This window comes from Pteropus medius, unplaced genomic scaffold (assembly GCF_902729225.1).
Source record: "Pteropus medius unplaced genomic scaffold, Ma_sr-lr_union100, whole genome shotgun sequence".
Lineage (NCBI taxonomy): Eukaryota > Metazoa > Chordata > Mammalia > Chiroptera > Pteropodidae > Pteropus > Pteropus medius.
The window spans coordinates 9,499,136-9,571,224 of NW_024351073.1; the positions used below are offsets into that span (position 1 = coordinate 9,499,136).

At 32.0% G+C, this 72,089-nt stretch overlaps 2 pseudogenes; both read left to right on the forward strand.

The window, feature by feature from the left end:
• The first annotated feature begins 26,687 nt into the window (after positions 1-26,687).
• LOC120586107 (T-box transcription factor T-like) lies at positions 26,688-28,900 on the forward strand (annotated as a pseudogene).
• Positions 28,901-29,208: 308 nt separating this feature from the next.
• Positions 29,209-32,762, forward strand: LOC120586108 (casein kinase II subunit beta-like; annotated as a pseudogene).
• The last annotated feature ends 39,327 nt before the right edge of the window (positions 32,763-72,089 follow it).

The following is a 72,089-nucleotide window of genomic DNA, read 5'->3' on the forward strand; positions in this document are numbered from 1 at the left end:
TCTTGTTAATAAACAAAATACAAACACACATGATGCTTTTTATTAAATGAATAGCTGATAGCTCAAAGTGTTTCTAATATTGCAGTCTTGGAAGAAGAATTTTCTTTCATCAGATAAATAATAGTCTTGGTATATTTCTTAAATAATATGATTTTTTCCACATTAGAATTTTAACGTATGAAGTATAGCATATTTTTGAATACTTCTAATAATGATGTACCATGATGTGAGTAATTTAACAGCAAACATTTTAATATAGTAGCCTATTCTACGTTAGTTGTTTTAACCAACGAGAGCCAATTGTCCACAGGAAATCCTTTATTGGGAAGTAAGATATCACCTAGAAATGCATTGACAGAGTTGCAGAATATGTATTGTCTAATAGTCACTGTGTCCACTGTGAGACAGACTTGAGCTAGTAGCAAAACAAAATATTTTATTAATGTTCATTTCCGTATGGGTCATATGTTCAGTCAAAACTCAATATGAATTACCACTCATTCATTCACAAAGATTTATTAAGCACTGATCTGGGAAAACATTTTCCCCCAGACTATGGACATTTTATAACTGTAAAAAAGAGAAAATGATCTTAAATTCATAAGCTCAGTGTCCTATCAGTGTTAACTATTTTAAATGTGTTTTGTAAAGAACTTTGTTTTTGTTGTTTCTAAACAGAATTAAAAATAAAATATATTTTATATAAAATGTCAGGTTAATTTAAACAAAAAAAAGAAAGAAAAAAGAAGGGAGTAGTTTTTAAATCTCAAAACAAGATTATCACTCCTTAAAGCTTTTACCTAAGTAAAATAAAGTTGATTGGGCTTTTTATCGCACTTCTATAGGAAGGATTTTTATTCTTTAGAGAGAGACGTTCCCGGCATTTTTTTTTTTTACTAAAAAGAAACTGTTCTTTTTTTTTTTTTTTTTTTTACTTGATTTTCACAGCACCAGGACATAGAGTAATCAAAGTCATTCACCAGAATGACCATGCACTATAACAAGGCCATCTATAGTGGCAGACTGTCAAAAAATTGAGTCATTTTTTAATGTAGAAAAGCTGGGAAAAAATAAAATGAAATGCCTGCCCTTTCACATTTCAGAACAGGGAAACTGATTCACTCTGCTCCATTCCAGTTAAAAGTAATAGAAGTATTTTTGTATGTGTTCAAGCCAGAGAGCTCTTGATAGACATTCTTTTAAAAAACTTCTATAAATAGAATATTTTCTTTCTCTGCTTATTTTCTTTGGAATGGCAGCTGCCTTAACTTAATGAGAGTGAGACTATTTCTTTGAGGATCAGGTGCTATTTCAGTAAGATTAATAAATAGTATGAAAGCTTAGTTTGCTATTTGGGGGAAAATCATTTATTTATTTATTTATTTGTTTATCTGTATTCATGATGTTCTATTCTCAGACTCAGAATACCTTGTAGACTTTAAATTACAACAGGTAAAATAATATTTCTATTATTTTTCTAGTTTTCTCAATATCCAGCTTTAATAACACTGGGTTTGTTCATCTTAATGGTTAATTCTGAGAAATAAAGGACTATTATTTTTTATTTACTATTAATAGATTCAATATTTGTCCTCTTGCTCTGTTAATTTATTATGATAATTTCATAATAATGATACATTTTGACATTCTCGAATCTATTAGAATCAGTAAATTCTTAGCATCATCTATTATTTATACAGCAATTGATAAAGTTCATCTATTCATAGTATCTATATTCTCACAGTGCATGTGTGACAGTTGATGGTTATATATATATATAGATATATATTAGAAATATTAGAAATATTTTGAAAGTGAATATTAGATATTAACATTATATTACTGTTAACATAAAAGTATTATTTCTCTGTGTATCTATTAATATTGAATTGTGGTAGGCTAAAAATGCCAGCCCGAAAGCTATCTACCTCCCTATCACTGGAACCTGTGAAAGTTATCTTATTTATCCAAAACGAACAAACAAAAACAAGGGTCTTTGTAGATATGAGTAAATTAAATGTCTTGAGGTGGGAGATCACCCTGGATTACCCTGGTACATCTGTAATGCCATCTCATATATGTACTTCTATAAAAAGGACATAGAGGGAGATTTTGCTTACATAGTAGAAAAGGCAATGTGAAGACATAGCAGAGAGACTTAAAAATGCTGGCCTTGCAGATGCCATCATTGTAGAAAGTTTTGTTTTGTTTTGTTTTTTGGTGTGTGTGTGTGTGTGTGTGTGTATTATTGATGATGATATTATTGTACATTGTGTGTTTGCCTTTTTATTTTTTAGTGAAATGTTCTATTTAATCTGAAACTTTTTTCTCTTACTGTATTCTCTATTCTTCTCTAGTGTCTATTTTGTTAAGATTGCATTTATATTTATTTAAATTTCCAAGCTCCCTGAAAACTAAATTTCATATTTTGCAGGAATGGTATCTTCTCAAAGGTTACTAAAGACATTTATTAAGCTAATTGTATTTATTTATGTTTGCATTAATTTTCTTAATGAATAGTTCTTTCATTTGTCCACCTGGTGGTACTTCTGTTTTCCTTCAAATATCTGATGATCATGGATTTTCTGTATAAATTTGTAATAATAATTAACATTGATCAGTATTAATAGTTTAAGTGCCTTCTTTTTAATCCATCAGCACAATATTGAATATGTTTTCTTTTTCAAACAGTTTTAGTTTACATAATTTCCAGCTATGATAGTTATGACTTTAAGTCTGCTCTTGCTTTTCTGTTGAATAAGAAAGAAAAGACATTCTATGCTAATGACCAGAGGCTGTCCTGAGCACCCTTTGGTTTCCATCTCCAGCTGCAGTGCCCTCTATGTACTTACCTTACTTGATCTCTATGGAGAGGTATCCTTCCTAATTTATTCTGTGATGAATAGTCTAGACACAGAAAATGACAAGATGTAACTGGCATAGCATTAATGAATTTCATACTTAACTACGAGACACCTTCTTCTAGTTTCCCAGATCATGTTTCTTTATATGATGCATTTGGGGAGATTTGAAATCTCACTCTTTGAAATTTCTTAATTTTGCTTCTATTGGGTTGTGGAAGTTTCAGATTAGGTTTATCCTCTAAAGGCAATCTGCTCTTGTCGGCTCTATATCCTTTAGAAATACCTCACTAACTTATTCGTAAAAGGAATCCTCTTGGTTTTTCAGGACCTCCAAGTCTTTAATTGGTTTATTTAGTTTATTTTGTGATTATTTTGTAATTTCAATGTGATTTTAGAAGGAAGAACAGGTTAATATATACCCTTACTCAGCCATTTTGAACTCTCAAATCTTATATTCCTCATATATAATACTTTCACAGTGAGGAAACAGAAGAAACAGGTAATAGCAGTCAGGGTTTAATATATGATTACAGTTCTCTGAATTATATTTGGAATTATGTAAATAGCAGTTGAAATTTCATCCCCATTAGGAGGAATTGAACATTTTTAAATGTGATTATTTTAACTTTATTACGATTAATTTTAATAAAATTACATTCCAGTTTTCTGGAATCCAGTTTATCATTAATTAAAATGAAAGGTATGATTAATGCATACACATTAAACATGCTTTTAAAAAATTAAGCAAGAAAAGATACAGTAATAAAGTAAATGTAAATTTTATTAGTAAATAAGGACAGTCAGTTAGTTTTAAATATATTAGAACTAGATATTTCCTAGAGTTTAAATTGAGTGTAGAAGTTCCAATGAAAATGTAACTTTAATTCACAAGCTAACACTGTGAATTTTACAATTTATAACTTAGTGTGAATTTAAAATCACTTGTGTTTCTTTTTAAATTGTGCATTTCAGGTCCCTGTTCCCAGGTATGCTAATATGGTGCATGCACTTGCGTGCGCACACACGCACGCACACACACACACACACACAACTAAATTCCTAACAAGAATCCCTAGGTGATTGTGATGAGAGACACTGTTCAAAGACGGTATGTCCTCATTTTACCACTCAATTTAAAGACTCAATGGAAATAGGTAATCAGATTTGATAATAATGTAATAGCACTAACTTGAACAATAACTGTAATGGCAATAACGATAACAAGAGTAAACACAAACCAATTGTTTTCCAGTTGTCAGGCGGTCTGCTATGAACTTTATATTAATGATTTTTCTTTATCCTTAGAAAAAAATCTTAAGTAGTTTATACTAATGAAATTCATATTTCTGATTCAAGAATTGAGTCTAAGAAAGAGGAAGGTATTTATCTGATATCCTTTAAGTAGCAAATGGCAGTGCTCTTTGCCACCAGAGTCCTCTCTCATAATCCTCCCAGTTAGACAGTTCTATCCAAAATCATAATTAATTTTAATAGTGAAAATTAAAAACATACATATATTTCATATAATTACTCTGTATCATGTTGATATGCCACATAACTAACAGAAAGACACCTTTTATAATATTGATTCTTTCCATGTAAGAACAATGTACTTACTTCCATTTATTTAAGTCTCCTTTTAAGACTCTCATAATGCTTCAGTATTTCATCTATTGAATATTTACATATTTCTTAATGAGTTATGTCTAAATTTTTTTTTGTTTTATTACAACAAAAATTCTTTTTCTTTCATTATGCTTCTTGAAACCTGACTATTAATTTTCATTAGAAAAATATTTTTGGTGTGTAAGCAAATCTCTATACAATTTAACACATTTTTTATTTTTATTTTTGTTGCATTACTAGAGTTTTCCAGATATAGCACCTATAAACTGTGAACATTTTGTACTACTTACCTAATAGCTATGCCTCTCACATAATTATATGTTAATTAACTAAATGCATACTAAGAAGAATTGTGTCAAGCTATATTGAATGCTGGAGTGAAAAAACAAAAACAAAACCTTGCCTCATGAAGCTGACAGTGTAAAGGGAATCTCAGTTGTTTGCCAAATAATTGTACAAAAAATATAACTCCAAACTATGACAGGTTCCATTAAGAAAATACGTAGGAAGTTTTGACAACTTATTGCAAGGGGCATGTGATTAATGGTTTGATTTGAGGGAGGAGCTGCAGTTAACTAGAGGTGTTAGAGAAGAGCATTTTACACAAGGTGCACTATTTGCAAGCTCCAGACATGAGAAAAACACTGCACTTTGGAGAACCTAAGGCCTTGACTGGCACACAGCCCACAAAGGCAGATGAAATAGAAGAGTGTATTATTTATTGCTGTGTAAGAAGTTATCCCCAAAATTAATGGTTTCTAACAATAAATATGTATTTTCTAATAGTTATTGGGAGTCAGGAATCAGAGTTGAGTGCCTCTGTCTCAAGGTGATCCTGATATTGTAGTCAAGCCATTAGCCAGTCCTGGCTATGGATACAGTTAAAAACTAAGAAGAGAGGACATAGATTAACTTAGAAACCCATTCATACGTTTGGCAGGCCTAAGTCCCTTGACACATGAACCTCGTATAGGGTTGCTATGCAACATGACATAACATGGTGAGCAAATCCAAGAGAGTGTGAGTGAGCATCTAAGAAGGAAGCCAGTATTTTTACATCCTAATCTTAGAAACGACAACTTGTTCCTTCCATTATTATATGTTAGAAGGAATTACACAAATCCAGTCTTTCCCCCAGGGTCCTCCCACCCCAACATATTCAGATCCTCTCAATATCTCGTTTTTGTTTCCAGGGTGACCATAAGCTCTCACTGGACAACTGAATCTTCACGGATGCACAACCTGACAGTGCCTTGTAAAACTGCCATGTTAAGCTCCTCCTAACAGAGAAGTCCTCCTTCCTGTCTGAGGACTTCTCTGTTAAAGCTGGTATAAAACCTCATTTAGCATTCACTTGCATAACCTGAAAGTGTATGGGAGTTAATGCCCCATGGGATAAACTTTGAACAACAGAATTCAGTAATTTGAGGGTAAATTCATTATTTTTTCCTTACAATATGAGTATTTAATACTATAAATTACCCTGAAAACACTTTTACCTTTATCCCCGACATTTTAATATGTTGTATTTTTATCTGTATTAAGTACAAACTATTTATAAAGAGATTTTGAGACTTCCTCTTTAGCCTTGGGTTATTTAGAAGTGGGCTGTTTAATTTTCAAATATTTGATGATTTTTCAGATATATTTGCTATTGATTTACAGTTAAATATCATAAGCTATTAGAATATCATTGTTATGATTTCTACTCTTTAATTGGTCTATTTAATGAATATTCAGTATCCTTAGGAAGAATGTATAATCTACTGTTACTGGGTGAATTGCTCTATAAAAGTCAATGAGGACTATTTTGTTGATAGTGCTCAAGTCTTCTATACTATTATTGATTTTCTGTGTACTTGTTCTATCAGTTACTGAAAGAGGATTGTTGAAGTCTCCTATTATAGATTTGCTTACTAACAATATCTATTGTCTCATTTATTTTGATGCTCTGTTATTAGTAACATATACATTTAGAGTCAATATGTCTTCTTGGAGAATTGACACTTAATTATGACATAATTTTCCTATTTTATTCCTGGTAATATCTTTTGTTTAGAAGCTTGCTTTTACTGATATTAATATAGCTATTTCAGCTTTTTTGGGGGGAGTGAGTGTTTGCATGGTATAGTTTTATCTTTTTACTTTTAACCTATCTTATTATATATGAACTGTATTTTTATAGACAATATAGAATTGGATCTTGCTATTTGATCCAATTGATGATTACAATCTTTAGAAGTTACACTTAAGCCATTCATATTTAATGTGACTATGGAGGTAGTCAAATTGCTACCTGTTTTCTACTCATTTTATCTATTCTTTGTATACTCTTGTGCTGCCTTATTTTACACTAAATGACCATTATCTATTATATCATTTTACCTCCTTTATTGACTTATTGTCTCTTCTATTGACATTATTTTTACATCTTTTTATAATTTTTTTAGTAACTTCTTTAGGATTTAAAATATACATCTTTATATCTTTGATTAATCATGTTCTACTGTCAAATGATATTACTGATTCACCTGTCATATAAGGACCTTAAAACTGGCCCTAAAATGCCCTAATGCCCACAGTGTTGCTGTTATTTCAGACTAAGGATCACCTGATGGTGATATCAAGTGTGATCTAGGTAGAGATAGCAGCCTCTCCTACATGGTTATGTTCCTTTCCCTAATCCGTATCGCAGTGGATATTTATGCTCTTTCAGACCTTTGCTCTGAGAAGCCATTGGAGTTCCTGAAGAAAGAACCTTCCAGAGGAGGCAAACCCCCACAATTTCTTCAGTGCTTAGACATTTCACATAATATTGCCAGCCTGCAATCATCCTTCTTCAGTATGTCATCTACTCTAGCTAAACTCTTCTTACCAGAGTCCTGCTGTGTCTGACAATTTTGTTTTGTTTTTGTTGTTTTAAGAATATGTTTTTTATCTGTATATAACAGTACTATTGCATTATTTGGAACATTTGTCTCCTAGCTGTCGCTTTCTAAAAAGGCAACTTCACATACGACTCTGACTAATTTAAATTCCTAAGTGTGTATCAACTGCAAGACTTTTTGTGACAGTAAATGTTACACCGAAAATATTTTATGATGGAAAGTCTTTAGAGTAAAATGCTCTTAGAATACTATAAGCAAATTTGAACATATTAAACAAGGAAGTTTTCAAACAGAAGTACTTAGTAAGTTCCTCACAACTGATATGTCTTTAAATAAGTACTGAAGAGAACAGTCCTATGCTGAGATCTATTCCATTACTGAAATAGCTGAAAATCAATGTTTACTGGGGGATATATAGCCAGTTGTATATTTACATTGTGCAGTATACTCTATAATACATGCTCAAGGACTTTAAATTATTATAGCTAAGTGATTTACTCTTGAAATTCAAGGATTATTGTTATGTATTTCACGCTCATATTTTATATACTAGTAAGTTCATTTGGTTCAGAGTCCTAAATGTTTCCAAATGACTTCCAATGACAAACAGTTGGGAAAATAATAACTTTGAATCTCGCTTTTTTATTACAAGAGAATAGTGAAGTAAAAAAAAAATTGTTGATTTTCTGCTTACATTACAAAGTCTTCCCAATAACATTCATTGATATGAGGTTGCATTTTTTTTTAAGTTCAAGGACTAAGATCATTAAAAATATAAAATATAATGTCTTAATTTTTGTTATTGTCATTAGACAACTTCTACTATAGAATGGCTATTTTTGTATAATAATCACTAACTACCACAAAAGTCAGATACACAAATATTTCTGAATATGTTAACTCAAGTTTAGCTTAATTCTAATTTTAGGAAAGGTACAGAACAGAAAAGAATGTAAAAGAAGTCAAATTTAAAGTTTTTTACAAGATATAATTTTAGATTTAAAAAATCCAGCAAAGGGAAGAGGAAGAGGTACTTAATTCAAGGTAAACCTTTCATTTTTTATCTGCTTGCTTGCTGGGGGAAAATCAGTGAGTTGACTGAGAGCAAGAGTCATGTGATAATATTGTTTAATTATTCTGAAATGGGAAATAAAAGAATATTCAACATGGATACATTAAATTATTTTATGATGAACGAATTAAATGTTTTGCATTGAGGTTTTTTTTTTTTTTAATGACAGTGTATTCATGTTAATTATGAACTGAAACAATATAAGTGGAAAAAGAGGAATCAGTGGCATTTTTTGGTCTTGAGTTGGGGGAAATATGTTTCTGCCAGTGGCAACAGATGCAATGTTCAAGGTTGTGAAAATTCATGGAACCTTTGAACAATGACAAACAGTGCAGTAGAGCTGGAGCTGAGTTTTTGTTGAGAGTAGTGAGAAGAGATGGGTCTGAGAAACAAGCAGGAGTAAAATCACAGAAGGTTTCCAATAAATTACCAAGAAGTATTTTACTTCAAACTAGACTTCGGAAGACCAAGACAGACGTAAACTGCAGAGGCATGACCATATATCATTTCAGAATAATCATGCCGGCTGCATGGAGGGTGGGCACAAGGGAAGTCATAGATAATGAGCACCAATATTAGTCCAGTGACAGTAGAAACTGGGCAGAGGAGAAAGATTTAAGACAAAGTCAACAAGACTTTCTGATCGATTTGAAATGAAGGGGAGGAATTGCCAAAGGACGATTCAAGAATCACCTCAATTTACTGGCTATTGAAATAACTCATCATGCATATTTATGACTATGAATTAAGATGAAAGAAATCTTATTTAATATTCAGATTTTCAGAATTAACCTAAACATTTCCTAATGAAGCTTGCCTATAAATTATGCTTATTTCTATTTTCTTTCCCAGTACTCAAAAGCAGTAAGTTTACTTTTCATGTTATCATAATAAGTATGCTAATAAGTATGTATAAATACCATGAAAATATTAATTGCAGAATATTTCCTTCAAAAATCTTTCATATGTTTGAATGTTCAAAACATGGTTTGTGATATTAAATAGATAAAAATATATAGTTAATTCTAAAAGATACTATGAAATAGAAAAGTGCAATCCATACAATCTAACTAAATTAAGAAAATAAAAAATTAGTGGGATATTTGTCCACATATGTTACCCACTGATTTGCATGAGTACTCATAAGAAATAAAGTGATCTTAGGCGGTGATAAAAAAAAAATACAATTACAAGATAGGAAGTCAAATTCAAAGCACTCTTGTAAGATCAACATATACGATAGTTTAGTATCCTTTTCTCAATATGTTTTAAGTTGAATTTGGTTTAGGACACACCGTATTTTCATGTATATTGCTATTTTTAGAAAATGATGACATATTTCATCATTTTCTCATGAGTGACTAAAATTCAAGGTGAATGTGGGACTAATCCCTCAATTTTATAGTGAGTTCTAATAGAGTTTGTATTTTGATCCCTTATTTTATCTACTTCATTGAACGATTAGCAATATTTTCATTATTTGTGATGCTGGTTTAAGCCTTTGCTGAGGAAGTGCAAATCTGTTATCTTGAGTCACAATTAGAACCAAGTAACTTTGGGAAGAGTAACTTAAAATCCCTGATTAATTGATGACTAGGAAGGGTGGCAGTAAGTATATGGAAAAAAACATAAAACTTCAAGTCACTACTAAAGAAATATACTTTTCCTTTCCCTTTCACTTGCATCTGTTAGGCTCATTTCATGTTAGTGTCCTTTATATTAAAGTGTTTATTTGTCATATAATGGTATTTATTTGTTATTTAGAACTTTTTCATCATCATTCAATTAAATCCAGTAAACATCAATTGAGTTCTTTCTAAGTCATAAGTAACATGCTGGGTTTGGAATACAACAATGATTAAAAAACCTTCTATATCTTCAATAAAATGAGCATTAAGTGATGGATACTTACACATAAACAAATGGTTCTGTGTAAGGAAAGATAAATGCTAAGATATAAATTTTCACTAAGCTATGCTTTGGGAATTTAAAATGAATGTATTTGTCTCCCCTTTGAGTTTCAAGGACTATAAACATAAACTGTGTAGTGAATGTGAGTAAAAATTAAGATAAATATATAGTTGAAGGTAAAAATATGAAGCATTAGCCCACAGGTATGTAAGCCAATGTGTAAATGGCAATTATTTTATGGAATTGTACTGAGGTGTGAGAAAAAGAATGATCAAATAAGACATGGAGCTGTAGCTGAGGGATAATCTCATCCCTTCCTGAAGTGGAGATATGAGACTGGGTACAGACTCTGGAGTTAACCTGCCTTTTCTGAAACTTGATTTCACTAAAGTAGCTGGCTGCCCTTGGCCAAATTGCTTACTTCTCTCTACCTAAGTTTCTTAATTTGTAAAATGTGCTTGACATGTTATCCAGGCTCAGATGAGATGAGATATGCAAGCACTGGTCCTCTCTGGACCAAAAAATATAATCTGCTATTATTTCATTAAATCAATTATTCGTAGATACTTTATTATTCAACAGATGTTGACTTGTTCATGCTGTGCTTCAATTAATATTTCAAACAAGTGCCCTTTGGCTGGAACTCAAGTGACCATTTTTGCCTCTTGTTATTATCAATGTTTACCTTTCTTTATCATAATAAATTAAACACTCTCTTAAGAGTTTTCAATTCTAAAGTTCATTTGCGTCTAATGAACTGTTTCAACACTTATAGACCTGCTACAGTGTATATTTCTAATGAACTTCATTTCAACACTTATACACGTGCTACATTATATATTTCTAATTTATAAATTTTTTAGTCACTTGAAATTCAGTGTTACTCAACTATTCCAAGGTAAAACTCTATAAGAAGCTAGGTTTAACATTTGTTATTTCTCAAGTTTTAGAGTACAGGTAATTAGAGAATCCTAACAAATTTTAGCCTTTAGGATAAAAAAATAAAGTTCCTAAGGTACAGTAGTTTGAGAGGAAAAAATTTCCCCTCTACCTTTCTTGAGTTCTTATGGCTGGACTAATAAGAAAATTTGACACAAACCAGATTCACAGGAGAAAAACAATTTAATATGTGTATGGAGGAGATCGTAAATGATATTTTGAGAAATGATGAACCAGCCAGCTTTTTCATAATTTTAGACAAAGAAACAATATATTTGTGAAGAATTGGCAGGACAAAGACACCTAGATTTGGGTGCTCATTAGTGAGGAATCTAAACAAAATTTGGGTTTGAGTAGTAAATTAGTAAAGGAATAACAGCATTTGTTTATGTAAGCTTTTTGGCCCTGGATTTCTTAACTCTAGTGATAAGGATGTCTCTTTCTTAGCCCCCCTGGAGCAAGAAGGGCACCTTTCACAGTAGAGATTTATTTTTTGCATTCAGGGAGACAAGGGAGGGTCAACATGCCCTTCTTACACCAGCTGCTTGTCAAATAATGTTATTCGAAGTAATCAGTATGCTGTTATGGAATATTTGGGGTAGCCAGCCCTGGACCCTGACAGTATTGTGATTTTTCTTGGCTGGGAATAAATGAGGGAGGAAGGCAGGCCGTTTCTAATCTAAATAACTCCTCACAGCAGAAAGATAATGCATGGGGATAGAGGCTTGGATGAGAGTACTGAAATCTCCCTTTCCCCTGTGGTTGATTAACAGAGTTTGCCATTATCCATGGTTATCATTACCATTCTGTCATGGGGGTGGGGAGAGTACATATGGAAGTGGCTGCAGTGAACAGAGAGGAGAGTCTACTGGAAGGTACTCTGTGGCAGCGGCATGAGCCTTGAGGCGGGAACTGCATGCGTCCACAATACAGGAGATTTAACAAAACACGAAATGGATTCACTTGCAATGCTAGAATAATTAACAATGTCACAAAATATAAAATGCCTAGCTTCAACTGAGCCTCAGAATGAATCAGGAACAGAACAAATGAAAGGTCTCAACTAAGATGGAAAGGGAGATCAAAGAAAATTGATGGCAGTATGATAACAAATGGGACATGCATACAGAGCTCTCCACAAGCATAGTCAAAGGGAAAATAAATTATAACTATAGAAAAATACTTATTTAAGTTTTTCTTTTGAGAAAACTAGCAAAAAAAAAAACACAGAAAAGAACCAAATTCAAGGTTTAGAAGAAATTTTCCCATTGAGATTTAATGATAAAATGAATTCAATAAACAGGAACTCAGAATTCAAAAAGAAAATTGCAGAAACACATGGAGAATAAAGCAAATCTCACACAGAACTAAGAAATGATTAGACATGGCAAGGAAGATAATAGATGTAGCTGAAAATGGAATTACTGACTAAAAGAAAGTAAAAACTTAGAAAGTGGTATAGTTTGAAGAAATTAGGAAGAAAGTAACAGATAATGAGGACGGTAAAAAACATCATCCAATTTAAATATAATTGGTATTTCTATATACTTTAACAATGAAAAGAAAAATATTTTAAAATAGTGTATTTTTCTGAAAAGAAATTTATAAAGGTAATAACTGAATTTGGAGTCCACAAGAGCACTTTGGAAAATGATACAGATAGTTGACACTGAGACATATACATTTTAAGTTTCAGAACTTCGAGAATAAAAAAAAAAAATAAGCAACCAGGCAGAAAGAAGCAATTCACTTTCATGGGATGAAATGCAAGCTGGGCCCAGATCTCCTGTGAGTGCCAATCAGTGCCAGAAGGTAAAAGAGCCATCGTCACATTTCTCAGTTAAATAAAATGAGTCTCTAATTAAGGTGTTCAGCTATAAAAACAGGACTTAGCATTGTAAAACCTGAAAAGTTAAAAAAAAAAAAAAGCTAACACCTATTTGTCTTTCTTGAAGACAAAATTCAGCCAAACTAAGGACTCAGAGAAGCAAACAGAAGACTACTGTAATATTTCTGTTACTACTGTAACAGAAAACAGAGGAGTCATGTCTGAAAACTTTTTGTGAAATTGTAATATTAAGTTTGTACACAGCCTCTTTTTTTTTAACTGAACACAGGTAATGCTCAAGCATTCACAAACATGCAGAAACTCAGACACCTATAAACTGCTTTCACAAATATTAAAAACAAAGCAAAACAACAAACAAACTATACAGTTAATTCAATGAACTAAAAGATGAATGGAACAAAGTAGCTCATGCCTAGAGAAGCTTTAGCAAAGTGATTGGTGGCCATGCTGAATACTATAAGGACTCAAACATGTGCAGCACGAAGGAGAACTAAGAAATGTGAAGACTTTGATATATTTGAATTGCTATTGATGTAGTAATGGAAAATATTAGAAAAATTCTTTAAACCAGGAATGGATGAAATACTAATATAGATCCTGAGGCAATCTCAATCTGGCCTTATATGGTGAAAGGACTTTAATCTATTTTAAAATATAATTTATATTAAACAACCATAGAATTTAAGGCTATAGCAGAAAAATTTAAGTAACAAAAATGATGAAAATTGAGAGATAATAGATGGTGATGTGGGAGGAAATTTAAATGAACTAATTTCCTGATCTTTCAAAAAAGGATTTAATCCCAATTCAAATTACGAAAAAAAGATAATGCTCTAAATGCTTTAATTTTTTCATAATATACTTTTTTTAACTTTAGAGGAATGTTTAAGAAGAATCTTGTATATGAATAATATAAATTTGTATCTGAAATTCACCATATCTTTCAGTATGATTTTCTTTCTTTGAGTACTTCGAATCCAAGTAAAAGTGTATTTTATTAATATATCATGCATATATTAACTTAAATAAAGGTATATGTAAATATATTATTGGGGGGCGATCTCAGAGAACAATGGTGAAGAATAATGGGAGAGAAACAGAACTAGAGGGAGGGCCAAAACAGAGAGATGTGATTAATATTTCCATCACTCTTGTCTATTGGTTGCATGATTACAAAGGACTATCTGAGAAGTATTGTGAAGTGTATCTCAGGACCAGGGAACTAAAGAAGAATGCATTGATCCATCAGCTCTCATTCTATATTTTTCAAAGATTTACTCCATAATACACTAATTCCCCTTCACTTGGGGTCACATATGTGAGGAAGCCAGGTTGTATTTACAGTGATTAACTGTCCTGATTTTTCTAGGACTGAGGGAGTTCCTGAGAGACTTTTGGTCCTAAAAACAGGAAAGGCCTGGGAATCCTGGAATGAGTTGATCTGGTCACCTTTATTCTAGCTCATGCCTTAGTTCAAGGAAAAAAAGACATGGTGGAGGCAAGAGGCATTGATATGGACTTGAGGTGAGAGCCTTTACACTGAATAACCAGTTACTTCAGTAGTGGTGGAATAAGAGAGTAAAACAGAGAACATCTGAAGTGATGTATAGAAACAGTGGTGTATAGTAACAACTAAGATGTTGTACTTCTCCAATAGTTAGCTCTCATGTAAAAAAATGGGTCTGAACTAAGGGGAGCTGTCTTGTAGGACTGAACTTTTAACCTCTGGAATCTGATACTATCTCCAGGTGCATAGTGTCAGAATTGAGTTAAATTACAGGACATCTAGCTGGTGTTAGAGAATTGTTTGTGGAATGTATGAGAAACGCCTTCCCTCACATATGTTGAAATTGGGGCTAGAATCCCATATTTTTTTCTTTAAATCAGTATAAGGACATTTCTGATGAAAGTATGGTCAAAGAAAACAAAGGAAAAATGAAGAAAATGGTTCTCCATAGTCTCATAGAATTTATAGATATCATCTTTATAAATAGTAGGTAAAATGAACAATGAGAAACAAAGATTTCAAGAAAACTTTATATGATGCCCAAATAATATGGAAGCGAGTTGGAAAATGTCAGAATGTGACAAAAAATAAAAAGCCAGTGCAGAAAATAAATGCCTATTATAGATAAGAAATGTTACATGTTCATAAGTAGTTATGAGGGTGATTATGAGTGAAAAGAGGAAGAGGGAGATGAAATTATGCATTTATGCATTTTATTCAATACTAGATTCCTATTTTGTCGATTTTAGGTTGTATTTTCCTTCCCTTTTCATGGAATAAAAATATCATTTTTTTCTAAAATAAGCAAAACAATATGTATGATGTATTTTTTTATGGGGGTGGGGGAGGGACATTTTAAAAAGGTGAATCTACTGCCCAGCTTCTAGAACAAAAATAAAATCTTGATGTTTCTCACTAAATAGGTCATACCAGAAATATGTTTTTTTCCTGTGTTTCTAAAAAAGTACTTTTAGATAAAAGCATAAAATTATTTAAAAGAGTAATGCATTAAAAAAATTGGAAATTTTGTGATAGTGATTAGCAGACAAAGAGGAAAAGTGACAGTCTAATCCTCCAGGGTATAGTAAGTGCAAGCCTATCTTCATGTTGTTACCCCAGGGGACTTCGTGCTCAGAATAAGGAGAAGCAGAGGAAAGTGAAGTAGAGATGAAAACAAAATAATTTATTAAAGTTTTTTATGAGACAACTGTACTAGTCATCTGACCAGTTTACTTCCCATCAATATATTGATGCATCAAGACTGGAAGCATCAGGCATTTTTTCCTAAAGCAAAGCATTAAAATGCTTACCCTTAAAATAGCACTGTCAAATAGATATTTTAGAGACAATGTCAATGTTCTGTTATCAGCTCTGTCTAATATGGAAACCACTGTCGCATGCCATTATTTTAATATTGCTAATGTTGCTAATTTGGCTATTTAAGTATTTAATTTTACTTAAATGTGCATTCTAATATCATTTAATTTTAATCAATTTACTTAATTTACTTTTAAAATTTGGGCTTCTAGGAAGATGATGTGAATGTACTTTTCTCTATTTTCCTTACTAAGTACAACTAAAAACTCTGGATATTATATGTAAAATAAAACACACACCCACTCACACACACACGCACACACACGCACACATGCACACACAACTCTGAAAGATGAAGAGAAGCCATATATTAGATAAGGAATTTGGTGCCAAGGAACAACATAGTGGCGAGTTCTGTGGGTTTGATTTTTGCTTAATATGTCTCAGAATTAGATCTGAAGAAACTGGAGACTTGGAAATGCCAACTGGCCCAGACAATAAAATCTCTGCCGAAAGTCTGCTCTCTTAAGCCAACAAACTGAGAAAGAGCAGCCCAGAAAGATTAAAAAAAAAATTGACAATAAATGTTCCACTACAGAAAGCACTATTAAAAAAAATAGTGTCCCTGCTCCTCCCATTGAAGAAGAGTTAAGAAAGGCATGCTGAAAAGGCACTTGAAGAAATAATGGCTGAAGAATACCAACCACATTTGGCAAAAGACATAAACATACAAAATGAAACTGAACAAATTCTAAAAAGGAAAATTTAAAAGAAAATCATATTGAGACACAGCATATTGAAATTTCTAAAACATAAAAATCTTGATAAAAGCAAAAAAAAAGGAAAAAAAGAAAAAGAAAAAAAAAAGACAGCTAACCAAAAAAGAGGGGGGAAACCGATAAGAATGACAGCCAATTTCCCACAAATAATAGCTGAGGCAAGACAAAAATGACATAACAGTTTTTAAAAGCTGAAAGAAAAGAACTGTCAATCCAGAATATTATATCCATTGAAAACATCTTTCATGAATGAAGAGAAAATCTTCTCAGAAGAAAATTAAAAGATTTGTTGCTACCACATAGAAAGGAAATGATAAAAGCAGAAAACTTGGAAATTGGAAGGAAGAAAGAACATAAGAAGCAAAACAAAAAAATTATATATACAACAGACTTTCTTTCTCTTGAATTTCTAAATTATGATTATTGTTTGAAGCAATAATTACATAATTATTTAATATGGTTTTAAATATACATAGAGGAAATATTTAAGATAATTGTATTATAAATTGGGAAATGTAAAGTGACTTAATGGGTAAGATTTCTAAGGTTTATTCAAACTAGTAAAATGATGACATCAGTGCTAAGTTTTGTGTATATAATGTAATACCTAGAACCACTACAAAAGTAAACTGACAGATGAACTCAAAAATATTAGCTAAATCAAAATAGAATTCTAAAAGAAAATATTCAAGTAACCCATAAGATAGCAAACAAAAAACAGAACACACAGAAAAAAAGAAAACTAAATGGGTAGGTTTGAGCCTAATTATATCAAAAATTACTTAAAATGTAAATATATAATACTCCACTTAAGAGAAAGAGATAGAAGATATTAAAAAACATTACCCAATTATATACTATCTATACTAAATACTTCAAATATAAGCATGTTGCAATGAATAAAATGGAAAAACTCACTGTTATGCAAAAAATGCAGGATCATCATATTTATATCATTAAAAAGTAGATTAGAACAAACAAAATTATCAGAGATGGGAAATTTTATTATTATGAATGGACCAATCCACCAATATGACATAACAATCCTAAATGTATATGTAGCGAAGAGCTGCAAAACAGGTAATACAAAAAGACACAACTGACAGGAAATATAAACAGATCCACAGATGGAGCTGGTGACTCCAGCACCCCTCTCTCAATAACTGATAGAATAGCCAAAATATCTTCAAGATTATAGATCTCAAAAACATCAAAAACCAAGAGAATATTGACATTTATAGATCACTCTATCCAACAACAGCAGAATGCATTCTCTTTTTCAAGCACCCATGGAATATATACCAAGATAGAATACATCTTGGGCATAAAACATAGCTCAAAATAATTGAGTTGAAATCATACACAGAAAGTCCTCTAGATGCAAGAAAATAAAACTAGAAATCAATAACAGAAGGACAATAGGAAAATCTTGATGTCTCAAGAAAAAACTTTTAAAATGAATTAAACTGCATAGAAATGCAATACAACATATCAAATCTGTGGAATTCTGTTAAAACAATGCCAAGAGAAAAAATAACATAACAATGGCATATTTTAGAAAAGAAGAAATAAAAGAACAAAGTAAACCTGAAGCAAGCAGAATAAAAGAAATCATAAAGAACAGTAATCAATGAAATTGAAAAATAGGAAATGATTGAGATAATCGATAAAACAAAGAAATGGTTCTTTGAAAAGATTAATAAAATTGACCAACTTCTAACAAGAATGATAAAGTAAAAGGACAATTTATGAATATCAAAGTAAGAAGAGAGGATATAACTATAGAATCTGCAGACCGCGAAAAGATACTAAGTGTATGCTATGAACAACTTTACAAACATAAATATGACATATTAGATGAAATGGACTAATTCCTTAACACACTTGCCACTATGAAATAGATCACTTGCATAGTTCTATAATCAATAAAAGAATTTGCTATTTAAAAAAAAAAAATCCCCAAAACAAGTGTCCAGTTATATTTGGTTTCATTAGAGATAATACCACATATTTAGAGAGTTAAGAGATTTCTTCAAAATTTCTTTTAAAAAACAGACCAGAAAGAAACACTTTACAATATATTTTATGACTATACTATTACAGTTATACCAAAACAACAAAAAGACAATGCACAAAAAGAAAACTATGGACCAATATCCATCATGAAATAAATGCAGAAATCCTTAGCAAAATATTAATAAGTAGACTAGAGGAGAATATAAAAATAATTGTATACCTTTATCAATTAATATTTACTCTTGGAATGCAAGGCTGGTTCAATATTTGGAAAATATCAATGTGATCCATCCAATTAATATCCTAAAAAAGAAAATTTTCATGGTAGTATAATTCAATGCAGTAAAACTTCACAACCCATTCAGAATATATTAAAAAAAAAAAAACCTAGAAAAATGGGAATAAATAAGAACTTTTTCCACTTGATAAAGAGCATCTATGAAAATTAAAAAGGAAAGCAAAAACAAAAATCCCACAGTTGACATTATACTTATTGGTGAAAGATTATATTATTTCCCCCATTAAGATCAGGAATAAGGCAAGGATAGTCATTCTCATTACTCTCATTTAATATAATACGAGAAGTTCCAGCAAGTGCAATTAGGTAAAAAAAAAAAATTTTAAGTTATTAAAAGAAAAATAGATGGGAAAGGAAGAAGTAAATTGTCTTTATTTGCAAATGACAGGATTATATACAAAGAAAGGTCTAATAATTCACATATATATATACACTAAAAAAATACCTTCCTAGGATTAATAAGTTTAGCAAAGTTACAGGTTATAAGCATAAAATATTAATTGTGTTTCTATATTGCAGGAATCAATAAATGGACACTAAAATTAAAAACTGAATGTCATTTATATTACTAAAGAAGTGAAATACAGGTAAAATAACCAAATATTTATAAGACTTGCATTAGAAAACTATGAAATACTGATGGAATAAAAATCTAAATAAATGAAAAGACGTATAGTGTTGTAAGTTGAAAGATTCAGCTTGGTTAGTATTAATTAGTTTGCGACAGCTGTTGTAACAAAGTATCAAAGACTGAGTAGCTTAAATAACAGAAATATGTTTTCTCACAATCCTGGAGGCTAAATCCAAGATCAAGGTATCAGTAAGATTGTATTTTTCCTAAGGCTTCTCTCCTTGGCTCATAAATGGTCATCTTCTCTCTGTGCCTTTGTACGGTCTACCTCTGTTTGTCTGTGTTCTAATTGTCTGTCATATTGGATTAGAGCCTATTCTAATTACTTTATTTAACTTAATTACCTCTTTAAACACTCTTTATCCAAATACAGTCACATTCTCATAATGTTAAGCCTGAGGGTTAAGACTTCAACACATGGATTTTGGAGAGGAACAATTCAGCTCGTAAAAATAAGAATGCTAATTCTGCCAAAATTTATATGTAAGTTTAAAGTAATTTCTATTAAAACATCAGCAAGAATTTTTATATAGAATGATTTTAAACTATATATGGAAACCATCAAAGGAACTAGACAATCTAAGAGTTTTGAAAATAAAGAATACAGTGGAAAGAATCAGTGTACCCAATTTTAAGACTTATTATATTATCTATAGTAATCAAGACTATGTGATATTGGTAGAATAAGCACATGAGTCAATGGAAGAGAATAGAGACTTCAGAAACAAACCTACAAATATGCCCAAGTAATTTTTGAGGATAGTGGAAAAGAGCAATTCAATAAAGGAAAGACAGTCTTTTCAACCAATGGAACTAAAACAATTTGATAGATAAGAAAATTGATCTTTGACCTAAGTCATAAATCTTACACAAAAATTAACTCAAAACAGATTATAGAGGTAAATATAAAATGTAAAATACAAAACTTTTAGCCTCAAACTTCGAAGGTCTTTGAAATCCTGTGTGTTCTTAGACTTTGACACCAAAAGCACAATTCGCAAAAAGAAAAATTGATAAATAGATCTCCATAAGAATTAAAAACCTTTTGCTCTATGAAAGACCAGTTATTAATAGCATAAGACAAACTGCAGAGTGGGAAAAATATTTGTAAACTACATATGTGATGAAGAAGGACAAGAATGTGCAATATATAAAAACTCATAAAACTCCACAATAATAAATAAATAAATAGATAGATAAATAAATGACAAGCAGCACAATTAGAATTACACAAAAGAAACAAAAAAGAAATTTCACCTATGATACAGATGGAAGATAAGCATATGAAAAGATGTACAACATGAGCCATTAGGGAAATGCTAATTACAACTACAATAAGATATGATTATATACATAGAATAATGAGCAAAATAATGCCACTAGAGTGACAACACCAGATGCTGGCAAAGATGTAGAGAAATTGAATCTCTCATATGTTGTTGGTGAGAATTCAAATTGGTACAGCCACTATGGAAATTAGTTTGGCAGTCCCTTAAGAAAGAAACATGCAATTATGATATGATCCAGCAATTCCACTCCTGAGCATTTATCCCAAGGAAATTAAAATATATATTCACAAAAACTTATATCTGCATTATCTCTTGCCACTGCTAGTGAATCTATAATTATCTCAAAATGAACATTTTATTTAAAATTAATTATGTTTAAATCCTAAATAGGAATAGTAGTCTGATTATTGATATAGTATTATAAAGCCTTTATCAATTTGGCATTTGTGTTGTCAAGAGCTAGGTATGCTGCTGTGACTATGTCAAAAGATTATTCTGTGCATCTTCTCATCCTGCAATACTCTACATAAGTACAGACCTAACTACAAGACAGACCTATTTAGAATCAGTTGAAGGAACAGATATTATCTAATATCTATCTATATATCTATATATTATATGTTAGCTGTTAATTTCATAACATAGGAAGACCCTTTACCATGAGCTTAAGTGAAGAAAAAAACTAAATTTGTAAGTTAAGCAAAAGAAAGTTACGAGAGAGAGAGAGAGAGAGAAAGAGAGAGAGAGAGAGAGAGAGAGAGAGAGAGAGAGAGAGAGAGAGAGAGAGAGAGAAAGGAAATCCAGCGGAGCAGATAATGAAATTCTGGTGCAAACTATTTCAGGTATTTTTAAGAAAATAAGGCATTAGAATAGAATGATAAGCATGATTTAAAACAACAACAAAAAAACTGTTGAGGACAAAAGCAGTATGCGAAATTTTAAAAAGTCAATACAGACTTTAAAAATGAAAGAAATAAGATAAAAAATTATTTTCCAAATATGATTTAAAATAATTTTTTACCAATTGAAGAAATCCTTTTAACTTAATAATCTGTCTCAAGTGATATTTGGATTGTGAATTTGTACTCCTAGAGATGGAAAGCTAACTGGTATTTCATTACTTAATATGCTCACAACCATAATAATGCAAATATTGTTTATTGGCCTTTAATTTTGAGAATCAAAATAAAATAATCATCAAATACAGAAATGGAAGAGAGGACTTGAGAAAGTTAAATATTCATATTTGATATTAGGGGAATAATCATTGTTATCTGATATTAATAAATACAGAAAATAACATTATTTTGGAAGGGAAATAACCAAAATATAAACAATTAAAGAAGTCCTCTGCAGAGTAGATTTAGAAGTGAAGAAGTGGTTATGAAACTGTCAATTTTCAATATAAGACATCTTTAATGTTATTTTTTAATGTGCATATATTACTTGACACAAGTAATATATAATGCTATTTACTTATAAGCGATAGTGACTTCTGATATGAGGATGCTTATTTTTGAATTTATACGAAAAATTTTAGAATAGAAACAACTTACCAAATTGGAATATAATGCATATATCCATTTTTTCTAGCATTTTTTTTTTATGTATTCATATCTTATTTTTCCTTGCTTTATATTGCTGAGTTTGAAATTTCACTCACCAGAGGCTTTTTGTTTCATCCTAGCTACTTGGCTAGCAGCTGCTTCTATTTGCAAGCATATATCATGTGAATTACAAGTAAATAAAATAATTTGCCTTCAATTAGACTAAATTTTTACCAAGTGGATTCTTGTGCCCTGATTATGCCTTCATAGTCTAAATAGCCACACTCACAACTCAAATGTGCTTTTAATTTAATTAATTATTCTTTTTAGTAAGGAAACTTTGTTTTATATAAACTATGATGTCATTAAAATAGCTGTGATAACAATGAGAATTGCCTTGTATTAAGAATAACAATTAATAGTAACATTTAAATAGTATTACCATGCAAAGTATAATGTTTATTTCTAATTTTAAAGTTAAAAATCTTAAAATCTTCCTGGCTTTATTTTCAAGAAAAGTCAATATTTAAAAATGGATGCATGTGAGATAAATCATCCAATTATTTTATTTCTATGTTTAAATCTCCTAGTCTTCTGGCAAGTCACTATGGCTTCATTCCCACTAGAGAGTGTCTGGCATCTCCAATCTTATCCCAGAAACCCAAAATTATATTGTCTGAAATAATTATCCAGGCAGGTGTTTTTTATTTTATTCCCATAAGTTTAATATTAATCTATGATGTTACTTATCTTTTCAGCTACACATCATACCACATACCTTACAAATACATTTAATACAGTTTAAAGGATATTTTTCTTCCCTGTTTGACTAGTTTTATACCATTTCTTTCCCCCGATAATGAATATAATTAAAAATAATCATTGACTATTTTGTTTTAATTCAGAAAATCATCAGGAATTATTATTTCCTGATAAGGACACTTTTGTTAAAAACATGATTTTTTAAAAAGGTCAAAATGATCAATGTAATAAACCTTGAAATATTTTATTCTCTGAATTTAGAAATTTAAGCTGTGACAGGATATAACTTTTTTATTTTATAAAATGTATGTAAAAATAATAGCAAGTTTTAAAGTAGTTAACTTTATTATCCCACAGGAACATGAAAATTAAATAATTCAATGAGAAAATATTTCATAATCCAATAGGATAATCAGTTCTATCAATATTCACAAGTCTTACCTATAAATTTATAATGCAAATATATATAATGTTTTTTAATATTTTTCAATTAAAATTAGGAATCAAGAGAACATAATATTTTTGATAATGAAGCATTTTTACCATGTTACTTTTATTCTTCCATTATACTTCTCAAATATAAAAGTTATATTCTATTACCATATTTATGAATTAAAAAATCTTCTTTGCTTAATTTCTCCATTATCAAGAAAATGAAAATTGAGTGATACATTTTCATTTATTTATTAATTTCAAATTTTTATAATTTTAATTTATTTCTCAAATATAAATAATTATAATTATAAATATGTTATAAAATGAGAAAGAGTGAAATTTATATTTTGTGAATTTGTGTTAATGATACTTAATTTTATTTACATTTATTGTCGATTTGAAATAAATACTATCACAAGAGACAAAGGACTTTATGTAATTCTAAAAGTCAATCCATGAGGAAGATGTAATAATCATAAATATATATGCATCCAACAGCAGAACATCTAAATATGTAAAGCAAACATTGACAGAACTGTTGAGAAAATACACCACAATGCAATAATATTAGGCAACTTCAATCTTCCACTTTTAATAACAGAGAAAACATCCAGACAGAAGATTAATAAGAAAATTTTAATGAATAACACTATAGACTAAAGGAACCTAACAGACATAAAAGAACATTCTACCGAACATCAACAGAATATACATTCTTTTAAACTGCTTATGTTTTTCTCCAGGATAGATCACATGGTAGGTTACAAAACAAGTCTTAACAACATTAAGAAGGTTGAAATTATACCAAGTATCTTCTCCTATCACAATGGAACAAAAATATAAATAAATATCGAAGAAAACTAGAAAATTTACAAATTTGTGGAATTAAACTATCTTCAGAGGAACAAAGTTGGAGCTATTGCATTTCCTGATTTCAAAATATAGTTCAAAGTTACAGTAATCACAACACTATGGTACTGGTAAATAGACAGACATATAAACCAATGGAACAGAATAGAGAACCAGAAATAAATTTACGTATATATGATCAACTAATATTTAACCAGGGTGCCAACAATACACAATAGGCAAAGGATAGTCTTTTCAACAAATGGTGTTGGGAAAGCTGGATATCCACAGGCAAAATAATGAAATTTATACCTTACATTACACCATATACAAAAATCAAGTCAAAATGGATTAAAGATAAGACTTGAAACTATAAAACTTCTGGAAGAAAATAAGAGAAAAGCTTTATGATATTGGTCTTGTTGATGATTTTTTAGATACAACATGAAAAGCCCAGGCAATAAAATAAAAAATAAGCAAGTGGGATTACATTTAACCACAAAGTTTCTGCATAGGTAAGGGGACAATCAGTGGAGTGAAAGGCAACCTATAGATTGGTAGAAAATATTTGCAGACCATATATTTGATAAGGGCATCATGTCAAAAATATGTAAGAAACTACTATATTTTATAATAATAAAAGAGCTAATGACCCAATTAAAAAATGGCCTAAGGAGTCGATTAGACATTTTTCCAAAAAATATATACAAAAGACCAACAAGTATATATTTTTTAAAAATGCTCAATGTCACTAATCATCAGGAAAATGCAAATCAAAACCACAGTGAGCTATCACCTCACACCTGTTTGGATGGCTATTATAAAGGGGAAAATAAAGGGCAAGTGCTGCTTGAAATATGTGTCATAGTTTGAAGTCTGTACCATAGGTACTGTGTTAAAACTACTAAATTTAACTATTTTGCTTATATTTACATTCCTCAAAGACTTGAGGAAAAAAGTTGGTGGTAAAAGTTCTGCCTCATTTCAGCAGTAAACTGTACATGCAAAGCCTCTGAAATGCATTGATGTCTCTTGTTAATACATATTTTGTCTATCTATGCTAGGTAGGAGCTACAGATTAATATTTTATTCTCTATTTTTTATTGCATTTAACACAGTACCAGAAGGGACATTACATAACAAACTAATAAGTGAAGTCTTTGTTAGCTATTTGATCAAATGTGTTTCATGAAAACTGCCTAGAAACATCAAAACAATTAGTCAGACCCAAAATTCAATCTGAGCTAGCATTCATATTCAAAGATTTGCATTCAGGTAAGTTCAGAGACTAAATATTATATTTTGATTTGTTTTGAAGTGGCCATCTGCCCATATCAAAAAGCTACTACAGAAGTTTGGCAGGCAGATTAAAGAACTAAAATAACTATTTTATGTAGGTTTGGTTCATAGGCATCCCAATGTTGCTTGGAAAGCACAAAAAGTAATGTTTACGGCCTCTGGTACTTTACCAAGTTGCCACCCAAAAGGGCTATAACTTCTAAATTGTCAAAAATTACAGCTTTCATAAGAACCTTTTAAAGAAACTTTATAAATATGTATCGAACTTTAAATATCAACAGCCAACATGTTTTAAAACAGCATAAAAATCTAATAAAATATTGTGGAAAATTACATGATATAATAATCCTGATTATAATAATCTATAATTTATAACCTGACATATTTAAAATACTCTTTTTGATTAAAAAGGGGCTTCAAAGATATCAATAGTTTCATTTGTACATTAAATATTTGTGTGATTTATGTGATGCTCAGTAGTCTAATTTTTATTTTTTTTAAAGCAACTTAACGCCACCAAGACTTACTTTATTAGAATTGGAAGACATATAAAGAGCTTCCCAGACCATGAAATGCTAAAGGAGTTCATAAACACCAAGCCAGTAGTACAAGAAATGTTGGAGGGACTTCTTAAAGAAGAAGGAGGAGGAGAAGGAGGGGAAAGGGGAGAGAGAAGGAGGAGGGAAAATATGAATAATGAAATGTCAACAACTATATATCTAGCTACAATTACTTTCAATGTAAATGGATTAAGTGCTCTAATCAAAAGATAGGGTGGCTGAATGGATAAGAAAACAAGACCCTTACATATGTTGCCTACAAGACACCCACTTCAGATCGACACTCATAGACGCAAAGTAATGGTATGAAAAAGATATTTCATGAAAATGAAAACAAAGCAATATAAAAAGCTAGGGTAGCGATACTTATATCAGCCAAAATGGACTTTAGAACAAAGGCTATAATGAGATAAAGAAAAAATCAGTAATTCCACTTCTGGGTATTTAACCAAAGAAACCCAAAATACTACTTTGAAGGGACTTGTGAATCCATATGTTCATTGCAGCATTATTTACAATAGCCAAAATATGGAGGCAAACGAGGTATCCATCAATAGAGGAATGTATAAAGAGGTGGTACATATATATAGAATGGAATATTAATCAGCAACAAAAAAAAGAAAGAAATTTTGCCATCTGCAGCAATATAGATGGACCTAGAGGAGCAAGTCAAACAGAGAAAGACAGATGTCATATGATTTCACTTATCTGTGGAATGAAAAACAAAATAAATGAAGAAACAAAACAGAAACTCATAGATAGGGAGAACATTTTGATGGTTGCCAGATGGGAGGGGTTTAGGGGGATGGATGAAACATGAAGGGATCAAGAATTGGTAGTTACAAAATAGTCATGGAGATGTAGAGTATATCATGGGGAATATAGTCAGTTCTATTGTAATAAATATGTATGGTGTCAGATGAGTACTGAATTTATTAGGGTGATCATAAGTTACATAAATGTCTAATCACTGTATTAGAATTAAAGTAAAAAAAAAAATTAAAAAAAGACTTCCTTTAGTCACGCCTTGCTGGAATTTAAGTAGAAAGCCTTTATCTTCATCCCTTCTGCCCCTCCTCCTCCCTTCTAAATTCCTGTTTTCAACTTTCTCTCAAGTCTGTGCCCATGACTACAGGCCTTTGCAGTTGCTCTTCTTGAAAGAGTAGCCATTGAAAGAAGTTAAAGGTGCCTCTCAGGTAGCAAGTTGGGGTTGCGTGAGGAAGAGTGAGCAAGAAGACAAGCTCCCTTGGTATTCAGAACTTGGAGAAGAGCTTGTAGTACACAGTGGACCACCAGTTGAGCTCCAGATGCAGGCCGGCAAGGAGAAAGGCAACCCCAGTATAGGCCTAGAAAAAAGTAGATGTGGCTGCTCTTCTGCGAGCTCATCAACCAGATTATGAACACCAAGAATAGCAGGAGGATGTTTCCAGTGCTGAAGGTGATGCCAAATACATGGACCCCAAAGCCATGTATTCTTTCCACTTGGACTTCGTGGTGCTGGACAACTATCTGTGGAAGTACATGAACAGAGACTGGGTGCCTGGGGGTCATTCTGAGCTACAGATATGTTGTAGCCGCTAGCCCCCGAAAGACACACGGACCACCAGAAATCAGTGAGTTATAGGAAACATGCTCTTTATTCAGCCAGCTGGGTCTGCCAGGGGTACGCAGACCCCAAATTAAGCAGCCCCGAAATGTAGAGGTTCAGGGTTTTTAAGCCCTAAATCCCATTCCTCATTCTGTCTTAAACACAAAGGTCTATTTTTCTCCTATTCACTAACTGTCAACCCACTGGTCAGCTGTGCAAGTGGGGGTACAGAAGCAGAAAGCTTATTGTTAGAATGTTATGTTTCCATGGGTGATAGTCTATGTTCCCATGGGCAATAGCCAAGCAGTAATTTTCCAGCCAGCACAGATGCCCAGCGGTGTCTACATTCACCCTGACACTCTGAACTCAGGGGCCTACTAAATGAATGTTCCTGTATCTTTCGGCAAAGTTAAACTCATCAACAAGCTCAACAGAGAGTGTCAGATCATACTGAGCTTCTTACATAAATTTAAATTTTAAATTCACGTAGTAAGAGTTGAGGGTCTACATGGGATGATTACCAGCCATTGCACATCCAAGACTCAGTGCCTATCTATGATGGCTTATCAGATTGAGGAGACCATAGCTCTTCTAACTAAATACAATCCACTTGCAAAGGCTTGCCTTGATGCAAAGAGAAACAGAGGTCACAAAGATGAGATGGAGGAATCCAGAAACAAGAAGCAATCCGGGTATTTTTAATGAAATGGCTTATTTCTGGAATCAGTACTTTCTGTCCACTGCCAATCCACACCCTTGGTTTGAAGATCCTCTCTCACTTTTCTCCACACATGGCTGTGAAAGATACTCTATCCTGAGGAACCACAGTTCACCCTCTCCTCGCCTCAGCCCATACACTCATTGCAACAATTAACAATATATATATATTTTTTTTACTTCAAGTCTTATTTTTAATAAAACACATTAGTCTGACAGTTCCAGGGTACAAAATGAACCAATATTATACTGATTAATGATAACAGCACACAAATCAAGCCTTCCTGAAAGGAACAGTCTCCTCCTTGATGCCCTCTTTGGTTACACTGCAGTAGGTCCGCGATGTCTCTTGGACATAGAAATGAAGATGTCTTTCACATGCCATATCTGTCCAAGGGCAGTGGGATATGTTTCACATTCTTCTTATTTTGAAAAACAACCTAGTTGGCAAGCAGGGTCTGTAACATGACACTTGCTGAGACTCCAGCCTTGAAGGAGTCTCTCTGGTGGGACCCCTCCGGGTCAAAGCTGTACACGGCTCACTTCCCTTCTTTAGCAAGTCCTTGAATGATGTAAATATTGTATGGAAAGAAGTACTTTGAATAGAGAATCATTCAACGACATTGCAGCAACAGCACACATAGTCATGGCCTTATGATTGAAATGCTTATACATCTTTAGTTTGGCTTCAATAATCTTTGTCAGGATAAGACAGTCTCCATGAAAATTGTTGAATTCAATGGTTGTTTTGGAAAATTAAATACAATAGCAAGTTTTTAAGTTTTCTGCCTAATACTTTCAAATTCCAGTCTTCTGTTAAATGACTATGCACCTAGAAATATTTATTTTGGAAAAAGAATAAGCAAACTCTTTTGCACAGAATGAAAAACTTTAAGTTGGATTACACAAAGGAACACATACTTTTCAAAGGAGAGTGATTTTAAAAGCTTATAAGCTTATAATGACTTAGCAAAGGTTTTCTGAAGATCAAATGCTTCTTAAATGCCCCCTCTTTTAAGTGGTAATTTCTAAATTAATTGGAAGCATGCAAAGTGATTTCAAATAAATGATTTAAAAATCAACTTTAAATTATTTTAACTGGCTCTTTAAGTTTTACATTAATAAATCTCAGTTTATGATATAATTTAAATTTTTCTGATGAATTATGAGATTAAGTTCATCCAAAGAGGAGATAATGCTCTTCTGCACTCATTTGTGGTAACTGGAACAATGACTCTATTAGACTAAAAAAATGATATTTTGACAGTATTAAGATGCAAATGTATGTGAAAGTAACATTTTGCCAAGGAGGAGCAGATGTATTTTTTATACCAGTCCTGATTTAGAGCTTTTCACAGGATATTCCTTTTGTCTGGAAATGACTTTCCCCACATAATTGTCTGACTTACTCCTTCAATTTCATTTCTCATGAAGGCCGTACCTGACCACTCTACTTCAACTGCTCTAATGCACTCTGAAAACACCTTGATTTGTTAGATTTTTTTTCAGAATTTATCAATTTTTAATCTACTGTTATTTACTCATTTATGTTCAGTACTGTTTATTGATTGCCTCCCCATGCCTCAGGCAGAATTTAAGTTCCTCAAGTGCAGGAATATATAATTTTTTGTCTTGTTAAGACAAAAATCTGTACTCCAGGACCTAGAACCATTTTTGGCATATAGTCAGAGCTCAGTACATACATGCTAAACAAAAGAATCAATGTTCTAAGGAAAATTTCAGAGGCTTTTGCCGAATAATCCTATCAAAATATGTAGTGTCTATGAAACAGCAATAACTAATCACATGAAAGGAACAGGCTGAAATGAAAAGGTAATAATAAGAGTAAAAATAGGTTTTAATGAGATTAAAAGAAAACATGTTAAGGAAATAAAAAACACAATCTGAAAATTACAGCCCTAGTAGAGATCATAAGACAAAAGAAATGGCATAATTATAAATATTAAAGCAATAAAACTTTTTTGGTTAAATTCCTGAATCAAAAGATAAAGTCTAAAGTCTCAGGTTAAAAGGCAAAAGATCTACAAATATGGAGACAGTCAAAACCAAATTACTCAAATGTTTGACAAAAAAAAGTTAAGTATAGTTATATATAAGAAAGAATATTTAAAAAAGTGATGAAAAATAAAAGAATGTAAATTGATATTGACAAACATTGCTGTCTAAAATAAGGATATGATTAGCCTAGAACTATTGAATCTCAAAAATGATTATTAAAAGCACAAAGAGAAGTTAAAAAATATATAACAATAGTGGGAAGAAGAAAAAATAAATATAGCAAGAAGGTAATAAAAAAGTTAATAGAGGTAATTGAATTATTAAACTATAGGCTGATCTATGTATCTATGTTATCAAATGATCTACTTTTCTGTCTCTTATTTTTCCAACATACTTTGGGTATTTTAAAGTAAATTATGACACTTTCTGAAAATGCATTAATAATAGAGATTTAGGTCACATTTTCTTGTAAACTTGTAAAACTAGTAATAATAAAATTTGATAAAATAAATAAAAATATTATAAAGTTAAAACATACTTTTCCAAATGTGTAAAGAAGAAAATAAAAGCTGAGCTTTTAGATTTCTTATAAATCTCAAAGACAACTATGTACTTCAAAACTTAAGCATAAGGCCAGTTTAGAGACCTATTTGCATTGTCTACAAAAGCTGAATATACACATTTCCAAAGATCATTAATTCCACTCCTGTGTGTATACCTGAACCCAATAGTAGTGAATCCATAAATTAACTAAAAGGCATACACTAGAATATTCATAACAGCGTTATTTGTAAGCTCAAACTAGGAACTACCCACTTAAATGTCCAGTCACAGGAGAAGACATAAAAAATTGAAGAATATTTACACAATGAGAATCAATTATCACAATATACATAATCCACAATTTCATTAAGTACAAGAAAAAAACAATAGTAATGGTTTTGGAAGCCAAGAGAGTGATTAAGTGGAGTAGTGGTTGGGATGAGAATATTCTAGGTTGATAGCATTCTTCTGTTTTTGATTAGAGTCTAGCTAAACAGATATTCTCTCAACTGAATCCTTTCCATATGGGCACTATCTTCTATCATATTTCATGAAAACTTAAAAGTATATAAAATTAAAAATGTCAATCTCATATATTGCTTTTAAAAATTCATTAAAAATAGGTAGAAAAATTTAATCATTATATCCTTTGCAAAAGAAAATTTAAAAACCTTACTTTCAAAGACTTTTAAGATCACTCAAGAAAACAAAATTGTAGAGACAAAGAAACATCAGGAAATCAGTATGGAAGAATAAATAAATGATCAAAATACATTATTTAAACAGCAGAAAAAATAGTTATTTATAATGGATCTGTGGGCTCCACAGAAATGAATTCTTCTCTTCTCTGAAGTGAAGACTAAATCCAGGGTAAATTCAGTCTCACTGGACTCAATGAGTAGGTCCCTCACTATGGACAAACTCTAGACATGATCTTGGACCTGAAATCTGATGAAGAAGAGCTGGAAGACAACCCCAACCAGAGTGAACCTTTTGATTAGGCACTTGTATGAATGGATCTGGCTTGCTGTATCTCACCCACCGTGGCACTGCCCAGATGTTGGATAAGTACCAGCAGGGAGACTGCAGCTACTGTCCCAATGTTTACTGTGAGTACCAGCCAATGCTTTCCATTGGCCTTTCAGATATCTCAGGTGAGGCCACAATGAAGCTCTACTGCCCAAGTACACGGAGGGATACACATCTAAGTCACTGGGTCACCACCACATGGACAGTGCATACTTGGGCACCGATTTCCCTTACAGGCTCTTTAGAATAAACTCCAAGTACTGGACCAGTTTGTGCCCAGACTCTACAGTTTCGAGATCTACCTGATGGTCTACTAGCTACAGTTCAAAGCCACAAGCAACTCAACTCAACTGTTGGATGATTCCCCACCCCACCTGTCCCTCCGTTCCTTCACTGCAACCCTTTTAGAAACCCTTTATGGTTTTTAGTTTGATTACAGAACTCATCATTGTGGTGGAAATGTAAAATAAAGTAAAAGGGCAAAAAAAGCATTTATTCAAAATTAATGTAACATCTTGTCAGAAAAAAATCAATATTTAAAGGGAGGGGCTTCATGTCACCTGATAGAGAAATTGCAAAGTGATAAGGTATTGTCGACAATTCCATATTCATATATTTAATTATTAAATAAAATCAATTATTTTTATTAAAATACATCAGGAAAATTGATTAATGAATGAATTCGATAATAATGAAGGTTTTTTTTTTTTTTAACCTACAAACTACCATGTTGAGAAGTTACAGAAATCATATGGCTTTAGAGAGGAATTTTCCGTATATTGAAAATCAACTAATTCTGATAGTATTTAAACTGTTCTGGGATGTAGGTTGAAATAAATATTGCAATAAATATTGTCAAGCCAGATTGAATATTATATTTTTAAAAAGCAAATTTCATATCTCACTAGGAAATAGCAATTCAATCTTAAGAAAAAAATTATACTTGATAAAATTTAATTCAATGTTTAATAAAATTCAAAGGAAAGTGTAAATAGCAATGGACATACTTTAAACATATTTTAACCATATATTCCAAAATATTCTGGAAAGTAACAGGTTTAATATTATAAATGTGAAAAGAAGCTAAAATTGGGATATTTGACCTAGCAGCTACTATAATGTACTATAAACCCATATATTTTTGCCTCAAAATAGAATCAAGTTCAAAGATCATGAATAATCTAATTAAGTCAAAGTGTTGGCAAAATTATGAATATCATTGGGGAGAGATTGGATAATACATTGAATTAAGAATTGGCTAATTACGTCAAATTGGGTTGATAAAACAGGACACAGTTGGAAAACCAAAATTCCAATCCTATCTCAGTGGAAACGAGCAAGGTGTCCATTTGGAGAGTGTCCTTAGCCATCAAAATCTAACTAGGTCAATTTAAAGACCAATTAATTAACCCTATCTCTATGGAAGTGACAGCAAATATAGGAACCATAATATCCATTTTCTTCAGAGAATATTAGGAGATGTTTGCTAAACACTGCGTGCTGCTCTAGTTTTTCTCATGTGTTAATTTTTGTTGACTAGGTTTTTCTATATCTTTCTATACTTGAGGTGCTTGGATTGAACCTGTAGATACTATGTTTGAAATCATGATTATTCTAATCAAGGCCAGATCTCAAAACATTTATGTAATTCACAATGGAGCATTTGTAACAAGGTACAAGTATGAAGAATAGCAGTTGATTAAAGTTTAAGGGATAAGTGGGATGACAAAATAATCACACTAAAATTTAAACAAGGCCCTTTCAAACAAGCACATTTGCTGAAAAAGGTTGAGGGAAGGGGAGAGATGAGTAAGAACATAGGAAAATGGATAATCGTCAGCACCAAGTTTAATGTAGTCTTGATTTTAACTGTAATTGAAACACCCAATCATAAATCACAAAAGGTTTTTCAATTTGATACCCTTGGAGGAAAAAAGTGACAAATATGATTTTGAGATTGCAGAGCATTAGTTCAGTCGTTACAGTTTGTTGTAAAGAAATAGAACAAAGTTGAAGAATATTTATGTACCACTTATCTTTATGACACACAAAATAAGCAGCTTTACCATAGTTCATCATTCTAAAATTAAATCCTTTTCATTTATTACTTTAAAAAAAAGAAAAAAAGAAAAAAAGAAAATCTGTGATGATCAAATGATTTACAGTTAGGTCTATGGATGGTTATATTTAATATGGTGTTTATAATAGAAAACTGTTGTTCAAATGAATGTTCCAACACATTGTTCTTTTCATCAGAATTTACAACCCATGTTAGACACAGGAAGTTTAACTTACCAACTTACTCTAATTATTCACACATATATCCCAGTTATCATGTTTTACTGTAAACATATAAATTTATAAGTCATCTTGAATTATGAAAACATTTTAAACTTTCTTGTATCTCGTGAAGGTAAAAAGCTAAAATTACATTTAGAGTAGATTCATTTGAAAACATATTTTTCACCAGATTTTATGTGAAAAAAATATTTATAATCTATGCTTAATAGGATTGTCGAGTCTTATTGTTAAACAACATATGGCTAAAATGGGGAATAATTTATTTCTTAATCAAATGGGCTATGAATCATATTTTCTTGCTTCAAACCCTCATTCTAACACATTCTAGTTCCGTAATTCTGAAGGTACCTATCCTGTAGTATACTCGATTTATTTACTTGTGAAATGGACATACAGCTTTTCCTCATACATTAGTTGCAGAGATAAATAAGTCACGTAGAGCATACTTCTACACATAGAAATAATGATCACTATGTGTTTACTATTAATATTAATTTTAATGTGAGTAAATTTATTTGATTTCTCTCCTGCCAGTTTCTCTACAGACCCCTAGCTTCGGTGATATTATGAGAGCCATTTTCACTATAGATAGGTTCAAACACAGCATATCTCACTCAAATATATCTTTGATCTTATATCTATTTACCATCATCCTCTGATGTGCATGGAATTCTTCAAAGGGAGCCAACCCTCTTTTGCTGCATTTTGTAAACAGACCTTAAACTCAGTACCTGACTGAACAACAAATTTCATCTCTTCAGCATACCATGTTCTTGTCACTCTACTCAGTGTTGCTCAGTGTGTCCTATTTTCTGTGTACTATCAATCAGTTCGTGCTTCACCATTTCTAGAGATATTTATTTCTGAACTTTAGTATTACCAAATCATTTAAAGTTTAGATCGATTATTTTCTTGGTTATTTTATATGTCAGAGGCACTCGTTACCAGTTGAACAGCTCCAGGAACCTAGATTTGTGCTCTCATCAACCCATCCCCACTGAGAAACATATACAGCAGTAGCTTAAATGTCATTCTTCATGAAACCTCAGTTTTCTCAGATGATGCTCCCTACTATTTTTTTAAATCTCCGAGACTGAATATTGGTGTTGAATTCAGTTCTTCTTGTGACTTGTTCAAAGTACATTCATAGAAGGGAACTTAACAAACCTTCAGATTTATAAAATTACCTCAAATGGTAAGATGTTAACTGCCCTGATCTGCAATCCTGGTTCTTTCCTTGGGACCTCAGTCTGGGCAGGAATCTCCTCTTTTTTCCTTGTCAGGAGGTGAAGCCATATCTATGTGCTTGATTTTGTTAAATTTCTCCTCTTAAATTGGCCCATGCTATGTTTGGAAAAGCTGTTTTAATTATTCCACAATTCTGATTTTCAATTTGTGAGCATGTCTGTCTAACTTATTGTGGCAAAAAGTTTTAAGGATGCAGGAATAAATCATCACCTTTCCGGTATCAGAGGAACAAATAGCACCAGCATCCAAAGAGATATTTTTAGTTGATCTATCCAATTTTTCAGAAAAGGTGAAATTAAAATTTGACTACAGATGCACTGTACATATTTATACTGCACTTTGTAAGAAAACAAAAGCAGAAGTAAATAAAAGTAAAACTTTCTTCAGAATTTCACAGTTCAAAAATAGCACTATAAAATATCTTTGTAAAAGAAAGTAATAGATCTGTTGTTGGTTTCAAAACATTTCTAGGAGGGTAAGTGTCTTGAACTGTCACCAAATGTGGCATCCATCTTATCAACAGTCTAGGGAAGACCATTTTCAGAATGTAAAAGTTTAAAACTGAAATTCACTTCTTGGGGTTAGAGCTTTTAATGGACTGACTGTCACTGATAAGGAAGTGATAGAGAGCACAGTGTTTCTGCAATCTCATTAGTTGGATGTATTGTGTGAAGTTGAATTTCCCAATCTCCAGAATACTAACATACCACGAGCTGAAGAGAAAAGAGGAAAGCGATTCAAAGTTCTATATTTAACTTTTATTCTTTTAAATAAAGCATTAAAATAACCGTTTCCATGGCATTGCATTTTCTTTAATTTTTTAGTGGGCAATAAAGATAATCTCATATTATTTTAGTATAATACATCATCCTTCAAAATGAAATCTATTTTGGCTATCTCAAGTGGTCAGAGAGCTTCCCTTAGTTCAAATAAAGTTGGCAACTGCTTTCTTTATTAGAAAGAGACAAGGGAATATATTTAATCACCAGTGTCACAAGGGCACTCTTCACAAGTGTTTGCTTCAAACTTTTAATGCTGTGCAAATGTGACATTTAAGAAATAGTTATTTAGAGGAAACAGAAATAAATGTGATAACTCATTCATAATGTCCATAAAATATGATTTTCTATTGAGCATTTATATTGTTAATGTGTGAAACTAGATCTCAAAATATAGAAACATCTGGATGTGAATGCAAACTATGTCAATCATGTAGAATTGGTTGACAGGTACCCAGATGTTTGGCACAGTATAGCTTAAGTAACAAAATATGTTTCTCCATAAAAATAATGGTTTACTCTTGCTAATGTATTCCTTTCCTTATAATTTAATTGCCAAAATCTATTAATTAAGGCAGTCAAAAATTTTTTCACATCTATACTTTCAACCGAAATGCATTTAGATAGAAATGTATAATTAAAACAAAAACAAAACGATAACAAAAAAACAAAAACAAAAACAAAAAAACTGTTTTAGTCTCAGCTCTGCTGCAGCCCCCCCGACTTTTTTTGGAGGGTAATCGCAAACATACCTTAGATATGTGCAGCATATAGTAATCACCTCCTTTTCTCCAAGAAGGTGATTGCTAAAAATATGTGAAGTTTTGACTGAAAGAAAAATGTCTTGTAATAAAATACCTTTAGCAGTATTACCATGAATACCAGAAAAAATTGAGTGACTTCAAATGACATAATAATAACTAAAATGTATGGAACACTTCTTATTTTTCACTTGTTATGGTGATGGCTTTAAAGATTTCCTTACAAAATTCTCATAACAAGTCTACAAACTAGGTTCCTTAATGACCATGATTTTTCAGATGAGGAACCTGGGATTTAGGGAGTTTAAGTAATACACATCAGGTGAAATAGCTTTAGGAACCGGAACTGGATTCAGAATCTGAGAGTCTGGCTATGGAGCCGATATAATTTAGCCATGATTCCAGCTATGATTTTGAATATATATACACACACACACACACACACACACACACACACACACACACACACACACACACACATAAATTACGAGAATTCCGTTAGATATTTGGAAGAGATGGAAAGAGAACATGCATTTTAGGCATACAGTATATTGAGATCAATTGCCCTTTCAGAAAATATGTGTACTACAGTGACTTTTAGAAATAACCTTTTCAAATTTCTTCCCCCTTTTCAAATAAGAAACAATTATTTGATTATTGGGAAATATATGAACAATCTTATTGATATTAAGTATATGATTAAAGTTTTTTGGTCTTTAACCAACCACTTTTGGCAAGAAATGCTTTCAAGGACTTTGATTAAAATGACTGGAGATGGGGCACGTCCAAAGTCAAGTGATGCTTTTCTTTCTGTTCACTTAATGAGGAGGAGCTTCCCAGCTTATTTTGTTCAGCTCACAAGGACTTTTTTTGTGAACAGCGGCATTCAAAAATTGAGAAAGTTCACTTTAAATATGAATTTCTGTCTTTTCCACCAACATTGGAGCATCTGCCAAGCCTGGTTCCAGTGTGGCAAGCGTCCATGGTTGCTGGGTAGCAGCTGCCACCTCTAGGCAGACTGTGGCACTTCGCATTGTTTCCAAGCTGCAGAGGGTAGAGTGGGGGCTGTTTCACTCATTTACATTTCCAATCTGGCATAAGAAAAGAGTTTGAGTAGTTTGCAATCTTCTCTTTAACACCATTATTTAATACTTTCTTTCCCCTTCCCAGTACTCATTAGGGTCTTGTGAAATGTCCTTAGTCCAAATCAGTGAGTAATTTTTATTTCTAGTAGAAGGGAGGCATTTGATTAATATCCTCTACATGCTTTGAAGTAAATTATCAAAGAATCACTGTTTATTTCTTGAAATGCTCAGATTTGATGCTAGAATAAAGAAAATGGGATTCAACTTTCATTCAGACAATTGCAAAGTATTGGAACTTTTGCTTAAACGAAGACATATCGAAGTTCATTTTATTCTTTCCCTAAAAGATATATATTTAGCATTAATATTATTTATCTCCTGACATATATCAGTAAAAAGTTTTCCCTTAATATGATTTTAAATGTAAATTTCTCATTAAAATACATTTGCACTATAAAAGAAGCTTTCATCCAAGAAGAAAATTTGAAACTATTTTAATATGCTCAAATTTGTGCTTTCAGAAAAACTTCCTGAAATATTGCATTACAACTAATTGCAGTTCTGAAAAGAACCTTGCAAGCTAGCCTTATAATTATATGTGCAGTATCTAAGCTAATTGAGAACAATAAAATAGTATATTTTAATAAATTTATGAAATAATATGTATCGTTTAGAACATCATTTAGATTTTTCAGAAAATAATTAGTATTTTGATTTTTTTACATAGCTACAAAATAAAGGACAAATCTTACTGGCTTTAGAATATTTAATATCTCTGTCTGTCTCTGCTGCTCTCTTTTGCTCTCACAAGTACACAACACACACACACACACACACAAATGGCAATATCTTTTCTTCTTAAAGTGTGAAAGATAATACTAATGATATTTAAGAACATAGAAAAAAGAAAAGTTAATACTGTGACATACTCTTCTAATAATATTCTGTAGTGTACTTGCATATGTTTGCTGATGAAAAATATTTTTAAATGATACACAAGACATGAATTTTCCAAAACCTTTAGGAATGCATGTCCTTTGACTTAACAGTTCACTTTATAGATACTACATTGAAAAATTCTAAAAACAATTCACATCAAATTTATGCATAGAGCTGTTTATCTTGGTTTTAGAAAATGAATACCTGGAAAGAGAATTTCAAAACTAAGAAATAATAAATTTTCTTATATCACAAAGTATTTTTTTCTAATACCAAGAAAATGATGTAAATGTGTAAAAAAAAAATGTGTAAAAAAACAAAAGCCATCAAATATATTCTAATATTAAATGACCAAAGACTGCCAGAAGTTTTCAAAATTCAATTTGTGTGTGTGTGTGTGTGTGTGTGTGTGTGTGTGTGTGTGTATAACTAAATATCTTCTTCCATTCTGGGGCTTGCCTGTTAAATCCTTCAGTAGTATATTTTGAATGATAAACTTTCTTAAATTGAATATAGTCTAAATTACCAATGTTTTTATTTTCACCTTATTACTTAAATTTCTCGTTTAATAAAACATTGCCTAAAATAGAGTCAGAAAATTATTTTCCTGTATTATCTTCAGGAAGCTTCATTATCTACCTTTCACATTTAGATATGCAGTTGCCGTGGAATAGAATTTTGTGTATGATATGAGACTGGAATAGAGTTTTACATTTTTTGTATAGATATGTAATTTGTCCAAGGATATTTATTTTTAAATATCTTTCTTTCCTCTTTGCCTGCCTGCAGTGTTACATTTAAAAATGACTTTATTGATTTTCTCAACAGTGTGTTTTCTTTTCATTAATGTTGGCTCTACTGGTGGTACCTTCCTTTGACTTTGCTGATATTTTCATGACTTTTTTGAGACTAATTATTTGGCTGAAGATTTTTCAGTCTCTTTATATATTTAAGATCTCCATCGTCTTCATGATAATTACAAACTTTCAAACTACAGTAGTCTGCCTATAGCCTCAGATGATACATATATTCCATACCCCAAGTGGATGCCTAAAACCATGAATAGTGCTGAATCCTATATATACATATATATATATACATATATGTGTATGTATATATGTATGTATATATATGTATATAATATATATACATATATATGTATGTATATATATGTATATATAGTTTCTTCCCACATATACCTATGATAAAGTTTAATTTATAAATTTTGCAAGTAAGAGATTAACAACAATAACTAATAATAAAATACAACAATTATAACAATAAACTATAATAAAAGTTAAGTAAAATAAGGAACACAAGCACTGAGGTACCACGATAGTCGATCTGGTCCCTGAGGCAGTGACTACGCTGCTAACGGGCATGTAGTGTATAGGGCATGGAGACACTAGACAAAGGGATGATTCACATCCCCAGGAGAGATGGAGCTGAACTTGTGAGATTTCATGACGGTTTAGAACAGTGGCAATTGAAATTTATAAATTGTTTATTTCTGGAATTTTCCATTTAATATTTTCAGACCCATGGTTGACCACAGGTAACTGAAACTGAAGAAAGTGAAACCTCGGATAAGGGAGGGCTACTGTACTGAAGATGGTGTATTAAGTCCTGAATGATCTTTTTGTATTAATCCCGAATGATAACTTTTTATAAATATTCCTCCTTTGCCAGTTCTCAAGATACTAAGGTTTGCCAGTAAAAGACACTGTTGGGACATTGCTGGAGAAAGGGGCTTGGTTTTCTCCTGCCTCCCCGCTCTCTTTTTTTTCTTGCACCCAAGGTGTTCAGCCTATGATCAGGACACTAAAGCTGGAGTGAGCCTCAGTGTATCCTGAAGGCAGCTTCCTAACTAGTTCTGCGGTACCCCAGTGTAGCAGCATCCCAGTGGGTACCCCAGCTAATTTTCCTGCAAGTCCACCACCCACCCCTTCCACTGCAAATGAAGCTTCCCCTGAGTTTTCTCTACACACAAGGGTCAGTATCCTGCTTGCTAGCATTTTCCTTAGGAATCTCCTTGAACTTGTATACTCTCTAGTGGGAGAGTAGGCTATAGCCACACCCATCCCAGGTAGGTCTGAGCCTCAGCTTGGGCAGTGGGGTAGATAAACTGACGGACGAAGTGGGAGAGGAACTATTGTACTGTATACAAAAGTAGTAGTGGCTATATTTGGTATTACTGCATTCTTCACTCCACTTGCCTGTAACTAGGTATTCGTTCTTTTAATAAATTGCCCCCATTCTAATTACTGCATGGTTTATCTCCTGACTGTACTAGGACAGAAAAGTCAGCATTATTTAGAAAAGAAGACAGATTAAAAGAATCCAACTTACAAAATATAAGGGCAATATTTTGGTCAAATGTGAGACACACTCGAAAATACTGTTCGTAAATAAAACTTCCCTCACTTGAGAAGAAAAAAAAGAGGGAAAACATGTGACTATGGATCAAATGACTAATCTTATGAAGAGGAAAGAAAACAGTTCTCTTACCAAACTTATTTTACAAATCATTGCAACAGTAAGCATAAGGGCAGTTTTGAAAATTGTATCCTGTACTTGATTGTAGATTGTGGGTTGGTCTTACATTTAAAAAAGAAAAAAAAAAAAAAAGAATGCCATAAGAATGGAACTGGCAGAAGCAAAAATCAATCAATATAGGATTAGAATAAAATGATTGAAATGCCAGCTCCAGGTCCAGGCAGGCATCATGGGTCACCACCGTGCTTAATGCTCTGGCAGTAAGCTCCTATGCATTTTCTCGACAACTGACAGCTTCCATGGGCTTCCCTGAACATCCCTCCCCAAGGCCCTAATCAGGCAGAGCCCCACTCCTCTCCATCACCTATCCCTCAGTCTACCAAAGAACCAATCTGCTGTCCGGTATGGATGGAACTGAAATCGCATTGCCACGGGTGATATTTTAATATACGAAGTTATTATTATAATTCGGAAGCCATTTTAAGCAATCTATCAAAACATGGGATTTATAGTTGGTGATGTCTGTGAGTTTATTATGTCTCAAAGGAGTCAAAAAGAAAGAGAGGGGAAATGAGTTCTCAAAAAGCAATTTTACCTGTAGTTAAAATTTTCAAAATTCTCATGTGTTTCCTGAGTAAATAAAATAAACTGAATTTTACTCTTTCACTTGTGAAATCTCTTTCTTAGAATGTTGACATAATGAATGAATTAATTTAATTCATTCTCAAGGCAATTTGAAGGTTTTAATTGTAAATTCCTCAAAGCAGAACTCTAATATATATATATATATATATATATATATAATATATTATATATATAACTCAACATTCTTATTTAATAAAAAAAAAGTATTCATAGAAAATCCTGCTGCTCAAATAGATGACAGTTTTATAAGGCACATTTTTTTTCTTTTTTCTTTTTTTTTTTTTGACAGCCTATTTATCCTATATAAAATTCTTGAAGGAAAGCTTGCAGTAAATGATAGTGTGTTTCACAGGTCATGTAATTTGTAATTTGTCATTCTTCATTTTGTAGGAAATGGTACATGATATCAACAACACATAAGCAATATGTTGATATTTTTGCTGTCTTTCAGTATGAATAGATTTTGCTTTTTAATTTTCATGACAGTTAAGGCAAACTATAAAATGTTCTGGTCAGTTACAGAGTATATAAAAATGTATGCATTTAGCTGGGTATGATGCTATTACTCTGTGATGTCTCTGATGGACCTTTCTTGTTTGGTGAAGGTGTTCTATAAACTTCTAGAAAAAAACTTACTTTTTCACTTATTTATTTATTTAATTATTCACCAACTTTGTTAACATACTTTTATTAAATGTCTAATGAATTCAAGAAAAAATCATTTAGGTAACAAATGATGAAAATTATGTAATAGTTTCTGTTCTTGTGAATCTCATGGAAAAACAAGAGAAACAAACAAGCAACCGTGTATTTTTAAATGTGAGTTTTTGTTTTTTGTGCATAAGTTTGCTGCCCGGATGCCTGCTTGCCAAACACTCTTCTGTTACCATGTATCTGACAGAAGAGAATTCCCATTCTCATTATGTATTTCTCACCTTAATTTATAGAAGTGGAGAGGGTAGCTCTTTCATTGAGGCCTATGGTCAGACGTGTGACTCATGCTTAACCAATAGCACATTTCCATGTGTCCTTTCAAAGTGGGATATTTGGCTGAAGAGTTAGGAAAGTTCGAGGTTTTTTGGGTCATCACAATGGTGGTAGCTGTAATTATCCTGATAGCTCTAGCAACGGTACCTATGATGGTGGCCCTGGCAGAGGTATTGTTGGTGACATCCTGAATAGATTAAAGTTACTATGTGTCTTTATCCATGATCTCTGCTTTCCAGTATCCATTGACATGTTATAGCTTTGTTATAGTTCTAGGATTGCTGTCTCCCTCTGTGAAGCTTCTATTTACTTCAACTTCCAATCTACTCACCCCTCCCAAAACAAAACAAAAATGGAAAAATACAGCTAGGGTCAGAAAAATCAGCTGAAATGACCTTCACAACTTAAAATAAAACTTAATCAATAGCTTATGTCCCAAAAGAGTAAAATTACTCTATGTAGACATAATAGTCCTTATGTGTTTTAATTTCATATTTTCATATTTTCAAGGTTTTTTTTTTTAATTTTATTTATTTTATTTTTTTAAATCTATTTAGCCTTTTTCCTCTCAATCATTAAAATGTAGAAATCCCACAGAACAGAGCTTGGTGAGTAGGAAACATATTGTCAATATGAGTCATTTTATTATGTGTCGGGGTGGAGCATAGAGATTAAGAGCTCAGGTGTATGGACCTATACTGATCTCTTTCATAAACTAGCTCTTCCATTGACATGACTATGTGACCTTGAGAAAGTTACTTAACATTTCTGTGCCTGAGGTTTCTTCTTGCCTGAAATGAGACCAACAATAGTATCATTCAAGACTGAAACTGATAATTCATATAATATTTGTAGCACAGCATTGGCATAGAATAAGCTCTCATTGAATGTTATTATTTCTAGCTTTATTTAATTTTCTGTCCTTTTTCTCAATAAATAATTAAAATTTAATAATTAACATGATACATATTCACTCTTTCACTCTCTCATTAATAATGAAAGAATTTATAGCTTTTCATATTTCCTTTTGAGTAAAGCTTTAAGTATACTTTATATACTTTGTTATATTAGGTTCCATCAGTCCTTAATCTCTAAATAGTCTTCTGTAATTTTGATTTCCTTTTAGGGAAATTAGAGCTACTTAGATGAGTTATATATTAAATTTCCTACTAGTTATTTTGATCTTAAGCTTATTAATTTCTCAGGTTACTGCACTGAGGCTAGAAACTGTGATCTTTTTCTACTTAATAATTGATTAAAGTATATTTATTACTCTGAGGATGTAAATTTTGAATGTTTCCCAGACAACTGAAAACTCTTTACATGTTTGTTTGGTTTAATTTTAAATTTTCACATAAACCTTATAACTCAAACTTGTTAATTATGTTCTTCAAAAATTTCATCAGTTTTGACTTTTCTATGGACTTACCTGATATTTTGAGGGATGAGTTAAAGATATCTACTTACATTGTAAGACCGAATTAATCACGTTCTCATTATTCTAAGTATTTGCTGTTCATACTATTACACACTCTATGTGGATAATGCATTTATCATTATAATATAATCCTCTTTGTACTCAATGTAATTTCCCCTCGAAATTTTCCAATTTAATATTGATATCACTTTTTTTGTTATTGCAGTTATTTATTCATTCGCTTTTATCAAGTCAAGAATGTTCTCTTCACTACTATTCCTGTGAGAATATTTTCAGCAGAGTCAGGCTATATTAGAAAGGAATGAAAACTGATGTCACAGGCTTATTCTGGGTTTCAGAGAACAGTCACATTTTCACTAACTATTCCTGAAATCAATGGTTTATTTAAGCCACATGGCCCGCAGTTATGTTCAGTCAGTCTACTTGAGCCAGACATGACAGTTTTTCACATTGATGTCTTCTACACGTTTGCCGCTGTCTATGGTTGTGTGTGCTCACTAGTGGCTATAGAAATGCGAGGCACAGTGCAAAATGAAAGTGCAGTGCCCCTTGTTTAAACATTCTTCAGAATTTCAAGATGGCAACAACAGAGGGTTAAACCAAGTATCTGGTCTTTCTAAGTCTAGGCTCTGGGGTGGCTGCACTGGGTGCATGCCCATGAAGCTGGCTCTGCTTATACCTTCTGGTTTTCGGAATAATGTTTCCATCTCCTAACTGAGTCACTTCAGGAGGAACGTGGAGAAAAAAACAGAAATTAATTTTTTCCCAATCACTGATTTTCAATTTTAGCATACAATGGAATAAAATCCATGGAGCCAGAGACACAGTTGGAGTACAGCAGTCATAATAAGCCACTGGTGTATCACACACTTTTGATATCATAGTGTACACAAGATTCCTTTTTTGTAACACACCTAATATGGTTAAAGAATTTAACCATATTAACAATTGCAAAATTTTTACGTTTGAGAGTTAAAGAAGATACTGTTTAAAAATGCATAAAATTTGCCTTCCTTTTCTTATCTGTAATATTGTTCTATTTTTACTTTCAATATTATCTTACAACATTTTTTCTTAGTTATATAATTATTGTTTTTTTGAAATTTTAGTAATGTTGTGACATTTCTTAATGTTATTGGTTTGTGTTTTATTCTAAAAACTCTGTTGTATTGATGATGATGATGATGATTGATGACTGAAGAAGTAAATGTACATTATCCATGAATTATTTGTATTAAGATTACACATATGTAAGAATCAAAGGACTCTAAGTCAGTTATAAAGTTCATAAATTAATCATGTTTCCATTTACTCATTCTATTATTTTTGTTGATACGATTTTATTCTAAATAACACATTGATAAATGTGTCTTTTGCAATTTCAAGACTAGAAACAATTTATCGCCACTTCTTCTCAATTTAAGTGTGTTACTTAATTCTAAAATTAAATGCATCATAATTCAAAGTTAATTGCAGAGACTTTTTAAAAATTATTTCAATTTATTCTGCTCTTTGTATTTATAAGCTCTTTAACCTTGCATGTATTCAAGATACCAAAGTAGCCTTGAAAGCTTATTACAAATGATAGCTTTTTTACTTAGATTAATCTGTTACTATGATGCAAAGGGTGTTTTATTAAATATTCATTTTCTTCTATCAGCACCGATATTAGTAATTTAAGTTTGGCCATAGAGTAATCAATTAAAGTAAAGCATGCTGTGTGAACACTCAACCTAACACATTAATTTAATCTATTTTGGCTATTCCTGCTGTCTCACAAATCATTTCTATGGTTACAACACATTTGTCAAAGTTTCTAATAGAAAAACATCCCATGATAGCAAGGCTTCTACCCAATAAATATAAGATTTATGGATAATAAAATTATTTAGATTTAATTTCTGCAAATTAAGTGACATTTTTCTAATATCACAGAACACATACAATAAAATGAGCTAAATACACAAAAGTCTATTTTAAATTATTGCAGAAAAAAATGACTATAGAAGGTTAATCATAGAAGTTGCACAAATGATTATATAAGAAAAGCATAAAATTTAATTAACTCTATAATAAGTCAAGGATAGTGAACAAGCAAGCCACATCTTCGAACTGGCATATAAGTGGGATTGTGTTCAAATATAAAGGGAGGGGGCTGAGTCTTTTTCTATATTCCTAGTAAACATTTGTTAATATTGCAGCAGAATAAAAGAACAAAAATCTTTACAAACAATATTGTCTGAAACCTCAGAAATCACTATTGCAAATCTTTAAAATGATAACACAATGTGGCCTTGGTAAATGTATTTGAGTTGTAAGGAATTTAACTTCATTCTGAAAGAGGTTTGGCTTCAGGGAGATAATCTTCTTTGGAGTATTTTGCCTGACAGGAGTGTCTTTGTGTAGAGGCCTGACCACACCAGATTAGGGAGGGGGCTGACCAGGACAGAAAACCGGACAATGTGATAGAGGGTAGGGCTTTGGGTCACACAGTATCATTTGAAATGGAGGCTGTAATCAAGTATGGGGCAAGTGGAACACTAGTAACAGCTGTATACAGAAAGTAAATAATGAGCTGAGCTGCCTCAGTTGGCAAAACTGAAACCTTAGGATATTGTTGCACGTTGATACCAAGGAAGTGACATCCCCTGACTCCACAGAGAGAAGATGATCAAAGCTCTGCATTTAGTGCTTTTCCAGATTCCATTTTGTGCTTCTTTTCTTGGCTGATTTTAATATGTACTCACTCCCTGTAACAAGTCACAACTAGCCTATAGTGAATTCTTTTGAGTCTTTCTAGCAAGTACCCTGGACTTGCAATGAGTGTCAGAAAGAAGAGTTATCTTGTTTGGTTGAGGACTGTGTTTCCTCTCACTTTGTAGTTCTCCTAAACTCTCACAAAACTACATATTGCATTGGTCAAAAATTTTTAAATGTTCTTTTTCCAAACCTTGACAAATAAAGAAATTTAAGTCATTAATAGAAAATAGTCCGTGAAAATTGGGCAAAGAATTATATATGTAAAAATAAGTGGTATATTAGACAAAAAAAATTATTTCCAGCGATCTTAATCATGCCATCTAAAAACTATTTAATCCTGCAAACCTCTGGAAAACTAGGAGTTTAGGTTTTAAAACTCCTGTTGTCTTATTGGAGATTTTAATGTCTTTGTGTGTGACAATTATAATGTTCTAAACTCTTAGTTCTTGGTTTCCTTTATATCTATTTCATTAAACTTCTGTAAACTTTAGCTGAACTCTCTAAGGCTAACTTGTGAACCTACTCCAGAATTGCTATTAACATATCACTTTAAACTATGGTCACAAGGCTTTCAGTTCCATTATGTTCTCACTAGTTTTTGGACTGGCTAGAACTTGGAGTATCTGAGGAACTTACAGCAAATATTGCTCCCTGCCATAATTACTGTATGAATATGGTGAATAATTAGTTGACCTTTCCATTCGCATTATCAGTCCTCTCTCTCCTTCATCTTTGCCCCAGCATAAGAATCTCTTATAACTGAATGTGTATTTCTAAAAGTCTCCTTGTGCTTTCTTAATATAAACCTATTGTTCTTTAAACTAGAATGCACATTTATTTATGTGCTTTGTTTTGAGTGCTGTACCAGGCACTGTAGACACCGTGGTAAACATGATGGACACAGTCTACCTTCAGTAGAAGTTATTTAAGGGAAAAAATAAGCAAGAAATTACAGAGACTTGTAAGTATGAAGAGTTAAATAGAGAGAAATTATCAAGATGATCCAGCCAAGTTAAGGACAGTGGATAGGTCAGTAATAACTTCCTAGAGAAAGTGCTATCTAAGCAACATTCATTGGCAGCCTGTAAAATCCTGTTGTAAAACACAGTCCCAGTCAATTAGCTAAGCTTTGAGTAACATCTGCCTTTACTCCTATATCTATGGTTTCCTGATTCTATATTTCCATTTTGAGAGGATCTATAGTAGACTATATTCATTTTTAATCCCCATTCACATGCCTAATTATTACAGCATTGTTTCCCCATTTCGATGTATCACTGAAACTATTTTGACAAAGATAATGGTATATTTTCAATTCTCCGACTATATTAGTTCTTGGAAGTATTTTTAGATATAAATTTATTTTTTCAGATTGTTTATCTAAAGATCAATATATAATGTTTTAATAGAGAGGATTTAAAGTTGACCTTTGAGTCCTACTATTCTTTAAAACATATTCTTGACTTCTTGAAAACATTTTAATATTGATTTCTATAATAGAATCTTCCTAATGCTTCTATTTTTTATTGAAATTTTTTCTTATTTTTATTGATGGTAAAATACAAATAACAAAATTTACCATCTTAACCATTTTTAAGTGTCTATTCAATAGTATTACATATATTCACATTGTTGTGCAACCGATCTCCAGAACTCCTTACCTTACAAAACTGAAATTCTATAAATATTAATTGACAATTTCCATTTCCTTCTCTCTGTAGTCCCTGGCACCTAACAATCTATCTTCTGTTTATACATACTTTATTAGTCCAGGTACTTCATTCAAGTGGAATCATGCAATATTTGTTTTGTGTGTGTGTGTGTGTAAGACTGGTTTATTTTACTTAGCATAAGTCTTCAGTGATCATTCATGCCATAGCATGAGTCAGAATTTCCTTTCTTTTAAAAATGAAATAATATTTCATTGTATGTATATACAACATTTTGTTTATTCATTCATCTATTGATGAATAATTGGGTTGTTTTTACCTATTCGCTATTTTGAAGAATGCTGCTATGAGCCTGGGTGTACAAATATTTGAGTCTCTGCTTTCAATTATTTTGGATATATACTCAGAGGGGGTTACAACATTTTATGGTAACATTGTTTTCAATTCTTTGAGGAACCAAAGAATTTGAGGAACCTCAAAGAATTAAATTAATGCAGCTGCATTAATTTACTTTCCCATCAAATTGTGCTGATTTCTACACATCTTTGGCAAGACTTATTTTCTGTTTTTATGAGAGTAGCAATTTGAATGAGTGTGAGGTGACATTTCATTGTTTGCATTTCCTTAATGATCAGTGATGTTAAGCATCTTTTTACATACATATTGGTCATTTGTATATCTTCTTTGGAGAAATACTTATTCAAGGCCTTTGCCCATTTTTAAATTGATTTTTGTTTCTTTTGGTGTTGAGTTTTTAGGAGTTCTTTATAGGTTCTGGATATTAACCTCTTATTATATATATGATTTTCAAATATTTTCTCTCATTCCATAGGTAGCCTTTTCAATCTGTTGATTGTGTTCTTGATGCACACAAGTTTTAAAGTTTGATGTACTCCAATTTATTTATTTGTATGTTTGTTGCCTATGTTTTTGGTGTCTGATCCAAGAAATCATTACCAAATCCAATGTCTAGATTTTCTGTTTTCTTCTAAGAGTTGTGGTTTTAGGTCTTATGTTTAGGTATTTGATCTATTTTAAATTGATTTGTTTGTATGTCTTTTAAAGTAAGGTTTCAACTTCATTATCATTACTTTTAGTTTTGCATTTGGATATACACTTGGGGTCCCTCGAGATTTTATATAAATTTTGGTATTTTTTCTATTTCTGCAGGAAAAAAATGCCACTGGGATTTTGATAGGGATTGTATTAAATCTGTAAATTAATCACTTTGGGTAATAATGACATCTTAACAATATTAAGTCTTCCAATGCATCACTATGAGATGTCTTTGTACTAATTAGTGTCTTCTTTAATTTCTTTCAATAAGAGTCTGTCAATTCTTTTGCCTCCTTGGTTAATTTTATACCTAGTTATTTTTTTTTTAATGCCATTGTAAATTCAATTATTTCTTTTCTTTTTTAGGTTGTCTATTATTAATTTATAAAAACACAATTGATTTTGTGCATTAATTTTGTACCCTGAAAATTTTTGCTGAATTCATTTATTAGTTGAAACAGATTTTTGTGAAATCTTCGGAGTTTTCTACATATAAAATCACATCACCTGTGAACAGAGATAATTTTATTTGTCTCTTTCCAATTTGGATGTTATTCTCTAATTCTTTTATTTCACTGATCCCCTTAACTTCCTCCTTTTTTCTTCTTCAATATTGCTCTCTCCCACTTCTGACTTTATTCCTCCATTGTTTTTACTCTAAACAAGTAGTGTTTTCAGCCACCTATTTCTATGATATTGAATTCCTCTTCAGTACTAGTCTAACACTGGCTTTGTTCCAGCTCAAATTTCCCACTACCTGTTAGATCTCTTCAGCCTAATGCCCACTAGAAATCACACTTTTAGAAAGATGAAAATCAAATATACTGACTATAGCAGCCTTAAACTTACTACTGGACATTTAGCTCTGGTCTTAGAAATGGGATAGATATAAAGATGTAACATATTTCTATAGGCTTTTTCCAAAACCTCTTATTCATGTCCCTGCTCCGGCAGCAGGATGTGCGTGTGCATAGTTTCTGACTTGTCTACCGATACTGGTATTTCAGGAGTCTTGTTACTGCTTTCTACCCTGATTCTTTAAATTTCCCTGCTTTGGACACAGTTATATAAAGTTTTATATAGTGAATTCCTCATTCCATAATCCTCATGCTGATTCTACTTCCCTGAACGAACCCTATTTGATACAATTGTTATTACTAGAATTATGTTGTTGCTGTCCAAAAATCTAAGATATTTTACATTGCATTGGCTATGAGGATGGTAGAAAGACAACACAAAGATTGTCTTTGGAGGCTGAAAATAAACTGGGTTATATTATTTAAGGAAGAATATTTGCAACACTATTTAATGTGAATGATGAAAAATATATCTAACACAGTACTTGTGATGTTGGAAAATAAAACTACTTCTCTCATTCATCCTTGCTAGCAGGAGCAGGAAAAAAATTCTCCAAGTAAAGGAAGGCCTCAGGAAAATAAAAGATCAAACCCAGGACAATGTCAGCAAAACATCAGGGTAAACTCAATGGTATACAGATTGTGGACTTTTCATTAAGTATCTTATTAAAAAGTAAAATTAAAGTGTTACATTATAGACTTACTTAGCTATTCAAAATGACTTCAAAGATTATAAATGGTATATAACACAGCGCTCTGGCCCACAGCCCAAAGTACACAGCAGCCTGTCTCAAAAATATATCATGGTATAGTTTTTGTCTAATGGAGAGAATGACAATAAGAGTTATAGGAAATTCATCCAGTTTTTAGAATATAGACAGAAGCACCAATGGTTTAGATTAAAAGATACAGAGACACTTTAAAATGAAAAGGAGCCTCAGGGCCTCCAAAGAATGAGAAAACTACTCAGCCTGAAGAATGGGCTCTTTCTTTGGTGGGGTGGGGTGAAGAAGGATTATAAAATAGAACCAAAAGCCCAGAACAGAGAGTGAGCAAAGTACCAAAGTACCTAAAACAACTATCCCAAGGATCATAAGGGTGCCCTAATCAATGTTCCTTACCTTCCTTCAGTGCAGAAGGAATTGGTAACATGTGCTTGGCTTCAGTTTCAAAATTATTATGAAACAATTCCTGTTACATCCCATTTTTCAAAATAAGAGATTACCTTTACTACAGATTACCTTTTCCTATCTTTAGTGAGCTGGTGGTAATTCCCCCAAAAGTTAGGTCCACGTCTTAATCCTAGACTGTAACTATTATTTTATATGGCAAAAGGTATTATTTGCCTTTTATGGTAAAAGGTATGGTTAAGGATTTTGAGAAGAATTTATCTCAGATTATCTGAGTATCTGTAAATGATATCACTTATATTCCCACAAGAGAGAAACAGGGGAAGATGAGGGAGAGATACATGGAGTGAAAGGCAATGAAAAGTCACGCAGAAAGATATGTAGACCAAGTCAAGGAATCTCCGCAGCCAGCCAAAGCTGGGAAGAGAAAAAGACCAAAAGTTTTTTGAGAGGCCTCAAATGGAGCACAGCCCTAACATAATTCAGACTTTTAGCCTCCACAGTTGTGAAAGTATAAATTTCTATTGTTTTAAAACACCCAATTTGTGGAATTTGTTACAGCAGCCACAGGAAACTAATTTACTGTCTCAAATTGTATACTGTGTGTGGGGTGGTTTCAGATAACTTGTCATTTTAAGTCACAGATCTCTGCCCCTGAATATCAGAATCTGAACACTCTGTCACAAAGGTCTGATTAAGATGATTCAATTTCGTGCCTAGACCCTGATCTTGTGCCATGGTTGGATAAGAGTTTTGAGGTCTGGGTTACAATTTGTGTATGGAAATTATATAATAATTTTTAGCCAGAGGACATTTTGAACTAAAGGGGGTCCCAAATTCTTTGTCACTCCTTCGCTCTAGAGCTAATTATCTCTTGAATTATAATATTGTCATTAGAATTGTTGATCTCCTCCAAAATGGTCCCTTTCTTTGTTACCTAACTTAATTAATGTTTAATTCTTAAACATCATGAAATTGTTACTGTGTTTCCTATTTAGCTTCTCTGCTGGGAGAACCAAATTAAGGAAAAGAAAAATGCTGAGTTTGCATGATGATGTGCACACACATTACACACACACTGTGAAATGACAAATGTGATATTTGAAAGATGGTATGTGATGTTATAAAATCATACAATAAGGATCGAAGCTGGTTATGGAGATCAGGAAGTTTTGTCTTGTTTTATTCTTTTTGTCGTTTTTTTTTTTTTTTAATTGAAACTATCATCCTTTGGTGAATGACTTAAATTTTTCTTAAATGAGAGAAAATAGTTATCTTAAAAGGATGCATCATGTAGAAAAGCCAAGGGGTAAATGGATCCAAGAATCTGAAAGAGGATGCCTATAGTTAGAACTAAGAAAACAAGCAATGGTGACATGGTACAGAATGAGACAGAAATATGCTGGGCCCAAAAACAATGCCCTTTGAAGGACATGTTAAGAAGATTTTTTTTTTTTTTAAGCCTAAAAGCAATGGGAAACTGTGAATGGGTTTTAAATTAAAAGTGAAGCATGGAATAAGATTTGTTTTATGGAATGATGTATTTTATCTTGGTGAAAATAATGTTCAAAACAAACCAAAGTCTATAGATTTAAAAAGTTCTTTCTATTAGATTAGGAGAAAGCTGATGGCAGTTTAGATTACAGTATTGGATAAAAAAAATCTAAATTCTAGAAATATCTAAATGTTAAGAGAGAACACTTATTCCTAAAATTTTGATAGAGCTTGAGGAAAATTAAGATCATAAGAATATTTTGGTATGGTTAGTATTCTGATAAAATTAATCCCCTTTAATTGAAACAGCCAGAATATATTGCCATAACCTATGATTTGAATTTTCCTTTTAACTCAGTCAATTCTTAAATGTATACTTCCTAAAAATACATATATAAATATGTGTATATCTATATATTTAATGAACTAAAACTTAATGTTATAAAGATAGAAATAATGTGACAATTTGAAAATATGCATTAAAAATTAAACATTTAGTCCAGGGGGTAACAGCAAAATATAATTTATTAAACTGAAAATATTCTCGAATTTGGTCATATAATGTTATCCTACCAGTGATGATAATAAATGTTACATAACTAAATTTTTGGAAAATTTGACTTCTTATCTTAACAAGAGTGTTTAAAAAATGAATACATTCATGATTACACCATAAATTCTAGTGATATTTTAAGCATATTTATGATAATAATTGATCCAATTTCAATTTTCTCTTACTCTAGTGAGGATATAGTCTCCTAAGTCTTCTAAGGACAAAATTATTGAAAACACAGAAACATTATTTATATGGCAATGTTTACTAATTTAAACTTTTGTAAATTTTTGCATATAAATGACCCTTTTCTCTAGTTGTTAGGACATCGAACTTAAATACCTCACATTTAAAAAATTTTGAAAATCTATCAAAATGGCTGAATTTACTAGTGTCCACTTGGAATTGTCATGTAAAATATACGTCTCTAGAGGTTAACTTTGGTTCGCATGAGGGTTTTTGTTTTAAACCACCTACCTGGAAGAGACAGAATAAATTACTGACGAAAATGTGAGTGAACTCTTTTAATCATTAAAGATTGGAAAGCTTAACAAAAACTAGTAGTCCAGGCTCTTTTTTAAAAGTTTTACTCTCTGATCCCACACACTTGTTGACTTCTAACTAGAACTTTCCCTCAGTCTGTTTTCTTAGCACACTGTGTGTGAATCTCATGTGAATGAACAAATAGTGCCAAATTTTATCACATGGAGAATGAGGCCAAGATTTAGCCAAGGTCCATTTACTGCCTTATTCATATTAGAAAGTCAGCACATATTTGTACTAAACGCTAAATCATTTTAATTTTTCACATGGACACAATCATCACAACACATACACACAACATACAAAATAAGATTACTCTTAAGTAAAAGATTTACTTCTTACTTTAAAGAATCAGACTTATTTCACATGATTACCCATAATAAAATGTAATTATGAATTGAGACATGAAAGCTATTACATGTATTGTTTACTAATACATTTAATACATATAATAAAGGATTATATGTATATAATTTTTATACATGTATGTATAAAATTTGTTTGATCAAAGATGTTTTAAATAAAAATATTGGAATACAATTAAGGGATTAATTCTATAACAAAATAATTCAAGTTTGCTTTTTCTCTATTTTGTATAGTAATAAGAATGTGTCTTAATTGTTAGGTTCTTTTAATCTATTATAAATGAAAAGTTTGAGTTCTTCATATCATATTTGTTTCATCAAGATTAAAAAACATCTGATACCATGCCACATTTTAAAATGTGAGGCTTCTTTATAATAGCATGTATTGTCATTATGTTATAATTTTTATTTAATCTAGTGATAAATCTTTAATTAGAGTGAGAAAGTAGAGAAAAATCTATTGGTTCATTTATTTAACCATTGTCATTACAACAAATTTGAAATATAGCCACATCATCTCTAAAGAAATAAGTGACTTAAACTTTATATTAAGCAAAATGGAATATTTATATAATAGGCATGCGGCTATAGGACATTTATGAAAAAATAAACAGTAATTATTAAAATATTTTTACATAAATATATTAGTTTATGACTGTAAAACATTTCAACTTGTTTTTGTAATTTCATAAGATGTTTCATCATTTTTAAATGAAGGCAATGCAACCCCCTTGGCTTGCCCTTATTCATTGTGTGTTACTGTCAACATAAGTCAGTATTGTAGTCTGCCCAATTCACCCACAGAGACAAGTTTCCCGTTAGTAATCATGTCTCCAATGGAACTGCAACCAGGCTTACAGACTGAGTGGTCTATATTTGTTTTCACATATGCCTTCTCACTTATTTACTCCATTACTGGAAATTTGGAAGGAAAGAAAAGCAATTCTTGGTAGTTTTTCACTTTCCTGGGAGGGCGTGGACACACACACACACACACACACACACACACACACACAAACACACACATATTTTATTCTCAGTTAATGCCCTTGCCCTCTTTTTTTGAAGTTATGAGTTAATTGTAATTCAGAACAAAAAGAAAAGCACTCTCTGGAAGGGTTTTAATTATTTCCAAATGCCTCTCTAGCATGTAAATGCTAAACTGTGTGACTTTTCCATTTATGGGCTGTGAGAAATAAACAGCTGGGATAAACAGCAGGCATTTCAAGATATTTTATTTATTTCTCAGCAGAAGTTTAAGCATATGTCATAATGATGGCATTTACATCATAATATATGTTGCTTCATACAGCTCTGCAAACCCATCAAAATCTGCACAAATGACTATGGAATGGTAGAATGAGAAGAGTCTATCAAACACGCTTCCATCTGCTTCAATTCCAAAAGTTCAACTTTTATTATAAACTAAGCAACTGAAAATCAAACTTCTGAAAACTTAATTGCCTTCCTAAATCTTAGTTTTAGTTTAACTTTTAGAATGATATAATATGCAATGAAACAGGCATTTACATTTTCTGTTGTGTTTTTTTCTTTTCTCAAAATCCTGTTGCTTTGGCTTCCTGATATTTAATTAATGCCATTTATCACTTTATAGAGAAAATAAATATTTAAGATCAAATAACCAATATTCTGTTAACTCCATAATGAAACTGTTCTTTTGAGAATTCAATTTGGTAAGAAAACAGAAGATTTTTTAGTAATTATTTAGCTTTTGTTAGCCTATAAACCTTGGAGAATTGATCATATAATAATATTGTAGTAGACCATAAAACAGAGAAAAATGTAGCGTAGGATGTGGCTGTCATCATATTTTTTCAAAGAGGAAGATAAAATGGAAAACCTGTCCCTTCCAGGTCAAAGAATTATAGGAAGGAAGAAATTGATGGGTTTTTTTGCAGATGTTTGGATACTGTGTGACCTGGACCAAAATTTTGTAAAGATAAAGTAAAACGCTAGCTGTATGTGGCTCCAAAAGCTGCGGGGCTTGGCCATATTCCGTTCATACCTCTAGAATACTGCCACACAGGATGGAATGATCCTAAGGCATCGTGCAGTAAACAGAGAAAGTGACAGTGAAACAGGGATTCTGGGCAGCACCTCTTCTGCCTCTCAGTGAACTCTAAAGTCAGTGTGAGAGAAAAGGTCGTGTGCCCGGAGGCCAGTGTGTTGAGAAACAAGGTACATATCATGCTGTGAGTGTTCTGAACTTGGTCATAGTAGTGGGGTTAAGTGGCTCTGTTAGATAAGAAATTCCGAGCATTGTGACGGTATAGAAACCAAAAGAGTCACAGCCAAAATGGGGTCAAGTCACTAGAGGCAGTATAGAAAGTTCTGAAATCTTCAAGAATGGAAACTGTGACTTCCTTCATCATTGAATTCATCAGTAGATGACAGAGAAAGCCAACTCAGCTCCATGGCAGACATTAACAACATCCCAACTACCTCCAAAATAGCTACTCTGGAACAAAGATGGCCAAGACCAGCTTAACATCTTCATCTGCCATATTCTTGGTTATTAAATATTGCTTTCCAAAAAACCATCATTTCAATGAGGGTAAAAACGTAGCAAATAGACCTGACATAGGGGATCTTAATCTGAGAATGTTAGGAGATCCATTAACTTGAATATGAAAAATAATTAAGTATTTTCAATATTCTTTTAACCAAAATATAGCACTTTTATCAATTTGTAACAAAAGCAATAAAACACAGTAACATAGTGATATTTGTGACTCTACAATAGAAATCACAGGTATTTTCATATCACATTACAATTATTGAAGGTATATCAAATTATCTTTTATAGTCATTACTACTTTAAAGGCAAATTATTACATCTGCTAGCTCGTTATTTACTTCATTAATAAACCCAGCTATCACTAGGCCACTTTTTAATGTTTTGAGAACCATATTTCAGTATAATAATTTTATTTCATAATCTTTTACATTTTTGTTTTATTCATTTAAAAAATGTTATTTTGAAAAGAGATTCATAAGATTCACCACATCAGCCAGGTAGTCCCTGACACAAAAGAATAACAGGCAAAAACATCTACTTCCAAGTGACTTTGCAGTGATTAATTGCTGTACCATGGATGCTTCAAATTTAAAACTGAGATAACTGAGCTATTATTAATTGGTAATTTAAAGTTATTTTTGTTTGTTTTTTGTATTAATGTTTATTTAATTTCTCTGCTTTTAGCACGATTAGGACCTTTAAAAAGTTTTGATTATTACATCAGTTATAAAAATAACTAATATCTAAGTTCTAATGTGAACACAGCTACAGAGAGCAAATATCTTTTTCTCATGCAAAAATATGTCTCACTATAAAAAAATATGTCTCACTAGTCTAAACAACGAATATCTAATGGAAGGATGAAACATATTCCCTTCTTAATGAATACTGCAACACTTCATGCCTGTTAAATTACCAGTCATGTTATTCTAGATACACAGAACTGACAAGCCTAAATAGTTTCTTCTAAGGAATAGTATCGGTACAATAAGAATTTTAGATTTTGTTTTTGTTTTTGTTTTCTATACTTTTACAGCTATTTATTTATGCATTAGACAGAAGTACTTCTCTATTTAAGATGAAAGTAGTAATGTTGAACTGGGAAAAATCCCAAGAAAATAAAATTTATAGAATGGATTCAGAAAAATTGAGAGAAATCCTAATATTTTAATATAGAGAGACAAGATATTTATTTGGTCTAGAGGAAAAGCTCATCATTCCAAAATAAATGGGCCTAGATTTTCATTTCTATCTACAACCACTTTTGAGTTATAGACATCTTTGAAAGTAAAGAAAGTTATGAATTGTACCTCACCCCAGAAAAATGTACATAGGCAAAAAACATTACATACACTATCAGAAGATTCACAGATATGCTGAAACCCATCCACCTACGGCATTCTTTAGGCTAAAGACTCAAAGCTCTAGAATAATGCCTGAGGTACTTCCAGTTGATAAGAGGCAAAGATCAGGGGACATCCTCTTTCCCTCCTAAGCAATTGGGATAAGTATTTTATTAAGGCAGCAGTCAGAAGGAAGGGCAGTCACCTTTGCTTTCCAGCTGTGTGAACTGGGCTCTTCTCATTGAGAAGAACAGTCTTATTGTTGCTCAAGGTTGAGTTCACTGTGAAAATACCTGAGGAAATTAGCAAAACAAGAATCTTTATCCTGTTGCCAGCCTCACTCAGGCAAAATGGCACAGCCAAGTCTCATGGTGACATGAAAATGGATATTCATGGGTTGGGGCTCTGAAGGTCATTGAGGCCTCAAGGAGGCTCCAAAATGGCTTCCTATATCTTTTTACTTTTGTATGCATCTGCTCATGTGACTCTGCTACCCTGTCTATCTCCATTTTGCTCTGTGGGCCCTTTTGTATCATCAACTCACAGTTCTCTAAATCTGATTGCTTCAGGTGATCACAGTCCCTTGTAGATAGGCTCTCTTAGGGTCAGATTCTCTCTCCTGAGCTAGTTGACTTTGATGATCTTTGGCTTGGAAGAAGTGACTCAGAAGGGGGCTGGGAACGGCCAGCCTTCTGAAATTTAGTCTATCCACCATATTGCCCAAAGATCTCATGACACTATATAATAGTAACTCTAAGTATATACTTGTGAAGCTAGAACTTGGAGGTGGTTCTAGACAAAGTGAAAATTTCAAAAAAAAACAAACTTAAACTTTTGAAACTGATGATTGGTAAATGAACATACACAAAAGAAGCGAAACATTTCACAAACCAGAAAGCTACTGTGAGTGGAAAATAACTCGTTAGAGTGCCACTTATTAGGCTAATGTTCAAATCACATTTGTAATACTCTGAATAGAGAATTTTATAATATACTGAATAGAGAATAATTTTAAGTATAAACTTTCTCCCAAAATAGTTTATGCCTAAAATGGGCAGATGTATATAATTTGTAAGCTATTTTTATTGATTAAAATTGCATTGGAAGGAATTTGCCTTCTGTAAGCAACATCTGAATATATTCACAAATGCTAATTATATTATATATATTTCACTCATTGGTCCTAGGTATTAATGATTATATAATATTTAACTAATATGAAAAACTACTAAATATGTGTACTAAAGTATTCCCAAACATTTGAATTCCTGACATTGAGCATCCTTAACTAATATTTTTGTCATTGTATATCAACTATCTGAATACTACCTACCTTAAGCACAGGCTTTGTAAATACCACAATATTAAAATCTACAGTTATTTTTTTTTTCAAGAGCACATTACATCAGTTTTACCAACTGTTGTTTATGGCTGTTTAATCTCACTATTCATCTATCTCTCCTAGTTTGTGTCTTCTAAAGATAATATTCCACCACTCCAAATCAAATTTCTTTCCATTACCATATATTTTACTCCTTTTATTGAATTATACACTTGAAACTTATATAATTTTATTAACCAATGTCACCTCAATAAATTTGTTAAAAAAGATAATATTTCAATAATATGCTGATGATGTTTTTTATTCTTGACTATATGACTTTAGAACCTTTCTCTCCCCAATACTAACTGTGTCATCTTGGGTAATTACTTAACTGCTCTCTGTCCCATTTATCTCCTCTGTAATATGGAAATTATAAGTGTACCCTGAAGAAGAGTGAGGTTGTAAGGAACAGAAATTGGCATACTATAGACACTAGCTAAGTTTAGGCAATAAAACAAAGTCCATGATGGATGGAATTTTGTTCTTTATCTTCACTGCTATATCTCCAACACCTAGAAAATGACTAAGATATAATAGATACTGAATTAGTACTCATTGATTGTATGAGCAAATAAAATATAGAGGAAAATACTGAAATTTTCTTTAGTATATAATATCTTTTGGGGGGGGTTCTCAAATGTTTGTTTTTATAGAACTAGTATCTAAGTCTCAAAAAAAAAAAAAAAAAGATGTAAAGAAAATGCATTTGTCACTATCCTTTAGAAACCTTTATTATGGTCCCTGAGCTCAGTGTCCATGTGAGATCTATAGGCAGCAACTTCCACCTGGAACACCAGACACAATTACTGTCCTGCACACAAACAGAATTCTTTAATCATCTATTATCCTCACATTCTCGTTAGATTAATTTACTGCATATTATCTATTACATATTTTTTATTTTGTAATCTTCTGTAAATAACTTGTAGATAATCACAGATATAGAAAGATCTGCAGAGATATTGAGGCCAGAGTACTCAAGGAAGTTAACGGGCTTACTTAGGGGGAGGTACAGAAGACACTAGAGAATTCCAGGGAAGAAAGCCATTATTTCTTCTATGTCTGTGTAAATAACTCCTATTGAATGAGACAAGGCTCAGTGTTGGTTAAATATGTAACGGATGGAATAGCAAGATATATTTTATATTTATTCAAAAGGTAGTCTAAGTGCAGACTATAAAGATTTTATATTTTAGATGAAAATTTGCCCAATTTTGATTATCAGTAAGTTATTTTCTGAGAAATATATTAAATTATCAATGTTCATCGTTATTGACTCCATCTCTCACAATCCTCAAGGTTACTTTTAGCTATATGTATCCACATGGCATTATAAGAAATCAACTACATAGCAATTCAGGAAAGTGTCTCTCAATATTTTTAATTATCTAAATTATGTAAAATCTACATATTTTTGTGAAATCCCATGACAATATTTATATAGACTAAATATTTCCTGTCATCCACAAAATGGCCACAAGGAATGCATGTCGGTTCCAATGCTGTTATCCAAGTGATCTTGCTGTAACAGAGGGTCTGATACTTGCATATCTTTAATACATAAAGTCACAATATTTTTTAGGTAAACTTATTTACACGGAACTTAAGGAAATTACTTAAGTCGGACATATGTTTAGTAGTTTATTATTAATATCTAAGTGCTCACTGTTTGCTAGAACAGAACTTCTCAACTGTACTGTGTATAGGAATCCCTTGTTAAAAATGCAAACTCTGATTAAGCATATTTGGGTTGAAAATTGAGAGTCTACATTTTTAATAAGATACCAGATGATGCTGAGGCTGTTCTGAGGACCACGTTTTAAAAGGCAAGATGTAAAACATTATACTAAATACTGAGATACTAAAGGATTTGATAAAACCTATTGTCTAATTTCAGAAAATTCATAAGCTAGAAGGAAATTAGACATAGTTAGTCATGCGAATTTTTCTGAAACATGAATCACCAATATGTTAAATAGAAAACAATCTCAACGATGAGGAATGCAATACAGAAATTACTAGAATTCGTTCAATTTCTTTCCAGCTTAAGAACATGGTATGCTTTTGCAAATCTTAAAATACTTGTTTCAATAATCTATCTGTATATATTTAAATAAAATATATGTTGAAAATCTATGTTGAAACATCTAACAAAAACAAGAACAACAATATAAATCCATCCCCTTTATCAGAGGTGTTGGGGAGTGGTAGTGATTTCATTCATACAGAAGAGGTGTCTACAGTGTATGGCCTGTAGGCCAAACCCAGACAATCATAATTTTGGTGAGGAGGTCAAGGTAAGAATGGTTTTTACATTTCTTAATGGTTGAAACCAATTTAATTTAATTTAATTTAAATTAAGTATTCATAAATGTATTATTGACACACAGCCACATCAGTTCACATAGGCATTGCCTATGGCTGCCTTCAGGCTCCTGCAGCAGAGATGAACATGGTCCACAAGGCATACAATTCACATTATCTGTAAAGTACATAAAAGCAGAGAAACCAACCAGCGAAACTATTTATGTTTGCATTAATTTTTTTTCTAGTATCGTCAGGTAAATGTGCATCTTCTGTTTTTAAAAGAAGGCATGTTTGCATTAGGGAAAGGCTGTAGGGCTTAAAGCCAGCAGTCTGTCTTCAGGGTCCTCAAAAATTCATCCAACTTTCTCTGACTAGCAGCCTCAACTCTGTTAAATAAGTTCATATCACAGGCTGCTGTGGTCTTTTCCTGGCCCAACATACATTTACATATTAAACTTTTCTCTTTTTTCGCTTTATTTTAATTTCAGACTTTGTGATGTCTTAATAAAAAAAAAATATATATTGGTATTATTTAAACTATTTCACACATGACTTTCTTTTCTATCAACCTTGAATTTTTTTCTGTTTGAAAGTGCTTTATTAGCTCGGCTTTTTAAGCTTGTTTTTCTTGCATACTTTGAGAGTTTCAAATAGGTTATTTGTGTGGTCATCTGATCTAAGCTAATGAAATTTTATTGCTATAATAAAATAACACAAACTCCAAACTTTAATCAAAACCCCATCTATATCCATGTATAAAATGCAGTGTGTAGCTGAGTTATAACTTTTACCTAAAATATTTGCTAAAGATTCATGAAGGAAACCTAAATGTATGAAGTATTTAGTCACATTAGAGATAGAATTACTTATGCTTAAGGACACTATTTCTCTAAATAAAGTAAAATAAAGATGTTTATCAGTTTTGCAAACTGCATTTCACACTAATATAAGGAAAGCAAAACAATATGAATTCAAAGAACAGTAAAAAGGATTCATGTGTTATTGGAAAATTTGTATAGAAAAGATTCCATAATGGATTAAATAAATAATCCAATGAAGCAAAGAAATTCTCCAATGATTCCTAATCTTTGGGAAAGTGTTATATATATTTTTGGGGGGCTATAATTCCCAACACTTACTCCTGGGTGATTTGGCCTGAAAATTTTACCTCTTTAAGCCTCATTCTCCATATACATTGGTTAATTCTCAAAATATTTTCATGTGTATACAATAAAATATGAAACGTAGTTAACATTAGAGTATCGATAATAAATTCCTAGAAACAGTTTCCAGGGAAGAAAAGGCTCAAGTTCAGGAGATGTTTTCGTTTTCTAATGTATATTTTTAATGAAATTTAAACATACTTTAGCAATTATAATGTTTGATATTTTTTGATATTCTATAACAGGTACCCAAGTATACAGAAACAAGCCATCAAAAAGTAATAATCCTGCAAAGGATGCTTCCCACTTTTTAACAGTTTTATTAAGATATAATTGTATACCCAGGAAATGCACATGTTTAATGTATATGATTTGATGAGTTAGGACATAAATCTACACCTGTAATACCATCACCACAATCAAGATAATAGACATATCTAACACTTCCCAGTGTGTTAAGGACACTTTAACGAGATCTACCCTCTTAACAAACATTCAAGTGAATGATATCATATTGTTAACTATAAGTGCTATGTTGTACAACAGATCTCTAGAACTTATTATTTTTGCATATCTGAAAATTATAGCCATGGAATAGGAACTTCAATCCATTTTACAAGCTGGATATTTACCCAAATAACCATATAGGTATTTCCATTTAGTTAGCTAAAATGGAAATATTCTATAAGTACTTTTCCAGGCAACAAAAAACTTCACAAGGGTTATTCATACCTTTCTTTCTTTAGCAGAAATTTACAGAGCTAATGATATACAACAGTCACCCTTCTAGAAGTTGGTAATGTAACAGTAATAAAGCAGAAATATCTCTATTTTCATGGAACTTATATTCTAGTGGGGAGAATTAAGTAAATATACTAGAAATAAATAACTGAGATAATTTTTCACAGTTATATGCATTATAAACACCATAAAATAGAGGAAGAAGAGAGTAAGTAGTGGAGAGGTAATTACTGATAAGAGAAAATGGCTGGATATATAGGATAAGCAGTTGTATACATGAGTTTGGAGGACAGGACAAAAATCTGGCTCCAAGATATCAACAGGAGTATCATTAACACATAAATGACATAAAAACAAACAAACAAGCAAACAAACAAACACTGGACTATAGGAGATCATGGATGAAAGAATCAATCATATCAACTTTGTGACTGGGGACGAGCAAAGATCAGAAAAGGAAACTTGAGGAGGTATCACAGCCTGTGAGGAAGGGAAAAAGCCATTAGTGAGATTTCTAGAAGGAATGGTCACAGAGTTGTTTTTGAAAAGCGGAGAAAACTACGGTGGTGTGGAAGTTTCAGAGATTTTGGCAGTGTGAGCCAAGAAGTGGAGTCAGAATGTGAATGTTGCGAAAATGGAATTAGAAATGAGGCTATGTGAAAACAAACCTAAGAAACTATCAAGAAGTTTTATTGTGAAAGGGACAAAGAAATGGGCATTGACTGAAGAAATGTGGCTTAAGGGGGCATATTTTCTGATAAGAAAGAAGTACTATATTTATATAATAGTTATTAGTTAGAGACACAAGAATTGGTGATCCAGTAAAAAAATATACTTCCAGTATCAAAGTCAGTATGGGTTGATATATACGTAGATGGATATATTTGTTCATGGGAATAATTCTTGTGGGACGCTTCTATTTTTATTTTATTATTGTTATCATTATCATTATCATCATTATTATTTTAATTGTTCAGATCTGTGAGGCAAGAGAAGGTAGGAACAAACACTAGGGTATATTGAGGTTTATGAAGAGCACCCAGATAAATGGACACCAGAAAAATGATAAAACATATTTAGGACAGTTGTGAGTGAGTATTTGTGATTTTTCATCATGAATTTAATGTTAGCCCAGTCTGCACTGTTATGTGGTTTTCCAGTAAGATTCAGGCACTTGAAATAAGTGGCTTTGTATATATGTCGAAAAAGGCTCTAAATTTTCCCAAGAAGCCGAATAAGGGAGGAGAGAAATGCAAAAAAGTTTAGTATTTTATCAAAAAGGGAGCCTTTAACAAAATAGAAACTATGAGAGGTATGTCAATCAAAGACCACACTGGAGTTAGAAAGCTAAATGATAAAAAAATAAATAAAAGTAAAAAATAAAAACTATAATGTGATCCAGAGTGTAATAATTACAGGAGTCACTCACTGCCCCTAAGGTTTTAGAAGACAAAAGAAAAACGATGTTTTCTAAACTTTTGCGACTCCCTCACTGGAGTTTCCAGCAAGACTGGTGTTCAGAGCAGTGAGGGTGCTGCTGGGATACGAACCACTGTGTGCCATCGTGAGGCTTGCCTGAGACTCCGACTAGGTCTGGAAAAGTGGAAGTAAGGGGCATCCTCCCCTTCTCCTGCTTTCTAATCTCTCACCAGAAGAACCTGACTGGCTGGAAGTTAGCAAGGAAATTTGGGAACTGGATCTGGCAAACTCCCGGCCCCAATAATACAGAGCAAAAAACATACAAAGGTTTTAATGATTCTTTCTATATTTCTCGTGTTTAAACAGGATTGTACTCCTGAGTATAACACTGTTCACATGTTAAAGACTTTCACAGTGTGTGCTTAATTGCTTTTGCTAAAACAAGGGAAAAGTGAAAACCACAATGCCAGGTATAATTCTTGGCTTCCCCTAAGGAAGTTGAACACTCATTTCAGGGCCTTGTTGACCTTCGAATGAACTCTTCAGGAGGGCATTCGCAGCAGATAGTAGGCTTCTCAACATATAATTGTGCTGATTCAGTAGCGGTAATAGTGCAACCTAAGTCAGTATGGACATTTTCGTCACCATGACAAAGGATATTTATCCTGGTAACAATTTTCGCTCTTTTTCTTTCATCGTCATATTGCCTTGAAAAGTCCTCATGTTGCTTAGGATCATTTATAATTTAATGAAAAACACGGGGTTGTATAAAGATTTCAATAAAACTAAGAGAAAAACTTATATGAGTAAATGATTCCATACATTTGTGCTTAAGGAAATAATGTAGAGTTTAGGAAATCTGTAATATATTCTTGATTGGAAGTTTAAATAGCATTATTAATTACATGAACATATATATATTCATATATTTGGCTTAAAGAAAGCATATTAATGTGGGAGATTGACATTTTGGTTATGTCAAACCAAAACAAATATTTTCCAGACAAGATGAAAAATAAAAACTACCAGAGGACATATATTCACTAACCAAAATGATTAAAAAGCAGGGCATAGATTTACAAATATACATCAACGAAAATGATAAAAAGAGGGAGATGAATTCATATCTAAACAGGAAGAGATTTAAAAAAACAAAACTTTAATTTTTTTTATTATTTGCTCCAGCCATAAAATAGTATTTGAATGATAAACCAGTTTGCTTCCTCAGATGGTAAGAAAGTTGGAATAAGCCCTCTAAAATAGTTGAAAATATGTAAAATGTATTTCAACATTTTATCAACCTGTACTCATTATCCTGTCATCTGATTTCCCAATTTCTTTTACTTGGGATTATTAGAACCTATGAATAATCCAAACTCAAGGTAAGTAGTATTTAGACAAATTCAGATTAGTTCTCTGTTAGGATTGCATCATACTATTTTTGATTCTAAATGTTTCATGAAAAAACAGTCTTAGTAATTAAATCCTAATTGTGTCACTTCTTAATGTAATAATTAAGTTGCATTGTTGATTCACATCTGTAGTTCTTGGCACCTCAAAGAATGAGATTGTTCCTTATAATCTCCATTTGGAGTCTGGAGACCAGTGGATCATCAGGTAGTCATCTAAATTGCTTTCCCACTTACTGGACCCTCAAATATGATAGTCTTTAACTATCTTAATTTCTTTATTCTGCATATCTGCTGAGATACTCCTATTTTAGAGTCCCACTGCTTGTCAATTATTGTGCCCTATATGTACCAGGTCTCACTTGCCAGGTGACACTGTTTTTTTATTTCCTAGGTGGGTGGCTCATGCCAGGTCCTGAGTCCCTTCCAATTACTGTATGTCATTATGAGTAGAAGACAAGCTGTCAGAGATATAATATCATTCAATAACTCAACAGATAGGTCCCCTGAATTATTGCCCAGCACAAATGTGCCATCCTCTGCATCGTAAAGTTATATTAAAATTAGTAAATGATTTTTCCTCTTTTAAGAAAAGCATTAATATAGTTCTAAGATGCATATTGCTCCAGACTATAAAAGGCTCCTCATATTGTCATCAGCATAATTGAAATTTGAACAAATGATGTGTTTTGGTGGGTTAAAAGCAGAAATAAGCTTTGGCAGAAGTAGGTTCAAAACCAAATATCTTGATGACAATGACATTCTTTCAAAAGATAACTTGATTGTTATTCAGTCTCTCACTGGTCCAGGCCATATGGGCACTCATATAGGTATCTACAAGGTGGCATATCTTTTTTGTAAAATCACTTTTGACTAAAGCTGTTACCTCAGTTCAAGCCTTCAGTTAAGAAAATTGATCTTGTCGGGGGCCTGGAGTAAAGCACATTCTGGGTGTGCATTTACATTATGTAGAGAGAGTAATTTATAAAATTGAAAATAAACAAATCATTTTGCAATAAAATTAAGTGTCCAGAACAGTCAGCAGGTTGGTGACTGTCATAGTCAGCAGTGGGTGAGTGATAAAACACTGAGAGTTACCTCAAGCAAATGTGTGATGGCATGAAATTGTCATGGCATTTGTTATCTACCACAAGATAAGCAACATATCTTCCAGGTGGGCCAGCACAGCCCTATCTATTTTGGGTGGTGCTAGGGTAGAACCTGGTACCCTGCCCCTGACTTTTTCATCTTCATTTGAGCCTCTCTCTGGCTATTCACCACCATCGCCCACGTTTGAACCCTAAACTCCTTTTTAGTGAGTTTAACTTTTAAAAATATCTGACAAAGGCTCTTCTGCCCTGCCTCACCTTCTCCAGGATTATTCATATTTACATTTCTGGTTATTCCTGGGGAATTCTCTCCCCTGTATCACCAAACCAGTGTTTGGATTAGCCAGTGATATGCTCCTGTGACAACTTGTACATAGGTCTATCATAGAATAAATTACATAGCTTCCAGCTAACTTTTAGTGTCTCTCAGTAAACATGGCAACTTTTAGAAATAAAGTATATATTTTATTACATTTAAAGTGCATTTAATTTTATTTTGCCCTCTCCACTTTGATGCACTGTTTTCACGTTCTCGTAGCATTCTTTTTTTTTTTTCCTTCTCTTAAAGTTGTTGGAATTTCTTTATGGGCTAACATACAAAATAAAACTTCAATTATTCTAAACTCTGCATCTGAGATATTGCTAACTCTAAACACTAGCTATTATTAAAGTATTATTTACAGCCCAATTTTTAAAAGTATATTAACATTCAGCTTTAAATCTGTAGGTCTAATGCTTTATTCAGGTATATCACTAATATTTTGATTGAGTATCACTTGTTTGATAATCGTGAAAAAATTAATACCTATATTTTCCTGAACTTTGAAATCCTAGATCTTTTACATATTCAACACAATCATTTGCCATAAAAAATAGAAAACTCCAACAATTTTCTATTCAATTAGGCAGAATTTTAGCAAAGTTTACTCTGGGATTTTAAAATTACCTGTCAATCTTCTCTTTTTTATGTTTTAAATTCTCAGGAGATTAAATTCGTTAAAATGAAGCTCATCTTCAATTAGAAAGAAGAACATATGTATGAACTTCATTAAAATCCCCAAGTATCATGAAAAACAGTTCATCTCGGGTTTTCAGATAATTAAAGCCTCATACACATTTTCTGATATTCCATCTGGCATTAGAGCGTATTCAACTACAGACCACTTGAGTTACCAGACAGCTGAAAAGCTTATTAACAAACATTAATATTGGAAACACCTCCACTTTGATATTGTACAGACAAGTGCATTGTTATAACCTCAAATATTCTCACATAAGAAAAAAATAAAAGATGGTGGATCTTATCTTCTTTGATAACCTTGCTAGATGGTAACATTAGCAGTCTCTTGAAAGATTCAGTTTAAATAGATCTTATATGTCTGCTAAATAAAAATGCAGGTACAAAATAAGGTTTAAATATTTATTTTGAGAAATATGTTTCTATTCTACTCTCCAACTAAAATGCCCCTTACCTTTGCAGCCATTGAAATAGGTATATCATAAAAGCAGTGATATTGTGACACTTGCTCACTGACTAAAGTCTAGAACACCATTGGTGTCCAATAATATTGGTAAAATATTGTCTATTCTTGAATATTTGAGATTGAAAGTAACCGTGTTTGTTATTTCAGCCATTTTCTAATTTGCATTATTAAATTTATTATAAAATGTACCTTGTAATTAAATTTGTATTTAATAATTACAAAGTATCCCAGGAAATAGGAGTCTTGATTTTTAAGTTGAATCAGAATTTTCTATGATCAACAGATTAGTTTTGTATACTACATATTTATTACATATTTATCTAATCATTAACATCTCTAAAAATGCCATCTAAATTGAACAATATTTCATCCAATGTTAAGTGCTAACATCTGATGAATTTTTAGAAATCCATTCCTTTGAACGGAAGATGAAGAACTTAAACGATGGATATCCAGATAAAGCCTCAAGGAAGAAATGATGAACTTTTATTTTAATGTACTGTGGTCTTAAGATAACAGTCATTTTCTCGAATATGTTTAGACTTAGCTACAGTCACCTCATTCTAGAGCATGTTTGTGCATTGTCACCTGCAGGTTTCTCCGGCTCACACACTACCATTTAGCTGGAATATGGGGACCAGGCAGGCCTCTTGAAATTCCTTCTCTTCCATCATTTTACTTGGTGCATATGTGCTTACCGTGAAAAACTGAGTTTTGAGTTAGAAGAGAGCGCTAGTTGATCCACTGACAAGTGAAATCTAAAATGTCAATGTAATTGCATAAATTGAAGTTTCTGCTTGGATCACTCAGTATAGTTGTTGTAGGTACTAAAAGGGTCTGCCGTTTTTCTGTTGTTTTGGAAATTAGTGTTTTGAAATAAAGAGAAATAAAGAATAAATGTTGCTTTCAAATAGAGTTGTCAGTGACTACCATCATGAAGACAATCTGTACTTGTGACCCAAAATAGCAGCTCCCACAAATATCATGATTGCTGTATTGAATCCAAGTGATGTTTAGTTATTTAAAAGTGGCTAGATGGTTTGTGAATACAGCAATATATGGAGGAGTAAGATTGGATGGGAATAAGACAAAAATGGGATGATGTAATAGATAGATAACAAGTGTTTCTACCAGAGTGAACAGACTAATTGGAAAGACAGGCAGATACTGGATGACACAGGTGACATTCAAGGATGGTATCATGGAGTTAATGCAACTGCTACAAGAAATTGTCAGGATAGTCAAGGCAATCTGATCAGTGGTCCCAGTGAGAATAATCAGAACTTAAAATGAAGACTTGAAGGGTGAAATTATCCTCAGGCTCTGTTGCAGATTAAAAAGAATATTAAGAGAGGAGGGATGACTGTTCTCAAGAATATATGTGAGAGATTAAGGGTGATATTTTGAAGGAATAATTTTTACTTAACGTATCGAAATACTACTTCTCTTAACACTAAGCCATTATTCATTCACAGAGCTAACTATATATGAACTTTTTCCTTATTGTTGATAAATGTATTTTGGCACTGATTTTTTTCTTGGAAAAATTGAGAGTAGTTATGTTTTTGAGGATATTACAGAGGAATGTTCAATTTAAACTATCATTTTAAAATGTGACTACATATATTTAATTTTATATTTAATATAAAGTTCATGTTCAAACTTTTATCAGTAAAGGAGAACTGCATAGAGTAAGACGAATTCTGAATTTTGACTTTTAAGAAGGGAACTTAAGAATTCCAAGTAATGA